This window comes from Phacochoerus africanus, chromosome 3 (genome assembly GCF_016906955.1).
Source record: "Phacochoerus africanus isolate WHEZ1 chromosome 3, ROS_Pafr_v1, whole genome shotgun sequence".
Taxonomy (NCBI): Eukaryota; Metazoa; Chordata; class Mammalia; order Artiodactyla; family Suidae; genus Phacochoerus; species Phacochoerus africanus.
Window position 1 is genome coordinate 67,248,070 of NC_062546.1, and position 72,089 is coordinate 67,320,158.

At 41.1% G+C, this 72,089-nt stretch overlaps 1 long non-coding RNA gene across 1 annotated transcript; it reads left to right on the forward strand.

The window, feature by feature from the left end:
- The first annotated feature begins 6,738 nt into the window (after window positions 1-6,738).
- Window positions 6,739-43,420, forward strand: LOC125122955 (uncharacterized). The gene is made up of 6 exons (XR_007133942.1): window positions 6,739-6,800; window positions 9,620-9,703; window positions 18,965-19,077; window positions 21,320-21,545; window positions 42,620-42,845; window positions 42,989-43,420. It is a non-coding gene; the product is annotated as an uncharacterized LOC125122955 (long non-coding RNA).
- Window positions 43,421-72,089: the final 28,669 nt, after the last annotated feature.

Genomic DNA, 72,089 nt, shown 5'->3' on the forward strand with positions numbered 1-72,089 from the left:
TGGGAACCTTCTGTGAGGCGTGCCTGACTCTGCAGGGGACACTCCCAGGCAGATGCTGGGAGAGAGGCAAGGGAGAGGCAGCCGGGTTGGTTAGTGTTGGTTGGTATTGTTCTCCCAGCCTCCTTGGGGCTTGGGAGTAGCATGGGGACAGGGATGGGAGGAGCCAGCCTGGAAGGTAATCTCTCTCCTGTTGCCTGGTGTCCTTATGCTGCACGACAGACTCATCCATTCCTCTCCAACAGAAAGAGAGCAGCCGGGGCAGGGAGGACATTCTTATAGTTAGACTTTTCTATTTTATGTATGAGACTGTATTGTGAAATGAAATATCAAACTTAACATGCTAGTCACTTATTAGATTGAAAAATTAAGATCTCTAAAATTACAGTTAAGAATTAAGCATAATACTAAATTGAGCAATTTTTTTTTCAGAAATGGGGAGGCAATACATCCTAGAATTTTTTTGGTAACAAAACAGCACCAGATATAACAAGTGAAACATTTAGCACATGATTGGGATACAGAAGATGCTCAGTACATGGCAGAATTTGTGATGATGCTCTCTCCAGTGCATTTGTTGGTGAAGCAGAGAACGCCAGGCTGAGCACTGCCATCAAGTGCCTTGGTCCAGAGGAACCTCTCTCAGCCATTCCCCTGACCTGGTTAAAAGCTGCAGGAAAACATACCATGGAAGCTCACATTCTAAAACCAAGCCACGTAGATACTGTGGAAGTTACAATTTTTTTTCTTAAAGTGGTTGCTTCTAAAAGGCACAATTCAAAATAGTCACTACAAGCATAGACACGCTGAAATCCTAATGGAGCGATTCTATTTTGTTGAGTCAAAAAAATAGGGCTGGATAATGGCGAGTCGTAGCTATGCAAATGAAAAGAAAGATCATCGTGTCTTGTGCTTCAGGGTGTGAATTGGTGGCAGAAATCTGTCCATATTACTTAGTAGGGGAGATGAGGTCAGATGAAAGCACTCAGTGAGTGATGTATGTTCTTCTTCCTTCTTTAAGCATCAGTTATGGCTGAGATGCTGAGATAGCTGGTCCACTGGTAGCCTTTTCTGAATGTTCGCAGTGGGCAAGGCTCTCAAAGAGGTAGCTGCAAGGATTGCAAATGAGCCCCTCCTTCCTTCCTTCTCTATTAAATGCAGCGTTTGCTTTCCTGGAGCCTCCGTCTTAATGGGAATGGCAAGATGCAGACTTTAGAAACCTAAAAACAGGGGCACAATTACATAGCACATACTGTGTATGGTAGGTTTCTAATATATCTGGAGGAAAAATCAATAGAATGAAAATATTGGTCCTAAATCTTGATCAAATTAGACAATGAATTCTTTGACTTCCTTTTTTTTTTTTTTTTTTTTTTTGCTTTTAGGACAAGGGGTATTATTTCCAGGTGTGTCAGGGTTAGGATAACACTGCCACACAAGAAGTAGTCTCTGTCCATTAAAATAAGCAGAGGATTCAAACAGTTGGTGACTCAGCTACCATATACTTATGTACCCTACAATTACATTCTCAAAGCCTTCTACTGAATAGGAAGAACTGATTTTAAACAGGAATTATCACTTAGTTGACTGATGCCCCACTGAAGATGAAATGGCTGGATGATGATTTGATTTGCTCATACTTGCTCACTGAGATTTTGTATAAAAGCATTATGTATATTTGCATTTGTATTTTGAAGTTCTTGTACTTTGTATTTTAAAAAGTAAATTGGAATCATTTTCTAACTACCTGTAACTCATGCTAAATTTTCAAAATAGGGCAATAAGGATTTTTAATATATTATTTAATAACTGATTCAGACAGAATATTAATTTGGACCCCATCAAATTTACTATATCCTAAATATAAACTCCAAAGAGTTGAATAGTGCAAATCAAATGATAGAGACACTAGCAGAAAATATAATATTAAGTTGACCTGCATAGGAATGACAATTTTCATGGTTTTAAAGGAAGAGGAACAATGAGTGGAGAAAAAATTATAGATCTAAATATATTAAAATTTAAAACTTTTATAATGAAGGGACAAGATACTGGAAAAAGTGTGCATTAAATTCTGATACATAAATGATTAACATGTGTTACAACTTTAATATATAGTTCGTTCAAATGTATAAGGAAGAACTGGGTCCTTAACTTTTTTAATGTAAGGTAGAGTCAATTGGCGGAGTTGGTACAAAGCTAAGAGATTTAGTTTTAGTCGGTGAATTAATAGCCTAGGCACCTGGACAAAAAAATCAATGCTGTTGTCTCAAGTCCTCCAAAGCTTTCTGCACGGCACCAGCTAGAAACTCCAATGCAAGGCGGATATTGGCTATTTGATGGCTCAGATGGAATGCACGTGTTTCCAGAGTGAATCAAGAGAATGGCTGGCTTCAGTCAACATACAGGTGTAATTCTAAGTACAGACTTGAGCAAAGTGAGTAGAGAATTGGACGTGGGGTCTGGGTTGCTGTGCATTTGCTACATGCAGTAGTCTAAGAGGCTCTCAGCTTGAGGGGTTAGCCGTTCCACTCTCCCACGCATGTGTTTACTCTCCCTGACTGCTTATAGTAGGGAAAAAGATGACCATCCAGCCATTTATTGAATATTTTTCTAGGCCCACATAGATGTACAAAAAATTAGATTATGCTGATTATTTTGTATACAGAATGTTTTGTAACCAGCTTTTCTCACATGCCCAGACTGGGTTACTAACTAGTCTTCTAAATCATGGTTTCAAGGGGGTGCAAATATTTCATTGGTAAGGAAGTACACTAAGACACTTAACTTCACAATGTTTTCAGTACTCAATGTGAAATTATAGAAATCTAATTTGAGGTGCTTTTTTTTTCTATCTCTTCTGCTTAGGAAGCCATGTCTGCTGTTGGAATTATGGTTATGGAAAAGTACATCCTATTTTACTTTTAAAGAAGCACATTCAATATTGTTTTATTAATCACTTTATAGTTAGCATTTGCCCCTGAAACTTGGTTTAGCAAAAGATGAAATATCATTTGAGAGCCCATTCTTTTCACAACATCTCATCAGTTATCTTTAAAGACCTTAGTAAAAGAAACACGTTAATTACCATCCCTATGAACATTTGTAGGTGGTCATGACTGTAGGTGGTATATTAGGGCACTTTGTCAAGCATGTCATTCCCTTATCTTGCTTTTATAGCAAAGGAAATAAAGGCACTAGAGAAATGTCTTTGAGGTCACACAACAAGTTAACGGCAGATAAACATTAGAACAGGCAGCTCCAGAATTCCCACTGAGTGTAATTAGTTTTACTGCAGGCAGGAAGTGACAGCATGGGGATGGGAGTGAATGGCAGATGTGGTTTTGGGGACCTGGGGACTGGGGGAAATCTCTGTGCTCTTCTGAATGGTTAAGTTAGTTTCTTTCTGAGGTTCTCACTGTGGAGAACTTGGGGCCTCTCAGCCAGGTACCTTTTTCCTTAGGGTGAAGAGAAAACCCTCTTGGGATAGAACATGATGGAAGATCATATGAAAAAAAGAATGTCTATATATGTAGGACTGGGTCACTGTGCTGTACAGCAGAAATTGGCACAACGCTGTAAATCAACTATACTTTAATACAAACAAAAAACGAAAGGAAACACTAGTCTCCCTCTAGCGCCTTGATGGGCTGGCCAGGTGGAGGAGATTGGGTGAGGGCCTCTGTCATTTCTTGGGCCTTTCAGTCTTCCTGAGGCTTTTGGAGTTTCTGAGTGTGGTTTTGGTGCTTAGCTCCTTTTGGTCCCCGAGGTGGCTGGGGAGTGTGAGGTCTGGAGAGAAGGGGCAGGAGCTGTTTGGACTGTTTACAAGTTCACCTTCTTCCCAGCAACCCCAGGATGCTCACAGTCAGCTCAGAGTAAGCACTTGCTCAGCTTGTGGAGTGGAGTACGTGCTTGCCTTTTTTGCTTTTCTTTTTTTGGCCTCCCTGTGAGTGATAGATGTAGAATTCGTGAACTGCCTCCCTGTTCTTGGGCATCTGACAGAATCATTGTAGGAAACAAGGCGGTGTTTGAAAGCCACCACCAAGAGGTTTGAGATGGAGGATTCTAGGGAGTACGGAGGCGGTCCGCCAAGTCGGAGTCAAAGGCTGGCTCCATCCAATGCTCTAAACAAGCTCATTCGATTCTGGAGTCATGATTATTTTCATTTCATTGGCCTCCTTTTCAGGACATGACTAAGTGTTTCATCACCAAGGGCAGACTGGAGAGAGAGGAATCTGTGCCCCTGCTTGGAAAGAAGGTGGGGTTCTGAGTTCAGTTTCACTTCTGTTCACTCTAGAATGAGGCTGGCAGGCTTCCTGAGGCTCTGCTCACTTCTTGTTGCTTCCATCCACTTCAAAGTGAGGTCTATTGATTGGCAGAATTCGTATCACCTGAGAGCTCATTAGACCTGCTCAGGTCCCATCGCTGTGGCCTAACACCCCCTCCAAGTGGCTCCTGTGCATCCTCAAGGCTGAGAAGCACTGGTGTGTGACGTGTAACTTATTTAGCTGTGAAAGGGAGCTTGATCAGTGGTGGGAGCTTTCTTCCTGATTACATTTTGTATTTATACAGTTATGACCCTTAATAAATACTTTAGTCCTTTGACGTTTTAATAATTTGAACATCTTTTTCAAAGTTGTTTTTCATTGTAAATGACTGCATTCTCATTCTAAAAGCTTCAGAAAATACAGAAAACTGAGAAGAGGAACTTACCTGTCAGGTATATTTACTCATAACATTTTAAAGGTAATTTTATTTCTATCTTTTTGGCATAATTTTGAAATTTTCATGTTTTTCCTGATTGTGGGCATTATATATGATCCTGGTAAAAAACCAAGAAACTAGGAGAAAGCATAAAACAGAATGGAAACCATCCTATACATTTAGATTTTGGTGTTTAACATTGTGTTATAAAATGGTACTTTATAGTCTTTGCTTCTTCCCTTGGTATTAGAAGATCCTCTCAGATAATTTCTGTTTTGTTCTTACGCTAGTTAAAGGTTTTATTTCTTAAGTTTTTTATAATTTTTTAGAAGTCTGGAATAATCATCGATGTCTCAAGTACTTATTTTATGCCAGAATGGAGAATTTATTATATTTTTTTGTTACAATTGAGTAATTTAATTGATTTCTCACCATGGGGCATATTCTGTATTACGTATGAATCCTCTTTGACCAGGGGCTTCCCAGGGGGTGGAAAAGCCTTCATTGTCAAAGGCTGCATGACCATGCTCCTCAACTTGCCTGATAGGTTGTCTTAGAGGGGAGAGGACTGACCAGTTAGATTGCTGGTCCCTAGAGAAAGTTCTTGTTTCTTAGCTCTTCTTCTTAGAAACTTCTAAATGACTGCAGAACACCATTGCAAGAAGCAGGTTTTTTTGACCTGGTCTCTTGGCTGAGACTGCCACAAATGCACAAAAGAATGAATCTTTGTCCAAATCGCTGCTTTTTCAGGTAGTTTGGGAGGACTTTGGCATGTGAATTTGAACATCTGTAGAATAACTGTCTTTGGTGCTAAGACAGGTAGGAGACATCTGGTTGTTATCTTCCCTGTAACATCTTTCCTGTGCTTTGTTTTGGAAAACATCATTGCCTCAATACTGCAGAATGTGCTGTGTCAGGGGAAGAACTCACTGCATTTTTTATGTCTGTGGACTAGACTCTTCACTCAAGTCTGTTTCAAGAGTAGTTGATGCAATTTACCATCCAGAGAAACACAGGTCAGAAACTAATGTAATAAGTATTTCCAAATTTCAAACTTTACTTGCCTCTTTCAGAGAATATTAGAAAGAGATTCAGTGTATATTTCAAAAAAAAAAACTCCAAGTAACATCTCTAAATGTTCTCTCCTGCCTTACATTTCCTGCTTGTGTCTCCTCAAAACTCATTTTCACTCCTCTGATCCACAGTTTTCTGAAGTTCTAGCCATTTCTTCCTCTGAAATGACTTTCACTGTATAGATTCCTTTAGTCCCACTGACTTAGTTTTCTTTTGATGACGTCCATCCAAGGAGAGGCATGAAATAACTTAGACAACAAGAATGTGTCCATTTTGTGGGTGGGGCAGTGGGGGTGGCCTCAGCAGAACCTGATGGGGAAGGATTATGACTACAAGTTATTAGTAATTATAGCTGTTTTTTGTCATAGTGCCTGTGGTCCATGCTCCTTGCCTTGATGACACCGTGTGTTCTCAAGAACAGTACAGTCACTACAATGGGTTGTGTAGAATTAGTTAGGAGAAAACTGCATATGGGATGCTTGAAACTGGACTGATCGGGACTGAATGGAATTGGAAGATAGCAGATCTTATGGTACCACCCCCAAACCTACTGTTGCAGATCTTGGCTGATAGCATCTTCTTGTTGAGAAGCTGGCTGGGCAGGTAGGGCGTGTAGTCTGGATATTGCGTTAGCCAGCTTGGCGTTTAAATTTGCCAAAGAGTTTCGGGTATTGCAACATTTTTAAAAAGTCCCTGTGGTAAATTTCAATGCTTCGGTCTCCTGTAATTCTGCATGTTATTCTTTTTAGCCAGCTTGACATCTCTTTATAGCATCATTGCATGTCCAGTTGCCTGTGGTGCTGGGCTGTTCTCTATTGTGACGCCTGGCCCCAAAACCTATAGAAGCTTAGACTCAAAACCACAAACCAATTCCATTTTTATTAATAGAAACTTAGGATTTTTTTCCCAGGCAAATATGTTGGCTTGCTCTATAACATTTTTTTTTTCTTTTTGTAAGGGGCAGGTTGTTCTCTTGAAATATGAAGAGATAAATTCTTGGAAAAATAACCACTGGAGAGTTTTGAGTAAGTGAAAATTGGGTAGAGGGGTAGGCTTTCTGTGACTGATTAAAAGGCATATGTTGGTGATTGTGCTGTGGTGCAATGGGTTAAGAATCCTACTGCAGACGCTTAGGTTGCTGTAGAGGTACAAGTTTGATCCCCAGCCCAGCTCTGTAGGTTTAAGGATCCCATATTTCCACAGCTGCAAAATACATCACATCTGCAGCTCAGATTTAATCCCTGGTCAAGGAACTTCGATATGCTGCAAGTGCAGCCATTAAAAAAAAGAAAGGGCATATATTTTGGAAGTATGGTCCTGTCCCTGCTCTTCTCAGATCTTACATATTGCACCTCTCCCTGTGTATGCCACCCCTCCTTCCCAGGCCAGCTGTGTTTTGCCACAGACTCTGGCGTTGGCATCTCCTCTGCTGGAAATGCTATTCCCCTTTGATCTGCAAGCTGGATCCCTCACTCCCTTCAGACTCAAACATGGGCTTCTCATCCAGGACGCCCTGGGCTCCTCATCTGTAATTTCACTCCCTCCCTTTGGCCCTTTGACAGTTCATATCCTGCCTCCCTATTTTGTTTTCTGGGGCTTTTTCTCTTCTCCTTAGCGCCTCTGCATCCCTAACACAATGTATGTGTTGCTTATTTCCCTTGTTGAGCTCTCTCTCTGTCACTAGAATAACCTTCCTGCAGGCTCAGTAGGGTTTATTCCCTCTGAAATTCCCAGAGCCCAGATTAGTGCCTGGACCATCATATGAATATGACATCATCCTACAAATGCTCAGGAAACAATGGCTGATAGAGGGCAGGAAGGTCAAAGGTTGTGAATAACTCTTGCTGCCCCTTCCTGTCCTAATTGTCAACCCCCGTAGTTTTTTTTTGGGGGGGGGGTTCTTTTTAGGCCGCACCCTCGACTTATGGAGGTTCCCAGGCTAGGGGTCAAATCAGAGCTGTAGCTGCTCGCCTACAGCACAGCCACAGCAACACCAGACCCAAGCTGTGTCTGCAACCTACACGACAGCTCATGGCTACGCTGATCCTTAACAACTGAGTGATTTCAGGGATCGAACCCGCATCTTCATGGATCCTAGTCGGGTTCATTAACCACTGAGCCATGATGGGAACTCCACGCCCACACTTTAGACAACCCAGTGTAAGTAGCCTGCTTCCTGCACAGAACAGTCTGTGATTTGAGGTGCATTTGGAGGCTCTGGGCTTGTGTCAGGCTTTATTATGCTCTGTAACCCTAGGAGGTAAAGTCTCATAAGTATTTGGTGTATAGAGGCATGTTTCCCGACAGTGTACTCGCCTCTCTCTATGTGGCTCTACTATTTCATACATTTCTGAGAAGTCAACAGGTAGTAAGTGATGCATCCTGACTGACTTCTGGGAGGGTAGAGACAGCGCATTTGCTGTGGGCATGTGAAGGGAATCTTTGGCATTGAGATTCCTTTATCTTTTGTCCATGGATAAAAAGCATATGACTTATCATTTAATCCACACACTGCATGAGCAGTGGTGATAGGTGAGGGAGTTCGAGGGGAGGGACTTGTAAATAGTGATAAGATGGTAGAATGTGAAAGTCAGCCTGGCAGGGTCTGCCTGGGATTTTGCTGGGTCCATAGCAATACTTAATTAACTGTGCAAACATTCTGTTCAAGATAAGACTGTAATAGCTGCCTTGGGGGAAATTCCTTTGAGTTAATATTTGTTTGATCTTTTATATAGTATTTTGGCTCTGCTATTCATGCTCTAGCAAGGTTCCTATAATAAATATCATTTTTAGGAATCTGCTGTATTTACACAAGGTCAGGCCTAGAAGAGGTAAATGATTGAAATCACCGTCTAAACAGAGGTCCTGAGGGGTTTCAAATGAATCTTTAAACATGGAAATGCTTTGTTTCAATCAGTTGACACATAACTATTAACAACTTGTGTTAAGTACTCTGGGGAAAAATTCAAAAATACAGGGTAAGATCTTTTTCCTCAATTTGCTTGTGATCTAGTTGTGGAAATAAAACTTTAATCAGTATATGTGATACAATATACTAAATATGGTAGTAATGGCTATGATTTATTGGATAATTAAGAGCACCACAGTGTCCTATTTCTTTTCTAAGCATGAATTCACTGGCCTAGTCCCCCCAGGAGCCCAGTGAGGCAGGTGCTATTGTTAGTATGGAGTTTGCATGGAACAGACGATGCTATGGGAGTTTGGAGAAAGGGTGCAGAGGGAAGCAGAGCAACATGAAGGAAAACTTCAAGGAAGAGGTTCTTCAATCTAGAGCTTAAAGATTGGGAAGCAGTTGGCTGTGTCATGGGAAGGAGAAAAAGGACATGATGGACATTTGTTGTTTTTCCTGTGATACTCTTCTTTCTCTCTGGAAGGTTGTTTCCCCTTTCCTTGCCTCTCAGCACATATGCTTCTGGTGAAGGGGACAATAAACAACTATAGAAAGAAAACATAAAGGGAAAGCTAATTGAGTGAAGATTGAAGGAGGAGAGAGAAAAAGATCTGTGAAGGTGCCTATGGGAAGAGGGAACAGCAGGTGCAAAGGCCATGGGGTAGCAACTTACCTACTTTGTTCTAGGATCATCAAAGGGCTGGATTGTCAGGAGGTGGTGAGAGGTACGAGCGTGGTGAGAGGGAGGAGCATGGTAGCAGGTGATGTCTTTAGAGGAAATTATGCCCAATTGCTGCTGATTTTGATGATGATGTGGTGGTGAGGTAGGTGGAGCTTCAGAGGGTTTTGAGTGAGGGGAAACTGCAGTTGGGCAGATGTACCTGCTTCCTCTAGCCCTGTGCAACTCTAGCTTCTCCTGCCTCTCACTTGCAGGGCCAGCTCAGTAGCGTTCAGTTGCTGATCTGCTGCTGACATGGGCAGAGGCACCTCGGTGACTTCACATCCAGCACCTGGCAGGTAGGAAACCAGAAATGTAGCTCAAGCCCTGGGCGAGAGCACCCACGCGAGCTGAACGATAGCCTTGTCTCAGTCTTCATGATATTTTCTGGGCCTACGATTCCGAAGTTTTTCTTTGCTTTCCTGCTTGGCACCCATGCTCCTGCTGGAAATACAGCCCCCTGGGCTGGTCCTTGGCTCTGCCTGGTCCTTGCTCGGCTCCCCATCAAGTCCTCCCTCCATGTGTCTGGGAGTCATGCTGATTCTGGGTTGTGTCTGTCACCCTCTGGGGATCTGCGCTTCCAGGAGGGTTAGGAAGATCCTCTGTGCTGCTGGGGCCTCCTTCCCCCGACCCTGATGCTTCTAGTTCTCTCTCCCACCACTGCTTCGTCTCCTGGATAACCTGGAAACTGGCATCAGGCATGGTGGCCCATGAGTCTTTAGACACATGTGTTGGACTCTTGCCAGAGATCCTTGGGGCAGGACTGTGAGTGTCCTCCAGCCTGGGTTTGCTGTCTCTGACCCGTTCCCTTTAACTCCTGCCACTCCCACTCTCAGTTATAAGCACAGGTTGTGCCAGAGATGAGGGAGGATGGAGACCCAAGCCAGGCATCACGAATTGAGGAGGAGGCAGACGTGCCAGAGATGTGAGGCAGCCTCAACAGAACACAGTGTCTGGCCTCTGTTCTAAGGCCACTCAGTAAAAAGCAGAACCAAAACAAGCATTTAAGTGTTTAGGGATGAATATTAATTCACCCATTGCAAATGGGGAAGGCACTTTCAAAGAGGCTTATAGCTGAGTCATGACCAAGTTATGCAAAGGGAATGTCTGCCTTAGAGACCCTGGGAGGGTGTAGATGGGGCTGGGTCAATAGGGGTTAAGTTCAGGTCAGATGGTCGAGCTAATGTTTACTCTCGGGGTCAGCCATAGGGTCGCTTATGTGAGGACACACCCGTGCACACACGTGCATACACACACATTCTCACCCATTCTGTCCTTTAGTTTCTGTTTTCAGTTGCTATTACTTCTCTGTAGCTCTGAACACCAACTTGAATGCCCATAATAGGAATGCATTTAGTGCAAAGAGGCCCAATTTTCAAACTTACAGACAAGAGATTAGAAAGTGCTCTGCAGTGAGCACCTGACTTACTAGGGGTGCACAAAAAAGCTTTTTTGAGTCTATCGTGAATTGAGGCATGATGCTGGGCCCTTCTGTTACTAGAGAAGAGTAATGAGGTTGAAAAATGTTATAATAAAAATATAATGTTGGCGTGATCCTAGAAGGTGTTTAAACTAAAATGTGTTCCCTCTTTGAGGAAAAGTGCTAACTTAAGGCACGTGATCTCCCTGGGCCTATCTCTTACTTTCCTGAGAAATGGATTCATTTAACATTTAGCCAACTTCCAGAAAATATCCTACGAAATGCTTTAAAGATTTAAAATACAATTTATTTTTCTGAATAAGTAATTTGCCCATGTGATTTAACATTTAAGAGCTACAAATAATGTTCAGTGAAAACCCTCCCTTCCCTCCCTCCTCCTCCAGTTGACTGGTTCCTTCCTCCAGGCACGCACGTTACCAGGTTCTGATATATTCTGTTAATATGCAATAGTATGCATTCAACCTGTGTTCATATTAAGGAAAAGCAAGGTGACTTTTTCACTTCTGTTTAATAAAACAAAGTGAGCCAGTCAATCCTTTATAGCTGCATTTTGAAAACTCTTATTGTAAGCCTAGTAATTACAAAGTTCTAAGATGGTGAAGTCTCTGTACTTGCTACTCAGTTTTTGTTCCCCAGACTAGCAGCAGTGGAGCTTGTTATAAAGTGGAATCTTGGGTCCTAGCCCAGACCCCCTCAATCGGAATTAGTATTTCTTAGATGCACAGGTCATTCTGAGGAATATGAAAGTTTGAGAAGCGGTGTCTCATTTTCACACATTGGCCTCAGGTTGCAGAGTAACTGGAGGTCCATACAGAATGGAGAAAAGGAGAAAGGGTCCTGAAGTAGAGCTCTCTGCTGCTCACGTTATTCTGAGGGCTCTGTTTTGTTGCTAAAGTTAAGTGAAGGTGATCTTTTCTTAATTCGCAACCACAGATATCCTATGTAAATTTTTATGATTTTCATTTTTAAATTCAGAAATCTTCTTTCTTTTCTCCTTCCCTCCCTTGTGAATTGTTCTTAAACCTTTGGCACTTAGTGTTTGATGCTTCATTATGGGACTTTGCTGAGCTCAGTGGAATAAGCAAAAGTTAATAGGAAAATGTAGAAACAGCCAAGTTTATATTGACAAATTCTGGTTTGATGGATACATATGTTTATGGTTACGGTTTTATATTATGTTTTGCAATGTGTTTGTACATTTTATTAAATTTCACATTTCTGAGCAATTTAAATGAATGTATATGTTTGTGCTAATCCCAACATGATGGAATTAAATAGTTAATGGGATTCTAATAAAAAGATTTTAGGTCTTTAAAAGTCATCAATCTCTTCTTGGAGAAAAGAAAGCAGAAAACCTTTTTGGTTTATGCCAATGGAGGAGTACAGGGCAGAAATTATTGAAAGCCCTATGATTAGTGAACCTGGAAACTAGTACAAATAATTTGAATTTAACTAGGTATGTGTGGAAAATTTTACAAGAAAGAAATTAGAATATAGGTCATATGACTATATTAAGTTTTTCTTGTTGCTGTTAAATGCTTAATATTTCTAGTCACTAAAGGTTTAACATTCTATGAAACAGGTAAGATAAATATGTAATCCACATTATTTTTTAAAAATACGAATGGGGTACTTTTTTGAGTGTGTTGTGGCAGGCTTGGAGGATGAGTGGAATAGAAACAAAATCAAATGCATAACAAAGCTCTACCTTCTTAAAAGTGATACAAGGAAGCCTAAGAAATTGGGGTTGTTTCTACTGATGGAGGCAGGAGGCCCAAGGGATGAAGGAGGCCAATCTAGGAGAAAAGATCCAGACAAGAATGGTTTAGAGGGAAAAGGGGTTTTGAGTATGGAAAAGTGGAATGTCAGGATTTAACACTGAAATGAGAACTTTTTTAGCAGTGTGTTAGTGAACATTTTAAAATCATGCCACCAGGCTCTATGACAGGATTTTTGATGGTGGTTGTGTGAAATGGGATTAAAAAAAAATTCTGGATCTAATAAATAGGCTGTATAGTGAGCATATGTTATGTGAAAAAGTAAAGGAAAAATCTTCACTCTAATTAAAAAAAAAAAAAGACTAAAGTTTGAAATGGACAGATATTTGGTTGCCTTTATTTCGTGGTGGGTATTATCATAAATGTTTTAAATCTGAGGTGCTCAAGGCATTTTTGTAAATTCCCTAGCAATGTAGTGTCAGGGTTAAGATGTGCTGGGGTTGGGGTTAGTTATACTATAGGGCAGAGGAAGGAAATTCTAGGAGGGAGAAGTAAAACCTTCCTTAGAATTCAGAGTTTGCAGGTTTCCCCACCACATACTTGAGGCATTTGTAATTTGTGGAGATGAGAATTGGTACCTCTGGCAACAACTGGCCAAGCTGCTGTCTGTCTTAGCGATCAGTGGTCTCTAAAATGCCATAATAGGACGCCCTGGCAGCTCACTTTTAACTCCAAGGATGTCCCTTGCAACTTTGAAAAGATGAGGCAAACATCCTCCTGGGGGTGCACCTAGAGCATAGGCAGTCCCCAGTGATGTCAGCAAGGAGCTCTGAAGAGAGTGAGGCTCCCCAGCTTTCCAGCAGCTCAGGGAGGTGAGGGCTGCGGTGTCTGGCAGTTTCTGTGGTCACCTGGACATAATATATTAACTCTGAAAGATATGTTCCCCTGTATTTGGAAACTTTTTTGATTTTTCTTAAAAGACAATGTAACATTTAGTAAGAAATGGTAACTGTAATTAAAAAAAATAATAATTCCCTCGGACTGCCCTGTAGCAGCTCCTCAAAGTAGGTTTTTAAAGTGATTTGAAGGAGGTGGCTTTTAAGATTTCTTCCTTTTCATTTATCTCTAAAGTCAGTGAGTTGAGCACGTCCACGTGAACACAGGCATTATACTTGCTCCGATTTGGCGCTCACTTGTGCTGCAGTGGGAGACCAGCACCATTAATCCAGTGTGAGCCTGTGTCCTCAAAGTACTGGGTGTCTTTGATGGATAGAATGCAAATGTTATGTAAAAACTGCAGTTAATCACACTGGCCTCTAGCTTTCAACTTGTCATTTGGCTGAAGGTGACTTGATTTCACTGAGAAAGAAGGAAAGTTGGAATGGCATCAAGTCCTGACAGGGTAGCTTTGGGTGAAAGCTGAGTGGTTGCTCCTGGAAGCAAGTGCTGCTGCTTCATGAAGAGCAGACTTTGCTAAAGAGGCTGCTTCTGAACCTCTTGGTGCTGGATAGGAAAGGGAAATCGTGGAATTCACATGAGGACTGTAACCGTTGGTGCTGTTATTTTGCCTGGTATGCTTATAGTGTCATGTCATGGGGCCAGGGTGTCAGGCCAGAAGAGGGCCCTTGAAGGACGGAGGTGTCCCATGTACAGGGTGCAGGGACTGTGCCTCACACCCTTGCCTCCCCCCAGGAAAGTGCCATGATGGCTGGACAGAGGCCTGTTTCCTGCCATGACTACATCTTCTGTATTGGCTTTGCTTCCCTCTCAGTTCGTGAAATATTTTGGATTCCCCTCTGAGTCTGCTGGAGGGCATATTCCTTTCTGTAAACCAATGATTGATTTGAAGTGTGGAGTTGTCAGCCAAGGTAGTTTCTTTCTTTTTTTAAATTTTTTTTTTTTATTGAAGTATAGTTGATTTACAATGTGTTGATTTTTGCTCTACAGCAAAGAGACTCAGTATATACATTGTTTTTTATATTTTGTTATGGTTTATTCACTATAATTCCTTGGATATTCAATATAAGTGGATATTCAATATAATTCCCTGTGCTATACAGTAGGACCTTGTTTAATAAGTGCAGTTTCTTGAAGTTAACTGGTCCTTTGAAGATTAAATTGGTGACTTTGGATTTTCAAGCTGCCCATTTTGAACTTTTTTGAAGTTGGCATGCATAGGAAGGGGACGCGTCTCCCATACACTGTACCTGAGAGGAGCCCAGAGGGCAGCCTCTGGTACTAATTTCAATGATGGTCTCAGAGGTCTGGCTAATTTTAAAACTCAGAAGAACAGACAGAAATTTCTAAGATAGTTGTCACTAAAAGTTCCCCTTTATTTATATCGAAAAACCAAACAACCCAATAGAAAATGGGCAGAGTATCTAAATAGACATTTCTCCAAAGACAGACAGATGGCAAAAAAAGCATATGAAAGATGCTCAACATCACTAATTTATTAGAGAAATGCAAATCAGAACTACAGTGAGGTATGATCTCATGGCAGTAAGAATGGCCGTCATGAAAAAGTGTACAAACTTTTGTGGCTCATCAGTAATGAATCCAACTAGTATCATGAGGATGTGGGTTTGATCCCAGGCCTTTCTCAGTGGGTTAAGGATCTGACATTGCTATAGATCACAGGCTTGGCCTGAATCCCATGTTGCTGTGGCTGTGGCATAGGCCGGCAGCTACAGCTTGGATTTGAGCCTAGACTGGGAACTTCCATATTCTACAACTGTGGTCCTGAAAAAAAAAAAAAAGTCTACAAACAATAGATGCTGGAGAGGGTGTTAAAAAAAGGGGACCCTCCTGCACTGTTGGTGGGAATGTAAATTACTGCAGGCTCCAGGGAGAACAGTATGGAGATTCCTTGAAAACTCTCATATGATCCAGCAATCCCACTTTCTGGGTGTATATCCAGAGAAAACTCGAAATTGAAAATATACATGCATCTCAATGTTCATTGCAGCACTATTTACAATAGCCAAGACATGGAAGCAACCTGTCCTTGTCTGTCAACATAGGAATGGATAAAGAAATATGGTACATATATAAACAATGGAATATTACTCAGCCATAAAAAAGAGTGAAATAATACCATTTGTATCAACACAGATGGACCTAGAGATTATCATACTAAGTCAGAGAAAGAAAAATATCATATGAGGTCACTAATATATGGAACTAATAAAGAATTATACAGTGGAATCTGTTCACAAAACAGAATCGGTCTCAAAGATTCAAAACCAAACTTATTACCAAAGGGAAAATGTTGGGGAGAAGGATAAAATGGGGAGTTGGGATTGGCATATATACACTGCCATATATGGAATGGCTAAGTAACAAGGACCCACTGTATATATAGTACACGAAAATCTACAATATTCTGTAGTGACCTATGGGAGAAGAATCTGAAAAAGAATGGATATGTGTTTATGTATATGAGATTCACATTGCCATACAGTGAAAACTAAAAACTTAATACAACATTCTAAGTCAACTGTACTCCAGTAAAATTAAAACAGATTTTTTTTAATAAAGAACCAGTTTTATGTGATTGTCTCTGTTGGAGGAAAAACACTCCTCTAAAGAATAAGATTATGTATCGGTTTTGTCTCCAGTTTCCTGTATTTTGTAGCCTATTCAAGTTTCATTTTATTCACACTGTCCTTCTCTGAAAAGTGTCTTTGAAGACAATATTATTAAATCACCCTCCCATTAAATTTTTTAAAGAATGTTCTCCTTTAGAGACCAGTGAATATTACCCCATGAGTTACTTCTGGAATCTACTTTGTGAGCTCCACTCTAAAATCTGTGAGGGCAAGGCTAGTGTGTGTTTTGTTCACCCCCAGATCTGACGTTCTAGTGTGGACTCATATCCAATAGGTAGCAGGTGCTTGATTAATATCGCTTTATTTAAACATTATTTTTCATTTTTTTATTTTAGCCACACCTGCAGCATGTGGAAGTTCCCAGGCCAGGGATCAAACCTGTACCACAATAGTGACCTGAACCACTGCAGCGACATTGCCAGATCCTTAACCTGCCACGTCACAAGGGAATTCCTCAGTATTTCTCCATGTGTGGTTTTCCATTTCATAAACTATAAGTGGAGCCAATTTATTACAGCTAATATTAAATGAGATCTATGTATTACTGACACCAGAGTTTGGACTTCAACAATAGCTGGTACACACTGGAGATCAATTTATAAAACCCACCCTAACATTGATGGCTTTTGGAGGTTCATTATTATTTTCTGTGGCTGCATTTGAAATGGACACAATTGTGCAAGCTTTTTGCTGGACTGACATTTTTGGAAGATGATGTAGATTCATTCTTACATTAAAAGTTCAGAAGTGATTCTGAATCACTGGCCTCCCTTGAAGTCTTATTACTTATTAAAATGCCATTTCTATTCACATTCTCTTTTTCTGTCTTGCCTCATTTTCAGTAACTACATTCTCTTTAGCAGATTCAGGCCTTTGAAAAGTAATTCATTCCTGCAGTGGGAGTTACAAGTTTTGGGGGCAGGTATGCTGCTGTTGGCTTAGATTTGTAGGGGGAGGAGGCACCTTCGGGGACATATATTAGTGCACCTTTCCCTATATATAGATAGAGCCACCTTAGGCCATCCCACATAGAGTTAGCAGGCCTCTAGGGAAGGAGGATTTGCCATTTTTTTCATGCTTCTACTTCTTCTCAACTTTTTGCAGCTCATTTTTTTCTTGATTCCTGAATTCTAATCTTGGTCAGTGTGGGCTACGTGACTTACAGAGACAATTGCTTTAGTTCTCTGTGCTTGTTTCTTCATTTACAAGATGAGCACAGAAGTGCCTTGTTAACCAGCATTGCCATACCTGGACTATGCAGGTGTGTTAGTTTTCAGGGACTGCCATAATTGACCCAAACTGAAGGCAGGAATGTATTCTCACAGCTCTGGAGGAGGGAAGTCTGGGAGGAAGATGTCAGCAGGACTCTCTCTTGCAAGGCATCAGGGAAGGGTCTGTTCCAGGTCTCTCTCCTATTAGAACTCATTTGTCCATTATATACACTATATACACAGAAAAGCAAAATGCACCTAACATACAAAAAATGGTTTTGTCTGAAAATGTCCAAACACACTAGCATACTACCTTTTGCAATTCTTTCCTTCTCACCTACTCCAAACTACTGGTCACAGAGGTGGTTTAACAATTCCAATTTCAAAAGACAGTATTTCCTATGAATTTTAGCAAAAAGATGTTTACAAAGTGAAATTTTACTACCTCTACATTTAGCATACGTCGGGCACTTCTAAACATCTTAGGTGGACTAGATGTTTCAAATAAGGACTTAATTTGTCCACTATATACAGAGCAGTCTCGAATAAACTGTGACATGTAACAGTTATAATCTCTAGCATAAGACCACCCCCCTTCTCTTCTCTCCCCCCTCCACCAACCCAGAGGGCTATAATGCTCACATTTTCAGGACACAAAATGTATAGGATGTATTAGTTTACTATCACTATTTCTATCATGCACTGGCAACCTCTTTAACATCTAGAAGGACCAGATGTTGTAAATTAGGACTCATTTGTCCGTTATGTACACCATATGCACACAAAGTGAAACAAAATGCATGTAAAAAGAACAATGGTTAACCTTGCCTTGCTATAAACACTAGCATAGAGCTCTTTGCACTTCTTTCTCCTCCCCCGACCTTGAACCAGTGCACAAACACAATGCACTATTCAAAGAGGTGGTTTGGCCAACCCACCTCCCCCCAAATAAACAATATTTCATGTGAGTTTTAACAAAAAGATATTTACAAAATGTCTTTTTACTACCTCTACTTTTAACATATGTCAGGCACTTCAGAAAATCTAGAAAGCCTAGATATTTCAAAAAAGTACTTATTGTCATCTATATATAGAAGTGAGGAATAAAATGCACACACAAAACAATGGTTATAATATGGAAAGTATGACCAGTCTGGCACAAAACCTTCTTCCTCCTTGAAATCTTCCACTCCATGTCCTCTAACCCACGGAACAAAGGTGGATCTCTGTCGCTCTTGATGTCACTTCAGAGGTGGTCAAACAATTCCATCTCAAAGTCATTTCCAGAAGACATTCCTTTTCTTTGATTTTTTAAAAAAAAAAACCAAAATGGGCATTTACAAGACATGTGATTTTCTAACTCTATCATATGTCGGCAACCTCTTTACATCTAGAAGGCCTAGGAGGCCTAGATGTAGCAAAAAGTTTTCTTCTGAAAGGTTGGGGGGAAAGTTGAGAGCAGCTTTTTCATATTATATACACAGACCTTCTCTAAACGGCCAATAAATCTTCCCAAAAGGAGGTGGGCACTTCCTATTGGCCACATGTGGTACATTATTCTACCATTTCTATCTTCAAGGTCTTGGTAGAACAGCAGCCAACGATGGCCCACTAACGTTCCACCCGTCGTTGATGGGACTCCGCTCACCTTCCGGGCCCGTGAAGGCCTTTGTCCATCGTTTACCGGATGAGGTGAGATCTCGTCCAACTGGGACAGAGCGGCCACCACAGGTCCCAAATCCGCACGGCTCTAAGGCCCAAGGGTGGCAGCCTTCTCGGGCCCTCAGGGCTCTAACGGCTCTCCGTGGCGTTCACTTGGCCGCCATTCTTCTCGCCCTGCCATGCTGGACTCCCAAAGGCGATTTGGCAGAGGCTTCGCCTAAGCCCAGCAACACCAGGCCAAGAGACCTGGCGATCGGCTGGGCCCGGGCTTGCAGGGTCCGCCGCCATTTGGTCGCGGAGGTGGGGGCGGGGGAGAGGTTTGCCGCTATTCCAAGGCCTGGGCCATGGACAGCCGTGAGGACTCTGGGGCCCTCAGGCCTGTCCCAGGGGCCCCCCTAGTTCACCGCCGCCTGAGGCCAGAGGTCCCAGAGGGCCCCGGGACAGAGGGTCGCGATCCACTTCTCACCACGCTCTCTGCCGGAACTCACCATAAGTGTGTTTTCTATGCCTGTGAGTCTCTTTCTCTTTTACAAATAAGTTCATTTGAATCATTTTTTTTTTTTTAGATTCCACATGTAAGCAATATCATATTATATTTGGCTTCATTAAATATAATCTATAGGTCCACCCACGTTGCTGCAAATGGCTTAATTTCATTATTTTTATGGCTGAGTAATATTCCATATATCTTATTTTATCCATCCATCTGTTGTTGGACATTTAGATTGCTTCCTTGTCTTGGCTATTGCAAATAGTACTGCAATGAACATTAGGATGCATGTATATTTTCAAATTAGAGTTTTCTCTGGATGTAGGCCCAGGAGTGGATAACTGGATCATATGGTAGTTCTATATTTAGTTTTTAAGGAACTTTGATAAAGTTCTCCATAGTGGATGCACCAATTTACATTCCCACCAAGAGTATAGGAGAGTCCCCATTCCTCTCAAACATTTATTGTTTGTAGACTTTTATTTTCAAAGTATGGTTGTATAGCCATCATCACAACTTAATTTTATTTTACTTATTTATTTTCATTAAGACTTCTTTAATTTTTTAATATTTCCTTTGTGATTTTTGATTATTAAATCTTTTATTATACTTGATTTACAATGTTCTGTCAATTTCTGCTGTATGGCAAAGTGACCCAGTTATACATATATACACTTTTTCTCCATTATCCTCCATAATGGTCCATCACAAATAATTAGATATAGTTCACTATGCTATACAGCAGGATCTCATTGCTAATCCAATCCGAATGCAGTAGTTTGCATCTATTAAACCATAACACCAGACTGTCCCACTCCCTCCCCCTTGACAACCACAAGTCTGGTCTCCATGTCCATGAGTTTGTTTCTTTACTGTAGATAGGTTCGTTTCTGCCATATATTAGATTCCATATATAAGTGATATCATATGGTGTTTGTCTTTATCTTTCTGAATTACTTCTCTTAGTAGGAGAGTCTCTAGTCCCATCCATGTTGCTGCAAATGGCATTATTTTGATCTTTTTTAAATGGCTGAGTGGTATTCCATTGTGTATATACACCACATCTTCTTAATCCATTCATCTGTTGATGGACATTTTGAGGGCTAAATAATTTTCCACTATACATGCATATATACACATGTATGTGTGTGTATAATCATATATTTACTTTATCCACTCATCAATCAGTGAACACATAGGTTATTTTCATGTCTTGGCTTGTGTTAATAATGCTGCATTTAAAATGGGGGTGTAAGTATATCTTTGAGATAAAGATATAATTTCCTTTGGACATGAATATATACCCAGAGGGGAACTGCTGAATCATATAATGGTTCTATTTTTAGCTTTTTGAGGAATCGCCATCCTGTTTTCCATGTGGCTGTACCAATTTCTGGTCTAACCAACTGTGCATGAATGTTCTCTTTTTGTTCCCAATCTTCACCAACAGTAGTTATCTATCTCCTTTTTATTTTTATAACAGCCACTCTAACAGATGTGAGGTGATATCTCATTGTGGTTTGTGTTTTCACATTTTTGTTAAATTTCTGAAGTGTAGCATACTATGGAAAGTATGCACAGAAGAGTATGATTCCATGAGTTTTCACATGTGGAACATAGCTCTATAACCACCACCTACATGAAGAAATAGAACCTTACCAGCCCCCAGAGACATCCGCTGCCCGGTGGGCCCCTTTGTAGTTATGACTCTCTCTAAAAGTAACCTTATTCTGGGGGAGTCAACCGTCTTGTGAACAGTTAACAGCCAGCTGCTTTCTCCAGGGTCTGAAGGTGTGCCTGTGAGCTGAGTGGACGTTGGGTAGCGGAGCCCAGTATGGGAAGCTCAAAGAAGTTGGTGTGGAAGCTACAAGACTCCATGAAGACTGGATAATCAAGCATTGTTTTGGGGTCCCACAGGCTTCTTGGGAGTACTACACACTGATGCCTGTTGGAGATGAGAACCAAGAGGCTCCTAGACAAACTGCAGAAACCGTGGCCGTGGAAGGAGGTAAGTGGCACTTGGAGATGCAGAAAAACAAGGTTTATTCGGCACCAGTGCAGGCTCAGAGGAGTCACCTCCAGAGTCTGAGCACCGGGTCTTTGTTCTCAGCACCTTTTATATAATATAGGGTCTTGTTTCTCCCATGCAAGCAATCCTGAACCTCCTCATTCCTGGAGCAGACAATGTTCCTGCGGAAGAAACTGAGCAAGCAAGGTTATAGAAGCGAAACTGGTAAGCAATGCTTGGAGCACCATTAGCAGGGCTGCTGGCTTGAACTTAGGGCACGTAGTTGCTACATAATTCCAAGAAGGATGGACTGAGGCTGAGCAGAACTGAAAAGGCATGGAAATGCTTTTTCAGGCAAGGCGGGGGTTAAGTCTCTTAGCTAAATCTCCCAGTTCACTTCCTTGTGGGGTTCTCCCATAAGCTTTCCTTACACACTCTTTAAAAATGCCTTTAGCCTGCTGTGAAGCAGCCTTGGTGTCTCTGCCACTTAGAGATTTTTTTCCACTTGTTTGTATGTAGTTAGCTTAAAGTACGGAAAGAAATTTATTTTTCTCTCCCTCCCCCTTCTTCCTAGCATTTCCCCCTTTTCCTTTTTTTTCCTTTCTCCCATTTTAGTGTCTTCTCCTTTCTCTTGAGTTATACATGATATTTAAAAAGCTAGCCTATCTAGCAAGATCCTTTTTCCCTGATTAAAACAGCAACAACTGTGTGCTTGCTTGTGTGTGTGCAAGCACACACACTTGTGTCTTTTCCACACGTTTGTCTCATTTACTCCCAAGGTGTAAACTTGGAGACAAGGAAAAGCCAGGAAGCCCTCTGTTAGTTAGTATATTGGTCTATATGAACAAACTCTTCACTAAATGTCAAAAAATAAAGGTGTCAGGCTGCTCTCTAGGGAAGGGTTTTCCACAGCGTGCTGGGTTGTAACTGAGCTGATGGCCTTTCATCAGTAAGTTGTGCCCAAGGCTCTACTTCTTTCCAGTCCTTTACAAGCAGTTCATGGAAACCAATTTAGGAGAGAACACGATGAAACTAACTGGCCAACAAAATTTGTTCTTGAACGACCTAGGGCTCAATCAGGGGACACGTGGCCAAGCTGGCTGGGTGAGTCTCTCCACTTTGGGGAGCCCACAGGGGGTGTGGGGGTGGGGCCTTCATAGAGCAGGCACATGGGAGTCGTGGCTGCACCAGTGGGGCAACTAGGCATGCTCAGAAGCCCTGCAGGTGGGGTCTCTCCAGGTAGCCTGGGTTTTATAGCAGTGCGGAAGCCCAGAGGAGGAGTGGCCCCCATTAGCCATGACCACCACCACCAGGCAGAGGAAGAGTTCCTGAGGAGGGTAGCACTCTCCATCCTTTGGGGCAACAGCGTGTCTGCTTTGGAGAAAGGGTATACAAGGGGCAGCGACAGTAATTCTGGAAAGATGGGCCAACATTTGGCCAACACAATCTGTTCTTGAAAGACCTGGGGTGCAATCAGGGGACACGCTTGGCCAGGCTGGCCGGAAACCCAACAGGGCTCCCTGGAGGCATCGCGGGCATTACAGCTGCCAGGGAAGAGGAGCGGCCAGTGGCAGCCAGGACCACCACCACCAGGCAGAGGAAGAGTTCTTGAGGAGGGAAGGGCTCTCCACCCCTTGGAAGGAAAAGGAAAGGAGGAGGAGGAAAAGTGAAGGGGGATGGCACCAGTTCTTCTGGAAAAACTGGCAATGAATAGAAGAACAGATACTCACTTCCTGAACGCCAGGGGGAGGCGACCCACGGAAAGTGGACTTGGAGACCCCCCACCCCCCCACCCCACGCACTGGGGAGGTGTGGATATCAGGCTTGAGAGAGCACCTGGGGCGTAGTGGCCAGGGCCACAACCTTGGCCTAGGAAAGTTCTCAGAGGAGGTGTTAAATCAGAACTGTATCCACCAGCCTACACCGCAGACACAGCAACTTGGGATCCCAACCATGTCTGGGACCTATACCCCCGCTTGTGGCAACACTGGATCCTTCACCCACTGAGCCTAGGCCTGGGATCAAACCTGCATCCTCTCAGACACGATGTCAGGTTCTTAACCCACTGAGTCACCACAGGAACTTCTCATTTACCTTATCATGATGGCTGCCTCTGTCAGTTATTTGTGTGATTCCCTCCAATGATAAAAGTGTTGTGCGCTGCCTCCCTTCCACTGTGAAAAAAACCAGCCTGTGCTTAACGCCTAATGAGAGGACGCCATCTATAATAAAGGTACTGACTGTGGGGCTCAGACTTCAGTAAGGAAAGGAAACAAAGTGCATGGAATTTATCAAGTTTAATTTTTCAAATGTAACCATTGTCATATTAGAATGTAAATCTTAAATGATAAAGTTTATTTCTAAGCATACTATTTATTTCAAAAGAGGTTTTTTTTTTTTTTTAAATGATACAAACATGGGCAAAATGTTGCTTTCACCAATTTACAACTACTGGGAATTTAATTCCAGGAAAATAATATTACTATTTCCAACTAAAAGTCTGTATTGATAAACTGCACATACTTTCAAATTTATAATGTAATATTTATACAGAAAATAATATATACTTGTCAGATTGTTGCATAATAGTTACACAACTGTTTTGAGAAATGTGGCTTAAGGAAGCTTCAAACTGAGTTTGAAGATTAGTCTCTTCAGTGCAATATTTCTTTCGCCACAGATGTGAAAGAACCCAGGCATTCTGTGAATATAGAAAAGGTCCCACATTTCTTGGTGTGTTCTTGGACCTGAAATACATTTAGATGGTAGAAGATAACTGGGAAGGAACTCACTTCAGTGCTCAGCAGGTAAAGTTTGAAGAGCCTCCCTGCAACCACTGGCCTCGGCGTAGTTCAGTTGAGGACCCATCAGAGGGGATGGATGCGACCTGGCAGCTTGGGAGGCCTGAGTGGCAGGGATGGAGAGGTACGGCTCTAATACCCAGGCCCACTGCTGGGGAAGGGGCCGTCAGGGCTTGGTGCTTGGCGCTCCTGGTTTGGAAAGGCCCCTTGGAATGTGGTGGTACTCATGACCTCTTCCAGGGCCTTGAGCTCCTTGAACATCTCCACCATCTCCTGTTCTTGTTTAGTCTGCTTGACTCTCTCGTTCTCCAGTTCTTGGGCCAGAGAATTGAGTTCCTCCATCAAAATCAGGTTGATCCTCACCATCTCTCTGTAGGTGTTAGTGAGGCCAGGTATATTTAATGACTCTGTCTCTAGCCTGGCATTCTCTAACGATGCCTCCACCTCTGCATCCTCCTTTTGAGCAGCATAAATCTTGTCAATGAGTTGGCATTTCTCCTCAATCTGTGCAGCCAGTGTTTTTGCCAGCTGCTTTTCACGTCTCAGGTAAAGTCGACTTCGAACAGACTGAAGCAGTCGCAATGTAAAGAAGAGACCTACCACGAAGGGGATGATAACAGACCTGTACACCACTGTCTCCCACTGGAGGTTCTGGATGGTGAACCACGAACCAAAGCCGCTGGGCAGCAGCAACACCAGCACCTCCCTCAGCTTCCCAAGGATCAGCCCGAAGCCAAGCTCCACAGAGGACGGCAGCCCCTCCATGGCACTGATCCAGCAAGGGGCTCTGCTCAGTTACCATGGATCCACCAGGCACAACGAACCCCAACATTCCACCTGGAACCCCACCAGCAACTGTCATCCTGGATTGGTCAGTTATCTGCTCAGTGTTGGGGGAGGGTGGCAGGGGAGAGATAGTAAGGAAAATGTGATTCTCCCCCTCCCAAAAAAAAAAAAAAAAGTACCTTATTCTGAATTCTAAAGTGTTATGTTTTTTTTTTTTTTGGCTTGGTTTGAGTTTTATTCCGTTTATGTATTTAAAGTGTATTATAAAACATAGAAACATTTACATTATACAAATAAATCCTATATAGTCATAGCATGTAATTTTTATTACATAAAATTATACATAGTCATAGGATGGAAGTATCTGGCTGCTTTTGTTCAACACTGAGATTTAATGCATGTTGTTGCCTCTAGTGATACCCATTTATTCTGTAGTGGAGGAAGAATTTTCCCTCTACCCTTCTGAGCTCTTAGCTGAGATTCCTGTGATAAAAGGCTACTGAGAGAAAACAATTGTATTAACACGTGTACCTCAGATATAGATGGGTGGTACCAGGGAAAAAATTAGTAACTACCTCAGGTGGCTGAGATTTCAGAATTAAAAGCCCATCTTAATAAGGAAAGGAGAGGAGGATATAGGCCTCTTAGGGGGGAGTAAATTGTTTTTAGGAGGGGGAATGGGCCTTTGAAGAATAGATGGGAGGTATGAGAGTTTGTGCCAAAGTTTGTTTCAACTTCTGGTCTCTCCTGTAATAAGAGCCAATCTTCCCTGGTTGATGAGACTCCCGGTGGGGGGTGGGGGGTTATAACAAGTGAGTTGTCTTTGGAAACTCTGTCTTTAGGCAGGTAGGGGAGTTTGGAGAAAGCCTCTCCCTGCCTTTGCTGTTTTGCCAGTGCCAACATCTCAAGATACTCAACATACGAGATTGGCATGCTTTGGGGGTGGCAGGCCCTAAACTCCTAGGGTCCTAGTTTGGTGTGTCACATTCTGCCACTCTTCAGTTCCAGCTGCTGTAAGATATTCCAGTGTAGCCTTGCTATTTTATTAGTAAAATGCTACTGTCCTCCGTAGAGTTATATCATATGATATTTGTCTCTTTCTTTCTGACTTACTTCCCTTAGTATGAGAGACCCTAGTTCCATCCATGTTGCTGCAAATGGCATTATTTGGATCTTTTTTATGGCTGAACAGTATACCATTGTGTATATGTAGCACATCTTCTTAATCCATACATCTGTCGATGGACTTTTAGGTTGTATTGGCTATTATGAATAGTGCTGCAGTGAACATAGGGGTGTTGCCAAAGCAATCCTTAGGAACAAATACCAAGCAGGAGGCATACTCTCCCAGACCTCAGACAATGTTACACAGCTACAGTAACCAAGACAGTGTGATATTGGTACAAAAACAGACATACGGACCAATGGAACAGAACAGAGAACCCAAAAATAAACCCAGACACCCTTGGTCAATTAATCTTTGACAAAGGAGGCAAGAACATAAAATGGGGAAAAGATAGTCTCTTCAACAAGTGGTGCTGGGAAAACTGGACAGCTGCATGTAAATCAATGAAACTACAACACACCCTCGCGCCATGCACAAAAATAAACTCAAAATGCCTCAGAGACTTAAACAAAAGACAAGACACCATGAAACATAGGCAAAACATAGGCAAAACATCAACCTTACAAATGTTTTCTGAGGTCAGTCTCCCAAAGCAATAGAAGTAAAAACAAAAATGAACCAATGGGACCTACTCAAACTGACAAGCTTTTGCACAGCAAAGGAAACCATGGGAAAACCAAAAAGACAATCTCTGGAATGGGAGAACATAGTTTCAAATGATGCAGTCCACAAGGGCTTAATCTCTAAAGTATACAAGCAACTTATAAAACTCAACAGCAAACAAACAAACCGACAACACAGTTGAAAAATGGGCAAAAGACCTGAATAGACTCTTCTCTGAAGAAGACATACCAGTGGCCTACAGGTACATGAAAAATTGCTCAACGTCACTGATTATTAAAAGCAATGCAAATCGAGTTACACTTCACAGCAGTCGGAATGGCCATCACTAACAAGCCAACAAATAACAAATGCTGGAGATGGTGTGGAGAAAAGGGAACCCTCCTGCTCCTGCACTGTTGGTGGGAATGTAAATGGGTACAACCACTATGGAAAATAGTATGGAGGTACCTCAGAAAACTATAGAACTACGCAGAAATCCCACTTCTGGGCATATATCCAGATAAAACTTTCATTGAAAAAGATACATGCACCCCTATGTTCGTTGTGCCATATTTTAGATTTCACAAGTAAGTGATATCACAGGGGACTTGTTTTTCTCTTTCTGACTTACTTCACTTAGTGTGATAATCTCTAGTTGCATCCATGTTGCTGAGAATGGCATTATTTTCTTCTTTTTTATGGCTGATTCATATTCTCTTCTATATATGTACCATATCTTCTTTATCCATTCATCTATGGATGGACATGTAGGTTGTTTCCATGTCTTGGCTATTGTGAACAGTGCTGCTATGGACATAGGGTGCATCTTTTCCAACTATTGTTTTGTCCAGATAGCTTCTCAGGCATGGGCTTCCTCTACCATATGATAGTTCTGTTTTTAGTTTCTGCGGAACCTCCACAGTTTTCTCTATAGGTGTTGAACCCACTTACATTCCTACCAACAGTGTAGAAGATTTCTCTTTCCTCCACAGCCACTTTAGCATTTATGGTTTGTAGACTTTTTGATGATGTCCCTTCTGGCTGTTGTGAGGTGATGCTTCCTTTTCATTTTGCTTTGCTATGATTGGTGTGATAAAATGTTTTGCTTATGTTCTCTTCTAGGAGATTTATGGTGTAATGCCTTATATTTAAGTCTTTAAGTCATTGTGGGTTTGTGTGTGTGTGTGTGTGTGTGTGTGATGTGTGCAGTGTGCTAACTTCATGGATTTACGTGTGGCTATTCAGCTTTCCCAACATCACTTGCTGAAGAGACTGTCTTTTTGCCATTGTATGTTCTTTTCTGCATTGTTGAAGATGAACTGATCCTGTATGTGTGGATTTATTTCTTGGCTCTTGTTACATTGATGAGTATGTCTGCTTTATGGCATGCTGTTTGGATTACTGTTGCTTTGTATTATTGTCTAAAGTCTGGGAGAGCTATGCCTCTAGCTTTGTTCTTTTTCCTCAGAATTGCTTTGGCAATTCTGTGTCTTTTATAATTCCATATAAATTTGAGGATTATTTGTTCTAGTTTTGTGAAAATGGTCATGGGTAATTTGATAAGGATTGCCTTAAATCTGTAGATTGCTTTAGGTGGTATGGGCATTTTAATAAGATTAATTCTTCAGTCCAAAAAGCATGGGATATCTTTCCATTTCTTTGAATCATTTTCAATTTCCTTTATCAATGTTTTCTAATTCTCAGCATGAGTCTTTCACCTCCTTGGTCAAATTTTTTCCTAAGAATTTCATTTTTTGATGTGATTTGAAAAGAGGTCATTTTTATAGTTGCTGTTTTTGCTAGTTCACTGTTAGTGTGAAGAAATGCAACCGATTTCTATAAGGTTTGTATCCTCCTACCTTGCTGAATTTATCATAGTTGTTTTTGAGTGGAGACCTTAGGATTTCCCATATGGAGTATCATGTCATCTGCATACAGTGATAATTGTACCTCTTCTCTTCCAATTTGGATACTATTTATTTATTTATTTACTTACTTATTTGTCTGATAGCATTGGAAGCCCTAGCCAAAGCAATGCTGAATAAAAGTGGTGAGAGGTGGGCTTCCTTGCCTGTTCCAGATTTTAGCAGGAAAGTTTTTAGCCTTTCTCCTTTGAATATTTTATTGACTGTGGGTTTGTCATAAATGGCTTTTACTATGTTGAGATGTGTTCCCTCTATATCCACTTGGGTAAGAGATTTTTTTTTTTTTAATCATGAATGGATATTGAACTTTGTCAAAATTTTTTCTGCATCGGAGTTCCCGTCATGGCTCAGAAATTAATGAATCTGACTAGGAACCATAAGGTTGCAGGTTCGACCCCTGGCCTTGCTCAGTGGGTTAAGGATCCAGTGTTGCTGTGAGCTGTGGTATAGGTCACAGATGTGGCTCGGATCCCAAGTTGCTGTGGCTCTGGCATAGGCCGGCAGCTACAGCTCTGATTAGACCCCTGGCCCGGGAACCTCCATATGCTGTGGAAGCGGCCCTAGAAAAGGCAAAAAGATAAAAAAAAAAAATATTTTTTCTACATCTATTGAGATGATGATGTGGTTTTTGACTTTTCTTTTGTTAATGTGGTATATTACATTGACTTTGTGTATGTTGACTCATCCTTGTGAACTTGGGATGAATCCCATTTCGTCGTGGTGTATGATCATTTTTTGTGTTGTTGGATTCAGTTGGCCAAAATTTTGTTGAGAATTTTTGCATTTATATTCGTCAAGTATATTGACCTATCATTTTCTTTTTGGGTAGAATCTTTGTCTGGTTGTGGTGTTAGAGTAATGGTGGCTTCACAGAAGGTCTTTGTGAGTGTTCCTTCTTCAGTCTTTTGAAAGATTTTAAGAATGATGGGTTACAAGTTCTTCTTTGTATGTTTGGTAGAATTAGCCTGCAAAGCCATCTGGTCCTGGACTTTTGGTTGTCTGGAGTGTTTTCATTACATATTCAATTTCATTTCTAGTGCTCAGTCTATTCAGAGCATCTGTTGTCTTCTTGATTTATTTTAGGTGGGCTATAGATTTCTAGAAAGTTGTCTGTTTCTTCTGGGTTTTCAAATTTGTTGGCATATAATTGCTCATAGTGTTCTCTGAAAAATTTTTTTTTTTTTGGTATTTCTGTGGTATAAGTTGAGATTTCTCCTTCCTCATTTCTTATTTTGTTTGCTTGGGTTCTCGTCTTGGTGAGTGTGGCCAGAGGTTTGTCAATTTTGTTTACCCTTTCAAAGGATGCGCTCTTGGTTTTATTGATATTTTTTTCTATTTTTTAATCTCTCTTTGATTTTCTCTGTTTATTATTTCCTTCCTTTTGCTGACTTTAGCTTTTGTTCTTCTTCTTCTAATTCTTTTAGGTTATAGATTAGGTTGTTGATTTGAGATTTTTTTGTTTGTTTGTTTTTTGAGGAAGGCCTGTATCACTCTGAAATTTCCTCTAAGATGGTTTTTGTGGTATCCCATAGATTTTGTGTGGTTATGTTTTCATTGGCATTTGTCTCAAAGTTCTTGTTTGTTTTTTAGGGCATGTGGAAGTTCCCAGGCTAGGGGTTAAATTGAATCTGAGCTGCAGCTGCCGGCCTACACCACAGCCACAGGAATGCGGAATCCATGGCAGCACTGGATCCCCAACCCACTGAATGAGGACAAGGATCAAACCTGCATCCTCATGAATAACAGTTGGATTTGTTTCTGCTTCACCACAACTAGGAACTCCCTGTCTCAAGATATTCTTTTTTTTTTTTTTTTTTGGTCTTTTCGAGGGCCACACCCATGGCATATGGAGGTTTCCCAGGCTAGGGTTCTAATCGGAGCTGTAGCCACCAGCCCACGCCAGAGCCACAGCAATGCTGGATCCGAACTGTGCCTGCAACCTACACCACAGCTCATGGCAACGCCGGATCCTTAACCCACTGAGTGAGGCCAGGGATTGAACCCACAGCCTCATGGTTCCTAGTCGGATTCGTTAACCACTGAGCCATGATGGGAACTCCTCAAGATATTCTTTAATTTCCTTTTTGATTTCCTTGTTGACCCATTGGTTTTTTCAGAAGCAAGTTGCTTAGTCCCCAAGTAGCTAGTTTTTTCTTATATTTCTTCCTGTAGTAGATTTATAGTTTCATGCCACTGTGGTCAAAAAAGATGCTTGAAATAAATTCTACCCTCTTAAGTTTGTTGAGGTTAATTTTTTGCCCCGGTATGTGGTCAATCCTAGATAATGTTTGATGTGCACGTGAAAAGAATGTATATTCTGCTTTTGGGGGGAGGTAATGTCCTAAGAATATATTAATTGAGTTTAACCCTTCTATTGTGTCATTTAGGATCACTAATGCCTTATTGATTTTATCTCTAGGGATTTGTCCATTAATGTCAGTGGGGTGTTACGTTCTCCTACTATTACCGCATTTCCATCCATTTCTCCTTTTACATCTGTTAGTATTTGTCGTACATATTTGGGTGCTCCTCTATTAGGGGTATATATATTGATGAGTGTCAATATCCTCTTCCTGAATTGATCCTTTTATCATTAGTGTCCCTCTTTGTCTTTCTTTATGGCCTTTGTTTTAAAGTCTATTCTATCTGACATGAGTATTGCGACTCCCACATTCCTGTCTTTTCCATTCACATGAAATATCTTTTACCATACCCACACTTTCAATTTACATGCGTCCTTTGCCCTAATGTGAGTCTTTTGTAAGCAGCATGTTGTAGGCACTTTTTTTTTTTAGTTTTATCTTTTCCCTAATAGTTTTCTTTTTTTTTTAGTTTTTTTTTTTTAATTTAATTTGTATTGTTATTGCCCTCAACACCTTTTTCTCCCACTGTACATCATAGGGACCCAGTTATACACACATGTATACACAATTTTTTCTCCCATTGTCGTGCTGCTTTGCAAGTATCTAGACATAGTTCTCAGTGCTACACAGCAGGATCTTATTGTAAATCCATTCCGTGAGCAATAGTTTGCATCTGTTGACCCCAAGCTCCCAATCCCTCCCCGTCCCTCCCCCTCCCCCCAGGCAACGGCAAGTCTATTCTCCAAGGCCATGATTTTCTTTTCTGTGGGAAGGTTCATTTGTGCTGTATATTAGATACCAGGTATGAGTGATATCATATGGTATTTGTTTTTCTGACTTAGTTCACTCAGTATGAGAGTCTCTAGGTCCATCCATGTTGCTGCAAATGTCATTATTTCATTCTTTTTTATGGCTGAGTAGTATTCCATGGTGTATCTATACCACATCTTCCTGATCCAGTCATCTGTTGATGGACATTTGGGTTGTTTCCAGCTCTTGGCTATTGTGTAGGCTCTTGTTTTTTATCCAGGCTGCCACTCCGTGTCTTTGGATTTGAGCATTCTGTCCATTGACATCTAAGGTAATTCTTGATAAATATGTATTTATTACCATTTTAAACCTGTTTTCCAGTTGCCTCTTTGTTTCTTCTTTATTTTATTTTATTTTATTTTATTTTTTTTTGTGGTTGGATGACTCATTTTATGCTTGTGTCCTCTTCTTTTTGCTTTTCGTGAATCTATTGTTTGTTTGTTTGTTTGTTTTTTGTCTTTTTGCTATTTCTTGGGCCACTCCCACAGCATATGGAGGTTCCCAGGCTAGGGGTCCCATCGGAGCTGTAGCCACCAGCCTACGCCAGAGCCACAGCAACGCAGGATCCGAGCCGCATCTGCAACCTACACCACAGCTCAAGGCAACGCCGGATCCTTAACCCACTGAGCAAGGGCAGGGACGGAACCCACAACCTCATGGTTCCTAGTCGGATTTGTTAACCACTGCGCCACTGCGGGAACTCCCTATTGTTTGTTTTTGATCTGTAGTTGCCCTCTTGCTTAAGTATGTTATCCTCTTCCCGTATATGTTTGCTTTAATCAAATAGTCATATAGCCTTAATACATTTTTTTGAAAAGTCTACATTTTCCTACTCTCCTTCCTCACATTTTATGATTTTGATGACCTTTTTTGCATCCTCATATTTATCCTGTTACTGTTCCTCCTTCTATCTTCTTCTTTCCTCTTTAGAGGAGATCTTTCAATATTTCTTTTAGGGTAGTTTTAGTATTGCTGTACTCTTTTTAGTTTTGTTTGTCTGACAAATTCTTTATTTCTCCTATTTTAAAGGATAATCTTGCTGAGTTAGAGGAATCTAAATTTCAGACTTTTCTCTTTTAGAACTTTTAATAATATATCTTGCTGCTCCCTTCTGGCTTGTAGCTCTCCATGCAGAAATCAACTGATAGCCTTATGGGGGGTTCTTGTAATTAACTCTTTGTTTTTCTCTGCTGTCTTTAGAATCCTCTCTTTAACTTATGCCATTTGTATTATAATATTTCTTTATGTAGGTCTTTGGGGGTTCATCTTGTTTGGGATCCTCTGTGCTTTCCGTACATAGATACCTGTTTCTACCTGTAGACTTGGAAAGTTTTCAACCATAATTTTTTCAAATATTTTTTCCATCTTATTTTCTCTTTTTTCTTCTGGAATCCCTAATGTGCATAGATATGACATGTTCCATAGAGCTCTTATATTTCATTTTTTTCCATTTTGCTTTCTATCTGCTGTCCTGAGTGGGTTATTTCCATTATTCCATCTTCCAAGTCATTTATTCATTCCTCTGCATTATTCATTGTGGTCTTCAATGCCTTTATCTCAGCTTTTGTTTTGGCAAATAAATTTTCTAATTTTTCTTGGCTCTTCCTCCTATTTTCTAGTTCCTTTTTACAGTAATCTGCATTTCTTTGAGAGCCTTTTTTCATTCCTTCAGTATTTTCATTACCTCCTTTTGAACTCCATGTCCGTCAGTCTGCAGAGGTCTGTTTCATTGTTTGCTCCTTCAGGGGAATGCTCCTGTTTGTTTGTTTGTTTGTTTGTTTGTTTGAAACTGAGAACAGTTCCTCTGCTTCTTCATTTTGCTTATATTTTTCTTACTCTGTTTAGGGGAAACAGTTGTCTACTCTAGTCTTTGAGACTGCAATATGTCTGTAGTGAGACATACTGATATGTAGGAGCATCCCTGGTAGCTTGTGTGTTTACCATGTTTTCCGCGTAAGGGCTGCTTTTGGTTTGGATGCTTGCTGTCCCTTTCCTCAGTTTATGCAGACCACTATCCCCTTGATAGGGGACATGCAGGTGCACAGCCTCTGCTCACTCCAAGAAAGGTGAGATGGGCAAGTGGCACCCAGTGGTGGGGCCCCCAGCAGAAGCAGCAGCAATGCGGCATGTGTGCTCCCAGGAAGATGGGGGTGATGAGTGGCAGCTGGTCACAGGGCTCTTGTCAGTAGCAATGGTGGTGGCATTGGGCTGTGCACATTCCCAGGGAGGCGGTGTGTGGTAACTGGTTGTGAGACTCTTGGCAGTGCTGAGCCAAGCCCGCTTCTGGACCCTGAGATGGCTTCTGTGGCTTGTGCCAACCCCTGTACCCCATGCAGGTGCTGCCTGGTAGCCTGCATGCAAAGGGAAGTTTCTAGGCAGTCCTGCTCCCCTCCTCTTGTGCTTGCCAATAATCATAGCTTGCGTCTCTGGCAGGCCCAGGCCTCCTCTTGTATTCTCTTGACTGTGGTGCACCAAACCCTAGCACTCTCAGGCTGGTTACATGCAGCCAACACTAGTGTTCTCCCCAGGTCTGGCCTCCAAAGCCCAAGCCTCAGTATCCGGGACCTGCCCGTCCCAGTGCTTGAGCATCTCAGGCTGGGATGTGCTAGGTGGTGGCACTGACCTTCTGTGTGGACCTCTCTCTGCTTTGCTCTTCTCAGACAAGCTGCTGCACTTTTCTGCAGGGTTCTGAAGCTCCCCTTCTCTGCTAGCTGATGTCCCCACCAGTCAGGGCACCTCCCAGTATGCAGAAATCTTTCCTCTTTCACAGTTCCCTCCAGGGGATGCTGGTCCTGCCCTGATTCCTTTTTCTCTCTTCTTTTTTGTTTTTCCTTTTGTCCTACCCACCTATGTGGTGATTTTCTTGACCTTTTGGAAGCCTGAGGTCTTCTGTCAGCATTCGGTAGATGTTCTGTGAGAATCATTCCGCAGGTAGAGTTTCTTTTTTTATGTATTTGTGGGAGAGGGTGAACTCCATGTCCTATTTACCTGCCGTCTTGATATGATCCTTCAGTTCTGTTTTTGTCTTTCTAGATTGCTTTGACTAACAAGGGCTTTTGTATTTCCATACAAATGTTAAAAAATTTTGTTCTAGTTTTGCAAAAAATATCATCAGTAATTTGATAAGAGTTGCACTGAATCTGTAATTGCCTTGAGTAGTATAGTCATTTTGACAATACTGATGTTTCCAATGCAAAAACATGGTATATCTTTCCATCTGTTTGTGTCATTTTTGTCTTCCTTCATCAGTGTCTTAGGAGTTTCAGAGCCCAGATCTTTTGCCTCTTTAGGTAGGTTTATTCCTAGGTATTTTCCTCTTTTTTTTTGGTATGATGGTAAGTGGGATTGTTTCCTTAACTTCTCTTTCTGATCTTTCATGGTCAGTGTGTAGAAATGCAACAGATTTCTGTGTATTGATTTTGTATCCTTCAACTTTGCTGAATGCATGGAGCTCCAAAAGTTTTCTTGTAGCATCTTGAGAATTTTCTATGTATAGTACCATGTCATTTGCAGTGACAGTTTTACTTCTTTTTCCAGTTTGGATTCCTTTTATTTTTCTTCTCTGACTGCCATGGCTAAGACTTCCAAAATCATGCTGAATAAGAGTGGTGAGACTAGACATCCTTGTCTTGTTCCTGAACTTGGAGGAAATGATATTAGCTGTGGATTAGTCACCTATGGCCTTTACTATGTTGAAATCGGTTTCCTCTATGCCCACTTCCTGGAGAGTTTTTATCAAAAATGGGTGTTCAGTTTTCTCAAAAGCCTTTTCTGTATCTGTTGAGATGATCATGTAGTTTTTATTCTTCAATTCGTTGATGTCGCATTTCTCACTGATTGACTTGTGGATATCAAAGAATGCTTGTATCTGTGGGATAAATCCCACTTAGTCGTGATGTATGATCCTTTTAATCGTTAGATTCAGTTTACTAATATCTTGAGGATTTTTGTGTCTATATTCGCCTGTGATTTTCTTTTGTTGAGGTATCTTAGTGTGGTTTTTGTGTCAGGGTGACGGTAGCCTCATGGAATGAGCTTGTGTGTATTCCTTCCTCTGCCATTTTTTGGAGTTGTTTTGGAAGGATAGCTGTTAACTCTTCTCTAAATATTTGGTAAAATTTAGCTGTTGAGAATTCCTGTTGTGGCTCAGTGGGTTACGAAACCAACTAGTATTCATGAGGATGTGGGTTCACTCCCTGGCACCCTTCTCAATGGTTTAAGGATCTGGCATTTCCATGAGCTGTGTAGTGTAGGTCACAGGCATGGCTCAGATCTGGTGTTCCTGTGGTGTAGGCCAACAACTAACTGTAGCTCTGATTTGATCCCTACCCTGGGAACTTCCATATGCTATGGGAGAGAGCCTAAAAAGACGAAGAATTAAAAGACAGAAGAATATACTTGTTAAGCCATCTGATCCCAATTTTTTGTTTGTTGGAAGTTCTTCTTTTTAAAAAATGCATTTATTTTTTTTGTCTTTTTGGAGCCACACCTCCAAACAGACAAATGGAAGTTCCCAGGCTACACTGCAGCTCAAAGCAATGCCAGATCTTTAATCCACTGAGCAAGGTCAGGGACAGAACCACCATCCTCATAGGTACTAGTCAGGTTCTTAACCTGCTGAGCCTCAGTGGGAATTCCTGTTTGTCAAATCAGTTTCAAGTTCAGTACTTGCGATTGGTCTGTGCATATTTTGTATTTCTTCCTGGTTCAGATTTGGGAGATTGTACCTTTCTAAGAGTTTGTACGTTTCTTCTAGGCTGTCCACTTTATTGGCATATAGTTTCTTGCCATAGTTTCTTATGATCCTTTGCATTTCTATGGTATCTGTTGTAACTTCTTTTTCGTCTCTAATTTTATTGATTTGAGCCCTCTTCTCCCCCCCCCCCCGTCTTTTTTCTTGATGAGACTAGCTAAAAAATTTCAATTTTGTTGATCTTTTCAAAGAACCAACTCTTGTCTTTTTCAGGTTGTTTTAGTTATAAGGTTAGGTTGTTTGAAATTTTTGTTTGTTTATTTCCTAAGATTGTATTGCAATAAACTTCCCTCTTAGAACTGCTTTTGCTGTAACCCGTAGGTTTTGGAGCATCATGTTTTCATTGTCGTTTGTCTCTAGGTTTTTTTGTTTTTTTTCCTTTTTACAGCAGCATATAGAAGTTCCCAGGCTAGGGTCAAATTGAAGCTGCAGCTGTGGGATATGTCACAGCCGAGGCAACACTGGATCTGAGCCACATCTTCAACCCACACTGCAGTTTTCAGCAACGTCAGATCCTTAACCCACTGAGCAAGGCCAGAGATTGAACCTGCATCCTCACAGAGACAATGTTGTGTCCTTAAACTACTGAGCTACAATAGGAACTCCCCATCTCTAGGTGTTTTTTCAATTTACTTTTTGACTTTTTCAGTGATCCATGGGTTGTGTAGTTGCATATTGTTTAGCCCCCAGGCTGTTTGCAGTTGTTTGTTTTTTTTTTGGGGGGGGGGGTTTGCTGTTTTCTTTTTCTTGACCTTGATTTCTAATCTTGTAGCATCATGGTTGGAAAAGATGCTGGATAGTTCAATTTCCTTAAACTTATTGAGGCTTGATTTGTGTCCCAAGGTATGATCTATCCTGGAGAATATTCCATGTGCACTAGAGAAGACTATATATTCTGCTGCTTTGGGATGGAATGTCCCATAAATATCGATTAAGTCTGTCTGGTCTAGGGTGTGGTTTAAGACCTGTGTTTGCTTGTTGATTTTCTGTGTAGATGATCTGTCCATCGGTGTAAATGGGGTGTTAAAGTCTCCAATTATTACTGTATTACTGTCAATTTCTCCTTTTATGGCTGTTAGCATTTGCCTTATACATTGAGATGTTCTCCTGCTGGATGCATGTATTTTTACAATTGTTAAATCTTCTTGGATTGGTCCCAGATTGATTCACGTGATCATTATGTAGCGACCTGCTTTGTCTCGTAACAGTTTTTAATTTAAACTCTACTTTGAAATTGTAAATATTGCTACTCCAGCCTTCTTTTGATTTCCACTTACATAAATGCCTTTTTCCATCCCCAAATTTTAGTTCTATGTGTCTCTAGACCTGAAGTGAGTCTCTTTTAGGCAGCATATATGTGAGTCTTGTTTTAATATCCATTCGGTCAGCCTGTATCTTTGGCTGTGTCTTTTGGTTGGAACATTTAGTCCTTTTACATTTAAGGCAATTATAGATATATGTGTTCTTATTGCCATTTTGTTAATTTTTTTTGTAGTCCCCCCCCCCCCGCTTTTGTTCTCTTATGATTTTGTGACTTGTCTTTAGTGTTATGTGTATATTCCTTTTTCTTTTTCATGTGTACATCGTTTATAGATTTTTCATTTGTGGTTCCCATGAAGTTTTCAAATAGCAGTCTGCATATATACAAGATTTTTTTAAAGTGCTGACTTCTTAATTCTAAATGAATTTCAAATATCCTGCATTTGTACCCTCTTCCTCTTGTGATTACCGGTTTTGATCCTACATTTGTGTTTGATACTACATTTGTGTGTGGAATATTTCCTATCTTTACTGTATGTTTGCCTTTAGCGGTGACTTTCTAATTTCTACTTGTGGCTTTTTCCTTGTGCCTAGAGAAGTTCCTTCAGCATTTTTTGTAGAGCCGGTTTTGTTGTGCTGAACTCTCTTAGCTTTTGCTTTTCTGTAAAATTTTGATTTCTGCATCAAATCTGAATGAGAGCCTTGCTGGGTAGAGTATTCTTGGTTCTAAGTTTTTCCCTTTTATCCGTTTAAATATATCATGCCACTCCCTTCTGGCCTGCAGTGTTTCTGTTGAAAAATAAGTTGACAGTCTTATGAGGGGTTCCCTTGCATGCTGCTTGTTGCTTTTCCTTTGTTGATTTTAATACCTAAGTCTTTAATTTCTGTCAGTTTTATTACTGTGTGTCTTGGTGTGTTCCTCCTTGGGTTTATCCTGTTTGGGAGACTCTGTTCTTCCTAGACTTGAGTTTCCTTACTCTTAAGAGAACTTCTAAGACTTACTCTCTTAGCAACTTTCAAATACACTATATAATAGTATTAACTGCAGTAAGTATGCTGTACATTACCTACTCATGGCTTAATTATTTGATAACTGGAAGTTTTTGCCTTTTGATCTCTTTTACTTATTTCATCCACCCACCCCCACCTCTGGTAACCACCGATATGTTTTCTTATGAGCTTGCTGGTTTGTGTTTGTTTTTTAGTTTCCACATATAAGTGAGATCATATAGTGTTTCTTTCTCTGACTTATTTCACTCAGCATAATGCCCTCAAGGCATATACATGTTGCAAATGACAAGATTTAATTCTTATTGATGGCCGAATAATATTCCATTACACATACATACACACACAAGTATAGGTGTGTATAATCATATATTTTCTTTTTTGTAATACTTCAACATCAGCTTTATTCCAGTAAAATTAGAAGGGTTCCAAAAGTCACAATGAATTTTAAAGGGTGTCATCATCATTGCATACCATTTTTTCTCTGAATTTATTATTCAAATGAAATATATACTGGGCACTGTGTTAAAAATATGTCATTTATTGTATGTGAGAGAGATATTGTTCCCGTATTCAGGTGACATCAACCTCAGATAAACCATGTACTTTGACCAAAGCTGCATGATTGATAACTAGAAGATTTGAAGTTAAAGCCTCCTATTTAAAGGAGTGATATATAGGCTTTGTCCTTTTATATGGCAAACATGTAATAATGGTTGTATGGCAATGTGTTGCTTAAATGATTATCTCAACCCTACTGTTTCCTGAGCTGAGTTCCCACAACTCTAAGGATCCGCACAACTTCACCGAGAATAAAATCTAGGAGTTTCCATTTGTGGCTCAGCGGCAATGAACCTGACTAGCATCCAAGAGGATGCAGGTTCAATCATGTCCTCTCTTGGTGGGTCAAGGATCTCACGTTGCCATGCACTGTTCTGTAGACTAGCAGCTATAGCTCTGATTCAACCCCTAGCCTGGGAATTTCCATATGCTGCAGGCATGGCCCTAAAAAGCAAAAATATATATCTAATGTAAGAAAGTATCTTTCATCTCATAATATTTTACCTGTGCCTTCTTCCTCTAGGACTTCCATGTGTAAAAGCACTGAGGGAATTTCACTTACAGTTAAAGCTGGATCTCAACTGTGCGAATGAATATGTTTCAAAAAATGTTTTATTTGTTCCTTTCATCTAAATTAATACATGGGGCTCATTCATATAGCTTATTTTAACATATACACACTTTTGCACATTTTAATTTGGCGTTCTCTGTGTTGTTTTTGAAATTTTATACATGAGCTAGACAAAACCACTTTTTTAGATTTTTTTTTTCTTAGAAGTTTTATTTCTTTAGTTCTTGGCCCAAGATCCTGCAGTGATGCAAAGCAGAGTTATGCTACCACTCTTCTCCCACCTGAGAGCTCCACAAATATTGGCTGCAAGTGATGGAGTGAGTAAGAGAGGTCCTAAACTTAATAAAACCATAATCCAAGGAAGAGACTAACCCTCTAAAGATTAAGGAGAACTAAGGGGATCAGGAGAACTAAGAACTACTTTCTGTTACCATTTCAAGGCTTGCTCTAATTTTCTTGGACAGTGGTGTATCAATGAATTTTGGACTCTATCTTGGATGTTATAAAATCATGCAGTGAAGAAGTCTGACTATTGTTCTATTCTCCTTAAGAGGGTTGATTTTGTCTTTTAGCAGAAAATTAACATAGTTTGACTCAAACTACAATCTCTTTCCCATGGGTGGTAATACAGATATTATTTCATAGTTCTAGCTTTGTCTGGCATACTGGAATCTGTTCCACACTTAAATGGTTCAGTGTTAGTGAATTCAGTAGAGTTTGTAAATGGAATCTGAATCTAACTTTCTTTGGCTTTCTCCTTCCCCAAATTCATTCCTCATTTTGCCTTGACTGTGTTTGTACTAACTCTGTTTTCCTGTTCTTTACCTCAGAAAGACTATGCGTTATATACAGGTTTCCTAGTCAGTGCAGACTGAGGTTTTCCTCCAAATGGAATTTTTAAAATGAGAAAAATCACCTTTTCCCTTAGTGTCTAGTGCCTTTCAGAAGCTACCTAATATACGGGCTCCAGTACTTTCAGGATTTTCATTTTTTTTTCCTAAGATACTAGTTTTTGTTTTTTTGTTTTATTTTGTCTTTTTGTCTTTTTGTTGTTGTTGTTGTTGTTGTTGTTGCTATTTCTTGGGCTGCTCCCGCGGCATATGGAGGTTCCCAGGCTAGGGGTTGAATCGGAGCTGTAGCCACCGGCCTACGCCAGAGCCACAGCAACGCGGGATCCGAGCCGCGTCTGCAACCTACACCACAGCTCACGGCAACGCCGGATCGTTAACCCACTGAGCAAGGGCAGGGATCGAACCCGCAACCTCATGGTTCCTAGTCGGATTCGTTAACCACTGCGCCACGACGGGAACTCCAGTTTTTTTTTTTTTTTAATTTTTATTTCTTTATATGTATTTTTTTCTACCGGACAGCATGGTGACCCAGTTATACATACATGTATACATTCTTTTTTCTCACATTACGTGTTCCATCATAAGTGACTAGACAGAGTTCCCAGTGCTACCCAGCAGGATCCCATTGCTAATCCATCCCGAAGGCAACAGTCTGCACCTATTAACCCCAAGCTCCCAGTCCCTCCCACTCCCTCCCCTTCCCCCTTGGCAAGCACAAGTCTATTCTTCAAGTCCCTGATTTTCTTTTCTGTGGAAAGGTTCCTTTGTGCCTTGTATTAGATTCAAGACATAAGTGATTTCATATGGTATTTGTCTTTCTCTTTCTGACTTACTTCACTCAGGATGAGAGTCTCTAGTTCCACCCATGTTGCTGCAAATGGCATTGTTTTGTTCTTTTTTTATGACCAAGTAGTATTCCATTGTGTATATACACCACATCTTCTTAATCCATTCATCTGTTGATGGACATTTTGAGGGCTAAATAATTTTCCACTATACATGCATACTACACATGTATGTGTGTGTATAATCATATATTTACTTTATCCACTCATCAATCAGTGAACACATAGGTTATTTTCATGTCTTGGCTTGTGTTAATAATGCTGCATTTAAAATGGGGGTGTAAGTATATCTTTGAGATAAAGATATAATTTCCTTTGGACATGAATATATACCCAGAGGGGAACTGCTGAATCATATAATGGTTCTATTTTTAGCTTTTTGAGGAATCGCCATCCTGTTTTCCATGTGGCTGTACCAATTTCTGGTCTAACCAACTGTGCATGAATGTTCTCTTTTTGTTCCCAATCTTCACCAACAGTAGTTATCTATCTCCTTTTTATTTTTATAACAGCCACTCTAACAGATGTGAGGTGATATCTCATTGTGGTTTGTGTTTTCACATTTTTGTTAAATTTCTGAAGTGTAGCATACTATGGAAAGTATGCACAGAAGAGTATGATTCCATGAGTTTTCACATGTGGAACATAGCTCTATAACCACCACCTACATGAAGAAATAGAACCTTACCAGCCCCCAGAGACATCCGCTGCCCGGTGGGCCCCTTTGTAGTTATGACTCTCTCTAAAAGTAACCTTATTCTGGGGGAGTCAACCGTCTTGTGAACAGTTAACAGCCAGCTGCTTTCTCCAGGGTCTGAAGGTGTGCCTGTGAGCTGAGTGGACGTTGGGTAGCGGAGCCCAGTATGGGAAGCTCAAAGAAGTTGGTGTGGAAGCTACGAGACTCCATGAAGACTGGATAATCAAGCATTGTTTTGGGGTCCCACAGGCTTCTTGGGAGTACTACACACTGATGCCTGTTGGAGATGAGAACCAAGAGGCTCCTAGACAAACTGCAGAAACCGTGGCCGTGGAAGGAGGTAAGTGGCACTTGGAGATGCAGAAAAACAAGGTTTATTCGGCACCAGTGCAGGCTCAGAGGAGTCACCTCCAGAGTCTGAGCACCGGGTCTTTGTTCTCAGCACCTTTTATATAATATAGGGTCTTGTTTCTCCCATGCAAGCAATCCTGAACCTCCTCATTCCTGGAGCAGACAATGTTCCTGCGGAAGAAACTGAGCAAGCAAGGTTATAGAAGCGAAACTGGTAAGCAATGCTTGGAGCACCATTAGCAGGGCTGCTGGCTTGAACTTAGGGCACGTAGTTGCTACATAATTCCAAGAAGGATGGACTGAGGCTGAGCAGAACTGAAAAGGCATGGAAATGCTTTTTCTGGCAAGGCGGGGGTTAAGTCTCTTAGCTAAATCTCCCAGTTCACTTCCTTGTGGGGTTCTCCCATAAGCTTTCCTTACACACTCTTTAAAAATGCCTTTAGCCTGCTGTGAAGCAGCCTTGGTGTCTCTGCCACTTAGAGATTTTTTCCACTTGTTTGTATGTAGTTAGCTTAAAGTACGGAAAGAAATTTATTTTTCTCTCCCTCCCCCTTCTTCCTAGCATTTCCCCCTTTTCCTTTTTTTTCCTTTCTCCCATTTTAAGGCATTTTGTCTTCTCCTTTCTCTTGAGTTATACATGATATTTAAAAAGCTAGCCTATCTAGCAAGATCCTTTTTCCCTGATTAAAACAGCAACAACTGTGTGCTTGCTTGTGTGTGTGCAAGCACACACACTTGTGTCTTTTCCACACGTTTGTCTCATTTACTCCCAAGGTGTAAACTTGGAGACAAGGAAAAGCCAGGAAGCCCTCTGTTAGTTAGTATATTGGTCTATATGAACAAACTCTTCACTAAATGTCAAAAAATAAAGGTGTCAGGCTGCTCTCTAGGGAAGGGTTTTCCACAGCGTGCTGGGTTGTAACTGAGCTGATGGCCTTTCATCAGTAAGTTGTGCCCAAGGCTCTACTTCTTTCCAGTCCTTTACAAGCAGTTCATGGAAACCAATTTAGGAGAGAACACGATGAAACTAACTGGCCAACAAAATTTGTTCTTGAACGACCTAGGGCTCAATCAGGGGACACGTGGCCAAGCTGGCTGGGTGAGTCTCTCCACTTTGGGGAGCCCACAGGGGGTGTGGGGGTGGGGCCTTCATAGAGCAGGCACATGGGAGTCGTGGCTGCACCAGTGGGGCAACTAGGCATGCTCAGAAGCCCTGCAGGTGGGGTCTCTCCAGGTAGCCTGGGTTTTATAGCAGTGCGGAAGCCCAGAGGAGGAGTGGCCCCCATTAGCCATGACCACCACCACCAGGCAGAGGAAGAGTTCCTGAGGAGGGTAGCACTCTCCATCCTTTGGGGCAACAGCGTGTCTGCTTTGGAGAAAGGGTATACAAGGGGCAGCGACAGTAATTCTGGAAAGATGGGCCAACATTTGGCCAACACAATCTGTTCTTGAAAGACCTGGGGTGCAATCAGGGGACACGCTTGGCCAGGCTGGCCGGAAACCCAACAGGTGGCTCCCTGGAGGCATCGCAGGCATTACAGCTGCCAGGGAAGAGGAGCGGCCAGTGGCAGCCAGGACCACCACCACCAGGCAGAGGAAGAGTTCTTGAGGAGGGAAGGGCTCTCCACCCCTTGGAAGGAAAAGGAAAGGAGGAGGAGGAAAAGTGAAGGGGGATGGCACCAGTTCTTCTGGAAAAACTGGCAATGAATAGAAGAACAGATACTCACTTCCTGAACGCCAGGGGGAGGCGACCCACGGAAAGTGGACTTGGAGACCCCCCACCCCCCCACCCCACGCACTGGGGAGGTGTGGATATCAGGCTTGAGAGAGCACCTGGGGCGTAGTGGCCAGGGCCACAACCTTGGCCTAGGAAAGTTCTCAGAGGAGGTGTTAAATCAGAACTGTATCCACCAGCCTACACCGCAGACACAGCAACTTGGGATCCCAACCATGTCTGGGACCTATACCCCCGCTTGTGGCAACACTGGATCCTTCACCCACTGAGCCTAGGCCTGGGATCAAACCTGCATCCTCTCAGACACGATGTCAGGTTCTTAACCCACTGAGTCACCACAGGAACTTCTCATTTACCTTATCATGATGGCTGCCTCTGTCAGTTATTTGTGTGATTCCCTCCAATGATAAAAGTGTTGTGCGCTGCCTCCCTTCCACTGTGAAAAAAACCAGCCTGTGCTTAACGCCTAATGAGAGGACGCCATCTATAAGTAAAGGTACTGACTGTGGGGCTCAGACTTCAGTAAGGAAAGGAAACAAAGTGCATGGAATTTATCAAGTTTAATTTTTCAAATGTAACCATTGTCATATTAGAATGTAAATCTTAAATGATAAAGTTTATTTCTAAGCATACTATTTATTTCAAAAGAGGTTTTTTTTTTTTTTTAAATGATACAAACATGGGCAAAATGTTGCTTTCACCAATTTACAACTACTGGGAATTTAATTCCAGGAAAATAATATTACTATTTCCAACTAAAAGTCTGTATTGATAAACTGCACATACTTTCAAATTTATAATGTAATATTTATACAGAAAATAATATATACTTGTCAGATTGTTGCATAATAGTTACACAACTGTTTTGAGAAATGTGGCTTAAGGAAGCTTCAAACTGAGTTTGAAGATTAGTCTCTTCAGTGCAATATTTCTTTCGCCACAGATGTGAAAGAACCCAGGCATTCTGTGAATATAGAAAAGGTCCCACATTTCTTGGTGTGTTCTTGGACCTGAAATACATTTAGATGGTAGAAGATAACTGGGAAGGAACTCACTTCAGTGCTCAGCAGGTAAAGTTTGAAGAGCCTCCCTGCAACCACTGGCCTCGGCGTAGTTCAGTTGAGGACCCATCAGAGGGGATGGATGCGACCTGGCAGCTTGGGAGGCCTGAGTGGCAGGGATGGAGAGGTACGGCTCTAATACCCAGGCCCACTGCTGGGGAAGGGGCCGTCAGGGCTTGGTGCTTGGCGCTCCTGGTTTGGAAAGGCCCCTTGGAATGTGGTGGTACTCATGACCTCTTCCAGGGCCTTGAGCTCCTTGAACATCTCCACCATCTCCTGTTCTTGTTTAGTCTGCTTGACTCTCTCGTTCTCCAGTTCTTGGGCCAGAGAATTGAGTTCCTCCATCAAAATCAGGTTGATCCTCACCATCTCTCTGTAGGTGTTAGTGAGGCCAGGTATATTTAATGACTCTGTCTCTAGCCTGGCATTCTCTAACGATGCCTCCACCTCTGCATCCTCCTTTTGAGCAGCATAAATCTTGTCAATGAGTTGGCATTTCTCCTCAATCTGTGCAGCCAGTGTTTTTGCCAGCTGCTTTTCACGTCTCAGGTAAAGTCGACTTCGAACAGACTGAAGCAGTCGCAATGTAAAGAAGAGACCTACCACGAAGGGGATGATAACAGACCTGTACACCACTGTCTCCCACTGGAGGTTCTGGATGGTGAACCACGAACCAAAGCCGCTGGGCAGCAGCAACACCAGCACCTCCCTCAGCTTCCCAAGGATCAGCCCGAAGCCAAGCTCCACAGAGGACGGCAGCCCCTCCATGGCACTGATCCAGCAAGGGGCTCTGCTCAGTTACCATGGATCCACCAGGCACAACGAACCCCAACATTCCACCTGGAACCCCACCAGCAACTGTCATCCTGGATTGGTCAGTTATCTGCTCAGTGTTGGGGGAGGGTGGCAGGGGAGAGATAGTAAGGAAAATGTGATTCTCCCCCTCCCAAAAAAAAAAAAAAAAAGTACCTTATTCTGAATTCTAAAGTGTTATGTTTTTTTTTTTTTTTGGCTTGGTTTGAGTTTTATTCCGTTTATGTATTTAAAGTGTATTATAAAACATAGAAACATTTACATTATACAAATAAATCCTATATAGTCATAGCATGTAATTTTTATTACATAAAATTATACATAGTCATAGGATGGAAGTATCTGGCTGCTTTTGTTCAACACTGAGATTTAATGCATGTTGTTGCCTCTAGTGATACCCATTTATTCTGTAGTGGAGGAAGAATTTTCCCTCTACCCTTCTGAGCTCTTAGCTGAGATTCCTGTGATAAAAGGCTACTGAGAGAAAACAATTGTATTAACACGTGTACCTCAGATATAGATGGGTGGTACCAGGGAAAAAATTAGTAACTACCTCAGGTGGCTGAGATTTCAGAATTAAAAGCCCATCTTAATAAGGAAAGGAGAGGAGGATATAGGCCTCTTAGGGGGGAGTAAATTGTTTTTAGGAGGGGGAATGGGCCTTTGAAGAATAGATGGGAGGTATGAGAGTTTGTGCCAAAGTTTGTTTCAACTTCTGGTCTCTCCTGTAATAAGAGCCAATCTTCCCTGGTTGATGAGACTCCCGGTGGGGGGTGGGGGGTTATAACAAGTGAGTTGTCTTTGGAAACTCTGTCTTTAGGCAGGTAGGGGAGTTTGGAGAAAGCCTCTCCCTGCCTTTGCTGTTTTGCCAGTGCCAACATCTCAAGATACTCAACATACGAGATTGGCATGCTTTGGGGGTGGCAGGCCCTAAACTCCTAGGGTCCTAGTTTGGTGTGTCACATTCTGCCACTCTTCAGTTCCAGCTGCTGTAAGATATTCCAGTGTAGCCTTGCTATTTTATTAGTAAAATGCTACTGTCCTCCGTAGAGTTATATCATATGATATTTGTCTCTTTCTTTCTGACTTACTTCCCTTAGTATGAGAGACCCTAGTTCCATCCATGTTGCTGCAAATGGCATTATTTGGATCTTTTTTATGGCTGAACAGTATACCATTGTGTATATGTAGCACATCTTCTTAATCCATACATCTGTCGATGGACTTTTAGGTTGTATTGGCTATTATGAATAGTGCTGCAGTGAACATAGGGGTGTTGCCAAAGCAATCCTTAGGAACAAATACCAAGCAGGAGGCATACTCTCCCAGACCTCAGACAATGTTACACAGCTACAGTAACCAAGACAGTGTGATATTGGTACAAAAACAGACATACGGACCAATGGAACAGAACAGAGAACCCAAAAATAAACCCAGACACCCTTGGTCAATTAATCTTTGACAAAGGAGGCAAGAACATAAAATGGGGAAAAGATAGTCTCTTCAACAAGTGGTGCTGGGAAAACTGGACAGCTGCATGTAAATCAATGAAACTACAACACACCCTCGCGCCATGCACAAAAATAAACTCAAAATGCCTCAGAGACTTAAACAAAAGACAAGACACCATGAAACATAGGCAAAACATAGGCAAAACATCAACCTTACAAATGTTTTCTGAGGTCAGTCTCCCAAAGCAATAGAAGTAAAAACAAAAATGAACCAATGGGACCTACTCAAACTGACAAGCTTTTGCACAGCAAAGGAAACCATGGGAAAACCAAAAGACAATCTCTGGAATGGGAGAACATAGTTTCAAATGATGCAGTCCACAAGGGCTTAATCTCTAAAGTATACAAGCAACTTATAAAACTCAACAGCAAACAAACAAACCGACAACACAGTTGAAAAATGGGCAAAAGACCTGAATAGACTCTTCTCTGAAGAAGACATACCAGTGGCCTACAGGTACATGAAAAATTGCTCAACGTCACTGATTATTAAAAGCAATGCAAATCGAGTTACACTTCACAGCAGTCGGAATGGCCATCACTAACAAGCCAACAAATAACAAATGCTGGAGATGGTGTGGAGAAAAGGGAACCCTCCTGCTCCTGCACTGTTGGTGGGAATGTAAATGGGTACAACCACTATGGAAAATAGTATGGAGGTACCTCAGAAAACTATAGAACTACGCAGAAATCCCACTTCTGGGCATATATCCAGATAAAACTTTCATTGAAAAAGATACATGCACCCCTATGTTCGTTGTGCCATATTTTAGATTTCACAAGTAAGTGATATCACAGGGGACTTGTTTTTCTCTTTCTGACTTACTTCACTTAGTGTGATAATCTCTAGTTGCATCCATGTTGCTGAGAATGGCATTATTTTCTTCTTTTTTATGGCTGATTCATATTCTCTTCTATATATGTACCATATCTTCTTTATCCATTCATCTATGGATGGACATGTAGGTTGTTTCCATGTCTTGGCTATTGTGAACAGTGCTGCTATGGACATAGGGTGCATCTTTTCCAACTATTGTTTTGTCCAGATAGCTTCTCAGGCATGGGCTTCCTCTACCATATGATAGTTCTGTTTTTAGTTTCTGCGGAACCTCCACAGTTTTCTCTATAGGTGTTGAACCCACTTACATTCCTACCAACAGTGTAGAAGATTTCTCTTTCCTCCACAGCCACTTTAGCATTTATGGTTTGTAGACTTTTTGATGATGTCCCTTCTGGCTGTTGTGAGGTGATGCTTCCTTTTCATTTTGCTTTGCTATGATTGGTGTGATAAAATGTTTTGCTTATGTTCTCTTCTAGGAGATTTATGGTGTAATGCCTTATATTTAAGTCTTTAAGTCATTGTGGGTTTGTGTGTGTGTGTGTGTGTGTGTGTGATGTGTGCAGTGTGCTAACTTCATGGATTTACGTGTGGCTATTCAGCTTTCCCAACATCACTTGCTGAAGAGACTGTCTTTTTGCCATTGTATGTTCTTTTCTGCATTGTTGAAGATGAACTGATCCTGTATGTGTGGATTTATTTCTTGGCTCTTGTTACATTGATGAGTATGTCTGCTTTATGGCATGCTGTTTGGATTACTGTTGCTTTGTATTATTGTCTAAAGTCTGGGAGAGCTATGCCTCTAGCTTTGTTCTTTTTCCTCAGAATTGCTTTGGCAATTCTGTGTCTTTTATAATTCCATATAAATTTGAGGATTATTTGTTCTAGTTTTGTGAAAATGGTCATGGGTAATTTGATAAGGATTGCCTTAAATCTGTAGATTGCTTTAGGTGGTATGGGCATTTTAATAAGATTAATTCTTCAGTCCAAAAAGCATGGGATATCTTTCCATTTCTTTGAATCATTTTCAATTTCCTTTATCAATGTTTTCTAATTCTCAGCATGAGTCTTTCACCTCCTTGGTCAAATTTTTTCCTAAGAATTTCATTTTTTGATGTGATTTGAAAAGAGGTCATTTTTATAGTTGCTGTTTTTGCTAGTTCACTGTTAGTGTGAAGAAATGCAACCGATTTCTATAAGGTTTGTATCCTCCTACCTTGCTGAATTTATCATAGTTGTTTTTGAGTGGAGACCTTAGGATTTCCCATATGGAGTATCATGTCATCTGCATACAGTGATAATTGTACCTCTTCTCTTCCAATTTGGATACTATTTATTTATTTATTTACTTACTTATTTGTCTGATAGCATTGGAAGCCCTAGCCAAAGCAATGCTGAATAAAAGTGGTGAGAGGTGGGCTTCCTTGCCTGTTCCAGATTTTAGCAGGAAAGTTTTTAGCCTTTCTCCTTTGAATATTTTATTGACTGTGGGTTTGTCATAAATGGCTTTTACTATGTTGAGATGTGTTCCCTCTATATCCACTTGGGTAAGAGATTTTTTTTTTTTTAATCATGAATGGATATTGAACTTTGTCAAAATTTTTTCTGCATCGGAGTTCCCGTCATGGCTCAGAAATTAATGAATCTGACTAGGAACCATAAGGTTGCAGGTTCGACCCCTGGCCTTGCTCAGTGGGTTAAGGATCCAGTGTTGCTGTGAGCTGTGGTATAGGTCACAGATGTGGCTCGGATCCCAAGTTGCTGTGGCTCTGGCATAGGCCGGCAGCTACAGCTCTGATTAGACCCCTGGCCCGGGAACCTCCATATGCTGTGGAAGCGGCCCTAGAAAAGGCAAAAAGATAAAAAAAAAAATATTTTTTCTACATCTATTGAGATGATGATGTGGTTTTTGACTTTTCTTTTGTTAATGTGGTATATTACATTGACTTTGTGTATGTTGACTCATCCTTGTGAACTTGGGATGAATCCCATTTCGTCGTGGTGTATGATCATTTTTTGTGTTGTTGGATTCAGTTGGCCAAAATTTTGTTGAGAATTTTTGCATTTATATTCGTCAAGTATATTGACCTATCATTTTCTTTTTGGGTAGAATCTTTGTCTGGTTGTGGTGTTAGAGTAATGGTGGCTTCACAGAAGGTCTTTGTGAGTGTTCCTTCTTCAGTCTTTTGAAAGATTTTAAGAATGATGGGTTACAAGTTCTTCTTTGTATGTTTGGTAGAATTAGCCTGCAAAGCCATCTGGTCCTGGACTTTTGGTTGTCTGGAGTGTTTTCATTACATATTCAATTTCATTTCTAGTGCTCAGTCTATTCAGAGCATCTGTTGTCTTCTTGATTTATTTTTAGGTGGGCTATAGATTTCTAGAAAGTTGTCTGTTTCTTCTGGGTTTTCAAATTTGTTGGCATATAATTGCTCATAGTGTTCTCTGAAAAATTTTTTTTTTTTTGGTATTTCTGTGGTATAAGTTGAGATTTCTCCTTCCTCATTTCTTATTTTGTTTGCTTGGGTTCTCGTCTTGGTGAGTGTGGCCAGAGGTTTGTCAATTTTGTTTACCCTTTCAAAGGATGCGCTCTTGGTTTTATTGATATTTTTTTCTATTTTTTAATCTCTCTTTGATTTTCTCTGTTTATTATTTCCTTCCTTTGCTGACTTTAGCTTTTGTTCTTCTTCTTCTAATTCTTTTAGGTTATAGATTAGGTTGTTGATTTGAGATTTTTTTGTTTGTTTGTTTTTTGAGGAAGGCCTGTATCACTCTGAAATTTCCTCTAAGAATGGTTTTTGTGGTATCCCATAGATTTTGTGTGGTTATGTTTTCATTGGCATTTGTCTCAAAGTTCTTGTTTGTTTTTTAGGGCATGTGGAAGTTCCCAGGCTAGGGGTTAAATTGAATCTGAGCTGCAGCTGCCGGCCTACACCACAGCCACAGGAATGCGGAAATCCATGGCAGCACTGGATCCCCAACCCACTGAATGAGGACAAGGATCAAACCTGCATCCTCATGAATAACAGTTGGATTTGTTTCTTCTGCTTCACCACAACTAGGAACTCCCTGTCTCAAGATATTCTTTTTTTTTTTTTTTTTTTGGTCTTTTCGAGGGCCACACCCATGGCATATGGAGGTTTCCCAGGCTAGGGTTCTAATCGGAGCTGTAGCCACCAGCCCACGCCAGAGCCACAGCAATGCTGGATCCGAACTGTGCCTGCAACCTACACCACAGCTCATGGCAACGCCGGATCCTTAACCCACTGAGTGAGGCCAGGGATTGAACCCACAGCCTAGTCGGATTCGTTAACCACTGAGCCATGATGGGAACTCCTCAAGATATTCTTTAATTTCCTTTTTGATTTCCTTGTTGACCCATTGGTTTTTTCAGAAGCAAGTTGCTTAGTCCCCAAGTAGCTAGTTTTTTCTTATATTTCTTCCTGTAGTAGATTTATAGTTTCATGCCACTGTGGTCAAAAAAGATGCTTGAAATAAATTCTACCCTCTTAAGTTTGTTGAGGTTAATTTTTGCCCCGGTATGTGGTCAATCCTAGATAATGTTTGATGTGCACGTGAAAAGAATGTATATTCTGCTTTTGGGGGAGGTAATGTCCTAAGAATATATTAATTGAGTTTAACCCTTCTATTGTGTCATTTAGGATCACTAATGCCTTATTGATTTTATCTCTAGGGATTTGTCCATTAATGTCAGTGGGGTGTTACGTTCTCCTACTATTACCACCGCATTTCCATCCATTTCTCCTTTTACATCTGTTAGTATTTGTCGTACATATTTGGGTGCTCCTCTATTAGGGGTATATATATTGATGAGTGTCAATATCCTCTTCCTGAATTGATCCTTTTATCATTAGTGTCCCTCTTTGTCTTTCTTTATGGCCTTTGTTTTAAAGTCTATTCTATCTGACATGAGTATTGCGACTCCCACATTCCTGTCTTTTCCATTCACATGAAATATCTTTTACCATACCCACACTTTCAATTTACATGCGTCCTTTGCCCTAATGTGAGTCTTTTGTAAGCAGCATGTTGTAGGCACTTTTTTTTTTTTAGTTTTATCTTTTCCCTAATAGTTTTCTTTTTTTTTTTAGTTTTTTTTTTTTAATTTAATTTGTATTGTTATTGCCCTCAACACCTTTTTCTCCCACTGTACATCATAGGGACCCAGTTATACACACATGTATACACAATTTTTTCTCCATTGTCGTGCTGCTTTGCAAGTATCTAGACATAGTTCTCAGTGCTACACAGCAGGATCTTATTGTAAATCCATTCCGTGAGCAATAGTTTGCATCTGTTTGACCCCAAGCTCCCAATCCCTCCCCGTCCCTCCCCCTCCCCCCAGGCAACGGCAAGTCTATTCTCCAAGGCCATGATTTCTTTTCTGTGGGAAGGTTCATTTGTGCTGTATATTAGATACCAGGTATGAGTGATATCATATGGTATTTGTTTTTCTGACTTAGTTCACTCAGTATGAGAGTCTCTAGGTCCATCCATGTTGCTGCAAATGTCATTATTTCATTCTTTTTTATGGCTGAGTAGTATTCCATGGTGTATCTATACCACATCTTCCTGATCCAGTCATCTGTTGATGGACATTTGGGTTGTTTCCAGCTCTTGGCTATTGTGTAGGCTCTTGTTTTTTTATCCAGGCTGCCACTCCGTGTCTTTGGATTTGAGCATTCTGTCCATTGACATCTAAGGTAATTCTTGATAAATATGTATTTATTACCATTTTAAACCTGTTTTCCAGTTGCCTCTTTGTTTCTTCTTTATTTTATTTTATTTTATTTTATTTTTTTTGTGGTTGGATGACTCATTTTATGCTTGTGTCCTCTTCTTTTTGCTTTTCGTGAATCTATTGTTTGTTTGTTTGTTTGTTTTTTGTCTTTTTGCTATTTCTTGGGCCACTCCCACAGCATATGGAGGTTCCCAGGCTAGGGGTCCCATCGGAGCTGTAGCCACCAGCCTACGCCAGAGCCACAGCAACGCAGGATCCGAGCCGCATCTGCAACCTACACCACAGCTCAAGGCAACGCCGGATCCTTAACCCACTGAGCAAGGGCAGGGACGGAACCCACAACCTCATGGTTCCTAGTCGGATTTGTTAACCACTGCGCCACTGCGGGAACTCCCTATTGTTTGTTTTTGATCTGTAGTTGCCCTCTTGCTTAAGTATGTTATCCTCTTCCCGTATATGTTTGCTTTAATCAAATAGTCATATAGCCTTAATACATTTTTTTGAAAAGTCTACATTTTCCTACTCTCCTTCCTCACATTTTATGATTTTGATGACCTTTTTGCATCCTCATATTTATCCTGTTACTGTTCCTCCTTCTATCTTCTTCTTTCCTCTTTAGAGGAGATCTTTCAATATTTCTTTTAGGGTAGTTTTAGTATTGCTGTACTCTTTTTAGTTTTGTTTGTCTGACAAATTCTTTATTTCTCCTATTTTAAAGGATAATCTTGCTGAGTTAGAGGAATCTAAATTTCAGACTTTCTCTTTTAGAACTTTTAATAATATATCTTGCTGCTCCCTTCTGGCTTGTAGCTCTCCATGCAGAAATCAACTGATAGCCTTATGGGGGGTTCTTGTAATTAACTCTTTGTTTTTCTCTGCTGTCTTTAGAATCCTCTCTTTAACTTATGCCATTTGTATTATAATATTTCTTTATGTAGGTCTTTGGGGGTTCATCTTGTTTGGGATCCTCTGTGCTTTCCGTACATAGATACCTGTTTCTACCTGTAGACTTGGAAAGTTTTCAACCATAATTTTTTCAAATATTTTTTCCATCTTATTTTCTCTTTTTTCTTCTGGAATCCCTAATGTGCATAGATATGACATGTTCCATAGAGCTCTTATATTTCATTTTTTTCCATTTTGCTTTCTATCTGCTGTCCTGAGTGGGTTATTTCCATTATTCCATCTTCCAAGTCATTTATTCATTCCTCTGCATTATTCATTGTGGTCTTCAATGCCTTTATCTCAGCTTTTGTTTTGGCAAATAAATTTTCTAATTTTTCTTGGCTCTTCCTCCTATTTTCTAGTTCCTTTTTACAGTAATCTGCATTTCTTTGAGAGCCTTTTTCATTCCTTCAGTATTTTCATTACCTCCTTTTGAACTCCATGTCCGTCAGTCTGCAGAGGTCTGTTTCATTGTTTGCTCCTTCAGGGGAATGCTCCTGTTTGTTTGTTTGTTTGTTTGTTTGTTTGAAACTGAGAACAGTTCCTCTGCTTCTTCATTTTGCTTATATTTTCTTACTCTGTTTAGGGGAAACAGTTGTCTACTCTAGTCTTTGAGACTGCAATATGTCTGTAGTGAGACATACTGATATGTAGGAGCATCCCTGGGTAGCTTGTGTGGTTTACCATGTTTTCCGCGTAAGGGCTGCTTTTGGTTTGGATGCTTGCTGTCCCTTTCCTCAGTTTATGCAGACCACTATCCCCTTGATAGGGGACATGCAGGTGCACAGCCTCTGCTCACTCCAAGAAAGGTGAGATGGGCAAGTGGCACCCAGTGGTGGGGCCCCCAGCAGAAGCAGCAGCAATGCGGCATGTGTGCTCCCAGGAAGATGGGGGTGATGAGTGGCAGCTGGTCACAGGGCTCTTGTCAGTAGCAATGGTGGTGGCATTGGGCTGTGCACATTCCCAGGGAGGCGGTGTGTGGTAACTGGTTGTGAGACTCTTGGCAGTGCTGAGCCAAGCCCGCTTCTGGACCCTGAGATGGCTTCTGTGGCTTGTGCCAACCCCTGTACCCCCATGCAGGTGCTGCCTGGTAGCCTGCATGCAAAGGGAAGTTTCTAGGCAGTCCTGCTCCCCTCCTCTTGTGCTTGCCAATAATCATAGCTTGCGTCTCTGGCAGGCCCAGGCCTCCTCTCTGTATTCTCTTGACTGTGGTGCACCAAACCCTAGCACTCTCAGGCTGGTTACATGCAGCCAACACTAGTGTTCTCCCCAGGTCTGGCCTCCAAAGCCCAAGCCTCAGTATCCGGGACCTGCCCGTCCCAGTGCTTGAGCATCTCAGGCTGGATGTGCTAGGTGGTGGCACTGACCTTCTGTGTGGACCTCTCTCTGCTTTGCTCTTCTCAGACAAGCTGCTGCACTTTTTCTGCAGGGTTCTGAAGCTCCCCTTCTCTGCTAGCTGATGTCCCCACCAGTCAGGGCACCTCCCAGTATGCAGAAATCTTTCCTCTTTCACAGTTCCCTCCAGGGGATGCTGGTCCTGCCCTGATTCCTTTTTCTCTCTTCTTTTTTTTTTTTCCTTTTGTCCTACCCACCCTATGTGGTGATTTTCTTGACCTTTTGGAAGCCTGAGGTCTTCTGTCAGCATTCGGTAGATGTTCTGTGAGAATCATTCCGCAGGTAGAGTTTCTTTTTTTATGTATTTGTGGGAGAGGGTGAACTCCATGTCCTATTTACCTGCCGTCTTGATATGATCCTTCAGTTCTGTTTTTGTCTTTCTAGATTGCTTTGACTAACAAGGGCTTTTGTATTTCCATACAAATGTTAAAAAATTTTGTTCTAGTTTTGCAAAAAATATCATCAGTAATTTGATAAGAGTTGCACTGAATCTGTAATTGCCTTGAGTAGTATAGTCATTTTGACAATACTGATGTTTCCAATGCAAAACATGGTATATCTTTCCATCTGTTGTGTCATTTTTGTCTTCCTTCATCAGTGTCTTAGGAGTTTCAGAGCCCAGATCTTTTGCCTCTTTAGGTAGGTTTATTCCTAGGTATTTTCCTCTTTTTTTTTGGTATGATGGTAAATGGGATTGTTTCCTTAACTTCTCTTTCTGATCTTCATGGTCAGTGTGTAGAAATGCAACAGATTTCTGTGTATTGATTTTGTATCCTTCAACTTTGCTGAATGCATGGAGCTCCAAAAGTTTTCTTGTAGCATCTTGAGAATTTTCTATGTATAGTACCATGTCATTTGTAGTGACAGTTTTACTTCTTTTTCCAGTTTGGATTCCTTTTATTTTTCTTCTCTGACTGCCATGGCTAAGACTTCCAAAATCATGCTGAATAAGAGTGGTGAGACTAGACATCCTTGTCTTGTTCCTGAACTTGGAGGAAATGATATTAGCTGTGGATTAGTCACCTATGGCCTTTACTATGTTGAAATCGGTTTCCTCTATGCCCACTTCCTGGAGAGTTTTTATCAAAATGGGTGTTCAGTTTTCTCAAAAGCCTTTTCTGTATCTGTTGAGATGATCATGTAGTTTTTATTCTTCAATTCGTTGATGTCGCATTTCTCACTGATTGACTTGTGGATATCAAAGAATGCTTGTATCTGTGGGATAATCCCACTTAGTCGTGATGTATGATCCTTTTAATCGTTAGATTCAGTTACTAATATCTTGAGGATTTTTGTGTCTATATTCGCCTGTGATTTTCTTTGTTGAGGTATCTTAGTGTGGTTTTTGTGTCAGGGTGACGGTAGCCTCATGGAATGAGCTTGTGTGTATTCCTTCCTCTGCCATTTTTTGGAGTTGTTTTGGAAGGATAGCTGTTAACTCTTCTCTAAATATTTGGTAAAATTTAGCTGTTGAGAATTCATGTTGTGGCTCAGTGGGTTACGAAACCAACTAGTATTCATGAGGATGTGGGTTCACTCCCTGGCACCCTTCTCAATGGTTTAAGGATCTGGCATTTCCATGAGTGGTAGGTGTAGGTCACAGGCATGGCTCAGATCTGGTGTTCCTGTGGTGTAGGCCAACACTAACTGTAGCTCTGATTTGATCCCTACCCTGGGAACTTTCCATATGCTATGGGAGAGAGCCTAAAAGACGAAGAATTAAAAGACAGAAGAATATACTTGTTAAGCCATCTGATCCCAATTTTTGTTTGTTGGAAGTTCTTCTTTTTAAAAAAATGCATTTATTTTTTTGTCTTTTGGAGCCACACCTCCAAACAGACAAATGGAAGTTCCCAGGCTACACTGCAGCTCAAAGCAATGCCAGATCTTTAATCCACTGAGCAAGGTCAGGACAGAACCACCATCCTCATAGGTACTAGTAATGGTTCTAACCTGCTGAGCCTCAGTGGGAATTCCTGTTTGTCAAATCAGTTTCAAGTTTCAGTACTTTGCGATTGGTCTGTGCATATTTTGTATTTCTTCCTGGTTCAGATTTGGGGAGATTGTACCTTTCTAAGAGTTTGTACGTTTCTTCTAGCTGTCCACTTTATTGGCATATAGTTTCTTGCCATAGTTTCTTATGATCCTTTGCATTTCTATGGTATCTGTTGTAACTCCTTTTTCGTCTCTAATTTTATGATTGAGCCCTCTTCTCCCCCCCCCCCCCCCGTCTTTTTTCTTGATGAGACTAGCTAAAAAATTTCAATTTTGTTGATCTTTTCAAAGAACCAACTCTTGTCTTTTTCAGGTTGTTTTAGTTATAAGGTTAGGTTGTTTGAAATTTTTGTTTGTTTATTTCCTAAGATTGTATTGCAATAAACTTCCCTCTTAGAACTGCTTTTGCTGTAACCCGTAGGTTTTGGAGCATCATGTTTTCATTGTCGTTTGTCTCTAGGTTTTTTTTGTTTTTTTTCCTTTTTACAGCAGCATATAGAAGTTCCCAGGCTAGGGTCAAATTGAAGCTGCAGCTGTGGGATATGTCACAGCCGAGGCAACACTGGATCTGAGCCACATCTTCAACCCACACTGCAGTTTTCAGCAACGTCAGATCCTTAACCCACTGAGCAAGGCCAGAGATTGAACCTGCATCCTCACAGAGACAATGTTGTGTCCTTAAACTACTGAGCTACAATAGGAACTCCCCATCTCTAGGTGTTTTTTCAATTTACTTTTTGACTTTTTCAGTGATCCATGGGTTGTGTAGTTGCATATTGTTTAGCCCCCAGGCTGTTTGCAGTTGTTTGTTTTTTTTTTGGGGGGGGGTTTGCTGTTTTCTTTTTCTTGACCTTGATTTCTAATCTTGTAGCATCATGGTTGGAAAAGATGCTGGATAGTTCAATTTCCTTAAACTTATTGAGGCTTGATTTGTGTCCCAAGGTATGATCTATCCTGGAGAATATTCCATGTGCACTAGAGAAGACTATATATTCTGCTTTGGGATGGAATGTCCCATAAATATCGATTAAGTCTGTCTGGTCTAGGGTGTGGTTTAAGACCTGTGTTTGCTTGTTGATTTTCTGTGTAGATGATCTGTCCATCGGTGTAAATGGGGTGTTAAAGTCTCCAATTATTACTGTATTACTGTCAATTTCTCCTTTTATGGCTGTTAGCATTTGCCTTATACATTGAGATGTTCTCCTGCTGGATGCATGTATTTTTACAATTGTTAAATCTTCTTGGATTGGTCCCAGATTGATTCACGTGATCATTATGTAGCGACCTGCTTTGTCTCGTAACAGTTTTTAATTTAAACTCTACTTTGAAATTGTAAATATTGCTACTCCAGCCTTCTTTTGATTTCCACTTACATAAATGCCTTTTTCCATCCCCAAATTTTAGTTCTATGTGTCTCTAGACCTGAAGTGAGTCTCTTTTAGGCAGCATATATGTGAGTCTTGTTTTAATATCCATTCGGTCAGCCTGTATCTTTGGCTGTGTCTTTTGGTTGGAACATTTAGTCCTTTTACATTTAAGGCAATTATAGATATATGTGTTCTTATTGCCATTTTGTTAATTTTTTTTGTAGTCCCCCCCCCCGCTTTTGTTCTCTTATGATTTTGTGACTTGTCTTTAGTGTTATGTGTATATTCCTTTTTCTTTTTCATGTGTACATCGTTTATAGATTTTTCATTTGTGGTTCCCATGAAGTTTTCAAATAGCAGTCTGCATATATACAAGATTTTTTTAAAGTGCTGACTTCTTAATTCTAAATGAATTTCAAATATCCTGCATTTGTACCCTCTTCCTCTTGTGATTACCGGTTTTGATCCTACATTTGTGTTTGATACTACATTTGTGTGTGGAATATTTCCTATCTTTACTGTATGTTTGCCTTTAGCGGTGACTTTCTAATTTCTACTTGTGGCTTTTTCCTTGTGCCTAGAGAAGTTCCTTCAGCATTTTTTGTAGAGCCGGTTTTGTTGTGCTGAACTCTCTTAGCTTTTGCTTTTCTGTAAAATTTTGATTTCTGCATCAAATCTGAATGAGAGCCTTGCTGGGTAGAGTATTCTTGGTTCTAAGTTTTTCCCTTTTATTTTAAATAAATCATCATGCCACTCCCTTCTGGCCTGCAGTGTTTCTGTTGAAAATAAGTTGACAGTCTTATGAGGGGTTCCCTTGCATGCTGCTTGTTGCTTTTCCTTTGTTGATTTTAATACCTAAGTCTTTAATTTCTGTCAGTTTTATTACTGTGTGTCTTGGTGTGTTCCTCCTTGGGTTTATCCTGTTTGGGAGACTCTGTTCTTCCTAGACTTGAGTTTCCTTACTCTTAAGAGAACTTCTAAGACTTACTCTCTTAGCAACTTTCAAATACACTATATAATAGTATTAACTGCAGTAAGTATGCTGTACATTACCTACTCATGGCTTAATTATTTGATAACTGGAAGTTTTTGCCTTTTGATCTCTTTTACTTATTTCATCCACCCACCCCCACCTCTGGTAACCACCGATATGTTTTCTTATGAGCTTGCTGGTTTGTGTTTGTTTTTTAGTTTCCACATATAAGTGAGATCATATAGTGTTTCTTTCTCTGACTTATTTCACTCAGCATAATGCCCTCAAGGCATATACATGTTGCAAATGACAAGATTTAATTCTTATTGATGGCCGAATAATATTCCATTACACATACATACACACAAGTATAGGTGTGTATAATCATATTTTTCTTTTTTGTAATACTTCAACATCAGCTTTTCCAGTAAAATTAGAAGGGTTCCAAAAGTCACAATGAATTTTAAAGGGTGTCATCATCATTGCATACCATTTTTTCTCTGAATTTATTATTCAAATGAAATATATACTGGGCACTGTGTTAAAAATATGTCATTTATTGTATGTGAGAGATATTGTTCCCGTATTCAGGTGACATCAACCTCAGATAAACCATGTACTTTGACCAAAGCTGCATGATTGATAACTAGAAGATTTGAAGTTAAAGCCTCCTATTTAAAGGAGTGATATATAGGCTTTGTCCTTTTATATGGCAAACATGTAATAATGGTTGTATGGCAATGTGTTGCTTAAATGATTATCTCAACCCTACTGTTTCCTGAGCTGAGTTCCCACAACTCTAAGGATCCGCACAACTTCACCGAGAATAAAATCTAGGAGTTTCCATTTGTGGCTCAGCGGCAATGAACCTGACTAGCATCCAAGAGGATGCAGGTTCAATCATGTCCTCTCTTGGTGGGTCAAGGATCTCACGTTGCCATGCACTGTTCTGTAGACTAGCAGCTATAGCTCTGATTCAACCCCTAGCCTGGGAATTTCCATATGCTGCAGGCATGGCCCTAAAAAGCAAAAATATATATCTAATGTAAGAAAGTATCTTTCATCTCATAATATTTTACCTGTGCCTTCTTCCTCTAGGACTTCCATGTGTAAAAGCACTGAGGGAATTTCACTTACAGTTAAAGCTGGATCTCAACTGTGCGAATGAATATGTTTCAAAAAATGTTTTATTTGTTCCTTTCATCTAAATTAATACATGGGGCTCATTCATATAGCTTATTTTAACATATACACACTTTTGCACATTTTAATTTGGCCGTTCTCTGTGTTGTTTTTGAAATTTTATACATGAGCTAGACAAAACCACTTTTTTTTTTTTTTTTCTTAGAAGTTTTATTTCTTTAGTTCTTGGCCCAAGATCCTGCAGTGATGCAAAGCAGAGTTATGCTACCACTCTTCTCCCACCTGAGAGCTCCACAAATATTGGCTGCAAGTGATGGAGTGAGTAAGAGAGGTCCTAAACTTAATAAAACCATAATCCAAGGAAGAGACTAACCCTCTAAAGATTAAGGAGAACTAAGGGGATCAGGAGAACTAAGAACTACTTTCTGTTACCATTTCAAGGCTTGCTCTAATTTTCTTGGACAGTGGTGTATCAATGAATTTTGGACTCTATCTTGGATGTTATAAAATCATGCAGTGAAGAAGTCTGACTATTGTTCTATTCTCCTTAAGAGGGTTGATTTTGTCTTTTAGCAGAAAATTAACATAGTTTGACTCAAACTACAATCTCTTTCCCATGGGTGGTAATACAGATATTATTTCATAGTTCTAGCTTTGTCTGGCATACTGGAATCTGTTCCACACTTAAATGGTTCAGTGTTAGTGAATTCAGTAGAGTTTGTAAATGGAATCTGAATCTAACTTTCTTTGGCTTTCTCCTTCCCCAAATTCATTCCTCATTTTGCCTTGACTGTGTTTGTACTAACTCTGTTTTCCTGTTCTTTACCTCAGAAAGACTATGCGTTATATACAGGTTTCCTAGTCAGTGCAGACTGAGGTTTTCCTCCAAATGGAATTTTTAAAATGAGAAAAATCACCTTTTCCCTTAGTGTCTAGTGCCTTTCAGAAGCTACCTAATATACGGGCTCCAGTACTTTCAGGATTTTCATTTTTTTTTTCCTAAGATACTAGTTTTTGTTTTTTTGTTTTATTTTGTCTTTTTGTCTTTTGTTGTTGTTGTTGTTGTTGTTGTTGCTATTTCTTGGGCTGCTCCCGCGGCATATGGAGGTTCCCAGGCTAGGGGTTGAATCGGAGCTGTAGCCACCGGCCTACGCCAGAGCCACAGCAACGCGGGATCCGAGCCGCGTCTGCAACCTACACCACAGCTCACGGCAACGCCGGATCGTTAACCCACTGAGCAAGGGCAGGGATCGAACCCGCAACCTCATGGTTCCTAGTCGGATTCGTTAACCACTGCGCCACGACGGGAACTCCAGTTTTTTTTTTTTTTTAATTTTTATTTCTTTATATGTATTTTTTTCTACCGGACAGCATGGTGACCCAGTTATACATACATGTATACATTCTTTTTTCTCACATTACGTGTTCCATCATAAGTGACTAGACAGAGTTCCCAGTGCTACCCAGCAGGATCCCATTGCTAATCCATCCCGAAGGCAACAGTCTGCACCTATTAACCCCAAGCTCCCAGTCCCTCCCACTCCCTCCCCTTCCCCCTTGGCAAGCACAAGTCTATTCTTCAAGTCCCTGATTTTCTTTTCTGTGGAAAGGTTCCTTTGTGCCTTGTATTAGATTCAAGACATAAGTGATTTCATATGGTATTTGTCTTTCTCTTTCTGACTTACTTCACTCAGGATGAGAGTCTCTAGTTCCACCCATGTTGCTGCAAATGGCATTGTTTTGTTCTTTTTTTATGACCAAGTAGTATTCCATTGTGTATATACACCACATCTTCTTAATCCATTCATCTGTTGATGGACATTTTGAGGGCTAAATAATTTTCCACTATACATGCATATATACACATGTATGTGTGTGTATAATCATATATTTACTTTATCCACTCATCAATCAGTGAACACATAGGTTATTTTCATGTCTTGGCTTGTGTTAATAATGCTGCATTTAAAATGGGGGTGTAAGTATATCTTTGAGATAAAGATATAATTTCCTTTGGACATGAATATATACCCAGAGGGGAACTGCTGAATCATATAATGGTTCTATTTTTAGCTTTTTGAGGAATCGCCATCCTGTTTTCCATGTGGCTGTACCAATTTCTGGTCTAACCAACTGTGCATGAATGTTCTCTTTTTGTTCCCAATCTTCACCAACAGTAGTTATCTATCTCCTTTTTATTTTTATAACAGCCACTCTAACAGATGTGAGGTGATATCTCATTGTGGTTTGTGTTTTCACATTTTTGTTAAATTTCTGAAGTGTAGCATACTATGGAAAGTATGCACAGAAGAGTATGATTCCATGAGTTTTCACATGTGGAACATAGCTCTATAACCACCACCTACATGAAGAAATAGAACCTTACCAGCCCCCAGAGACATCCGCTGCCCGGTGGGCCCCTTTGTAGTTATGACTCTCTCTAAAAGTAACCTTATTCTGGGGGAGTCAACCGTCTTGTGAACAGTTAACAGCCAGCTGCTTTCTCCAGGGTCTGAAGGTGTGCCTGTGAGCTGAGTGGACGTTGGGTAGCGGAGCCCAGTATGGGAAGCTCAAAGAAGTTGGTGTGGAAGCTACGACTCCATGAAGACTGGATAATCAAGCATTGTTTTGGGGTCCCACAGGCTTCTTGGGAGTACTACACACTGATGCCTGTTGGAGATGAGAACCAAGAGGCTCCTAGACAAACTGCAGAAACCGTGGCCGTGGAAGGAGGTAAGTGGCACTTGGAGATGCAGAAAAACAAGGTTTATTCGGCACCAGTGCAGGCTCAGAGGAGTCACCTCCAGAGTCTGAGCACCGGGTCTTTGTTCTCAGCACCTTTTATATATAGGGTCTTGTTTCTCCCATGCAAGCAATCCTGAACCTCCTCATTCCTGGAGCAGACAATGTTCCTGCGGAAGAAACTGAGCAAGCAAGGTTATAGAAGCGAAACTGGTAAGCAATGCTTGGAGCACCATTAGCAGGGCTGCTGGCTTGAACTTAGGGCACGTAGTTGCTACATAATTCCAAGAAGGATGGACTGAGGCTGAGCAGAACTGAAAAGGCATGGAAATGCTTTTTCTGGCAAGGCGGGGGTTAAGTCTCTTAGCTAAATCTCCCAGTTCACTTCCTTGTGGGGTTCTCCCATAAGCTTTCCTTACACACTCTTTAAAAATGCCTTTAGCCTGCTGTGAAGCAGCCTTGGTGTCTCTGCCACTTAGAGATTTTTTCCACTTGTTTGTATGTAGTTAGCTTAAAGTACGGAAAGAAATTTATTTTTCTCTCCCTCCCCCTTCTTCCTAGCATTTCCCCCTTTTCCTTTTTTTTCCTTTCTCCCATTTTAAGGCATTTTGTCTTCTCCTTTCTCTTGAGTTATACATGATATTTAAAAAGCTAGCCTATCTAGCAAGATCCTTTTTCCCTGATTAAAACAGCAACAACTGTGTGCTTGCTTGTGTGTGTGCAAGCACACACACTTGTGTCTTTTCCACACGTTTGTCTCATTTACTCCCAAGGTGTAAACTTGGAGACAAGGAAAAGCCAGGAAGCCCTCTGTTAGTTAGTATATTGGTCTATATGAACAAACTCTTCACTAAATGTCAAAAAATAAAGGTGTCAGGCTGCTCTCTAGGGAAGGGTTTTCCACAGCGTGCTGGGTTGTAACTGAGCTGATGGCCTTTCATCAGTAAGTTGTGCCCAAGGCTCTACTTCTTTCCAGTCCTTTACAAGCAGTTCATGGAAACCAATTTAGGAGAGAACACGATGAAACTAACTGGCCAACAAAATTTGTTCTTGAACGACCTAGGGCTCAATCAGGGGACACGTGGCCAAGCTGGCTGGGTGAGTCTCTCCACTTTGGGGAGCCCACAGGGGTGTGGGGGTGGGGCCTTCATAGAGCAGGCACATGGGAGTCGTGGCTGCACCAGTGGGGCAACTAGGCATGCTCAGAAGCCCTGCAGGTGGGGTCTCTCCAGGTAGCCTGGGTTTTATAGCAGTGCGGAAGCCCAGAGGAGGAGTGGCCCCCATTAGCCATGACCACCACCACCAGGCAGAGGAAGAGTTCCTGAGGAGGGTAGCACTCTCCATCCTTTGGGGCAACAGCGTGTCTGCTTTGGAGAAAGGGTATACAAGGGGCAGCGACAGTAATTCTGGAAAGATGGGCCAACATTTGGCCAACACAATCTGTTCTTGAAAGACCTGGGGTGCAATCAGGGGACACGCTTGGCCAGGCTGGCCGGAAACCCAACAGGTGGCTCCCTGGAGGCATCGCGGGCATTACAGCTGCCAGGGAAGAGAGCGGCCAGTGGCAGCCAGGACCACCACCACCAGGCAGAGGAAGAGTTCTTGAGGAGGGAAGGGCTCTCCACCCCTTGGAAGGAAAAGGAAAGGAGGAGGAGGAAAAGTGAAGGGGGATGGCACCAGTTCTTCTGGAAAAACTGGCAATGAATAGAAGAACAGATACTCACTTCCTGAACGCCAGGGGGAGGCGACCCACGGAAAGTGGACTTGGAGACCCCCCACCCCCCCACCCCACGCACTGGGGAGGTGTGGATATCAGGCTTGAGAGAGCACCTGGGGCGTAGTGGCCAGGGCCACAACCTTGGCCTAGGAAAGTTCTCAGAGGAGGTGTTAAATCAGAACTGTATCCACCAGCCTACACCGCAGACACAGCAACTTGGGATCCCAACCATGTCTGGGACCTATACCCCCGCTTGTGGCAACACTGGATCCTTCACCCACTGAGCCTAGGCCTGGGATCAAACCTGCATCCTCTCAGACACGATGTCAGGTTCTTAACCCACTGAGTCACCACAGGAACTTCTCATTTACCTTATCATGATGGCTGCCTCTGTCAGTTATTTGTGTGATTCCCTCCAATGATAAAAGTGTTGTGCGCTGCCTCCCTTCCACTGTGAAAAAAACCAGCCTGTGCTTAACGCCTAATGAGAGGACGCCATCTATAAATAAAGGTACTGACTGTGGGGCTCAGACTTCAGTAAGGAAAGGAAACAAAGTGCATGGAATTTATCAAGTTTAATTTTTCAAATGTAACCATTGTCATATTAGAATGTAAATCTTAAATGATAAAGTTTATTTCTAAGCATACTATTTATTTCAAAAGAGGTTTTTTTTTTTTTTAAATGATACAAACATGGGCAAAATGTTGCTTTCCACCAATTTACAACTACTGGGAATTTAATTCCAGGAAAATAATATTACTATTTCCAACTAAAAGTCTGTATTGATAAACTGCACATACTTTCAAATTTATAATGTAATATTTATACAGAAAATAATATATACTTGTCAGATTGTTGCATAATAGTTACACAACTGTTTTGAGAAATGTGGCTTAAGGAAGCTTCAAACTGAGTTTGAAGATTAGTCTCTTCAGTGCAATATTTCTTTCGCCACAGATGTGAAAGAACCCAGGCATTCTGTGAATATAGAAAAGGTCCCACATTTCTTGGTGTGTTCTTGGACCTGAAATACATTTAGATGGTAGAAGATAACTGGGAAGGAACTCACTTCAGTGCTCAGCAGGTAAAGTTTGAAGAGCCTCCCTGCAACCACTGGCCTCGGCGTAGTTCAGTTGAGGACCCATCAGAGGGGATGGATGCGACCTGGCAGCTTGGGAGGCCTGAGTGGCAGGGATGGAGAGGTACGGCTCTAATACCCAGGCCCACTGCTGGGGAAGGGGCCGTCAGGGCTTGGTGCTTGGCGCTCCTGGTTTGGAAAGGCCCCTTGGAATGTGGTGGTACTCATGACCTCTTCCAGGGCCTTGAGCTCCTTGAACATCTCCACCATCTCCTGTTCTTGTTTAGTCTGCTTGACTCTCTCGTTCTCCAGTTCTTGGGCCAGAGAATTGAGTTCCTCCATCAAAATCAGGTTGATCCTCACCATCTCTCTGTAGGTGTTAGTGAGGCCAGGTATATTTAATGACTCTGTCTCTAGCCTGGCATTCTCTAACGATGCCTCCACCTCTGCATCCTCCTTTTGAGCAGCATAAATCTTGTCAATGAGTTGGCATTTCTCCTCAATCTGTGCAGCCAGTGTTTTTGCCAGCTGCTTTTCACGTCTCAGGTAAAGTCGACTTCGAACAGACTGAAGCAGTCGCAATGTAAAGAAGAGACCTACCACGAAGGGGATGATAACAGACCTGTACACCACTGTCTCCCACTGGAGGTTCTGGATGGTGAACCACGAACCAAAGCCGCTGGGCAGCAGCAACACCAGCACCTCCCTCAGCTTCCCAAGGATCAGCCCGAAGCCAAGCTCCACAGAGGACGGCAGCCCCTCCATGGCACTGATCCAGCAAGGGGCTCTGCTCAGTTACCATGGATCCACCAGGCACAACGAACCCCAACATTCCACCTGGAACCCCACCAGCAACTGTCATCCTGGATTGGTCAGTTATCTGCTCAGTGTTGGGGGAGGGTGGCAGGGGAGAGATATTAAGGAAAATGTGAATTCTCTCCCCCTCCCCAAAAAAAAAAAAAAAAAGTACCTTATTCTGAATTCTAAAGTGTTATGTTTTTTTTTTTTTTTTGGCTTGGTTTGAGTTTTATTCCGTTTATGTATTTAAGTGTATTATAAAACATAGAAACATTTACATTATACAAATAAATCCTATATAGTCATAGCATGTAATTTTTATTACATAAAATTATACATAGTCATAGGATGGAAGTATCTGGCTGCTTTTGTTCAACACTGAGATTTAATGCATGTTGTTGCCTCTAGTGATACCCATTTATTCTGTAGTGGAGGAAGAATTTTCCCTCTACCCTTCTGAGCTCTTAGCTGAGATTCCTGTGATAAAAGGCTACTGAGAGAAAACAATTGTATTAACACGTGTACCCTCAGATATAGATGGGTGGTACCAGGGAAAAATTAGTAACTACCTCAGGTGGCTGAGATTCAGAATTAAAAAGCCCATCTTAATAAGGAAAGGAGAGGAGGATATAGGCCTCTTAGGGGGGAGTAAATTGTTTTTAGGAGGGGGAATGGGCCTTTGAGAATAGATGGGAGGTATGAGAGTTTGTGCCAAAGTTTGTTTCAACTTCTGTCTCTCCTGTAATAAGAGCCATCTTCCCTGGTTGATGAGACTCCCGGTGGGGGGTGGGGGGGTTATAACAAGTGAGTTGTCTTTGGAAACTCTGTCTTTAGGCAGGTAGGGGAGTTTGGAGAAAAGCCTCTCCCTGCCTTTGCTGTTTGCCAGTGCCAACATCTCAAGATACTCAACATACGAGATTGGCATGCTTTGGGGGGTGGCAGGCCCTAAACCTCTAGGGTCCTAGTTTGGTGTGTCACATTCTGCCACTCTTCAGTTCCAGCTGCTGTAAGATATTCCAGTGTAGCCTTGCTATTTTATTAGTAAAATGCTACTGTCCTCCGTAGAGTTATATCATATGATATTTGTCTCTTTCTTTCTGACTTACTTCCCTTAGTATGAGAGCCCTAGTTCCATCCATGTTGCTGCAAATGGCATTATTTGGATCTTTTTTATGGCTGAACAGTATACCATGTGTATATGTAGCACATCTTCTTAATCCATACATCTGTCGATGGACTTTTAGGTTGTATTGGCTATTATGAATAGTGCTGCAGTGAACATAGGGGTGTTGCCAAAGCAATCCTTAGGAACAAATACCAAGCAGGAGGCATACTCTCCCAGACCTCAGACAATGTTACACAGCTACAGTAACCAAGACAGTGTGATATTGGTACAAAAACAGACATACGGACCAATGGAACAGAACAGAGAACCCAAAAATAACCCAGACACCCTTGGTCAATTAATCTTTGACAAAGGAGGCAAGAACATAAAATGGGGGAAAAGATAGTCTCTTCAACAAGTGGTGCTGGGAAAACTGGACAGCTGCATGTAAATCAATGAAACTACAACAACACCCTCGCGCCATGCACAAAAATAAACTCAAAATGCCTCAGAGACTTAAACAAAAAGACAAGACACCATGAAACATAGGCAAAACATAGGCAAAACATCAACCTTACAAATGTTTTCTGAGGTCAGTCTCCCAAAGCAATAGAAGTAAAACAAAAATGAACCAATGGGACCTACTCAAACTGACAAGCTTTTGCACAGCAAAGGAAACCATGGGAAAACCAAAAAGACAATCTCTGGAATGGGAGAACATAGTTTCAAATGATGCAGTCCACAAGGGCTTAATCTCTAAAGTATACAAGCAACTTATAAAACTCAACAGCAAACAAACAAACCGACAACACAGTTGAAAAATGGGCAAAAGACCTGAATAGACTCTTCTCTGAAGAAGACATACCAGTGGCCTACAGGTACATGAAAAATTGCTCAACGTCACTGATTATTAAAAGCAATGCAATCGAGTTACACTTCACAGCAGTCGGAATGGCCATCACTAACAAGCCAACAAATAACAAATGCTGGAGATGGTGTGGAGAAAAGGGAACCCTCCTGCTCCTGCACTGTTGGTGGGAGGAATGTAAATGGGTACAACCACTATGGAAAATAGTATGGAGGTACCTCAGAAGAAAACTATAGAACTACGCAGAAATCCCACTTCTGGGCATATATCCAGATAAAACTTTCATTGAAAAAGATACATGCACCCCTATGTTCGTTGTGCCATATTTTAGATTTCACAAGTAAGTGATATCACAGGGGACTTGTTTTTCTCTTTCTGACTTACTTCACTTAGTGTGATAATCTCTAGTTGCATCCATGTTGCTGAGAATGGCATTATTTTCCTTCTTTTTTATGGCTGATTCATATTCTCTTCTATATATGTACCATATCTTCTTTATCCATTCATCTATGGATGGACATGTAGGTTGTTTCCATGTCTTGGCTATTGTGAACAGTGCTGCTATGGACATAGGGTGCATCTTTTCCAACTATTGTTTTGTCCAGATAGCTTCTCAGGCATGGGCTTCCTCTACCATATGATAGTTCTGTTTTTAGTTTCTGCGGAACCTCCACAGTTTTCTCTATAGGTGTTGAACCCACTTACATTCCTACCAACAGTGTAGAAGATTTCTCTTTCCTCCACAGCCACTTTAGCATTTATGGTTTTGTAGACTTTTTGATGATGTCCCTTCTGGCTGTTGTGAGGTGATGCTTCCTTTCATTTTGCTTTGCTATGATTGGTGTGATAAAATGTTTGCTTATGTTCTCTTCTAGGAGATTTATGGTGTAATGCCTTATATTTAAGTCTTTAAGTCATTGTGGGTTTGTGTGTGTGTGTGTGTGTGTTGATGTGTGCAGTGTGCTAACTTCATGGATTTACGTGTGGCTATTCAGCTTTCCCAACATCACTTGCTGAAGAGGACTGTCTTTTTGCCATTGTATGTTCTTTTCTGCATTGTTGAAGATGAACTGATCCTGTATGTGTGGATTTATTTCTTGGCTCTTGTTACATTGATGAGTATGTCTGCTTTATGGCATGCTGTTTGGATTACTGTTGCTTGTATTATTGTCTAAAGTCTGGGAGAGCTATGCCTCTAGCTTTGTTCTTTTTCCTCAGAATTGCTTTGGCAATTCTGTGTCTTTTATAATTCCATATAAATTTGAGGATTATTTGTTCTAGTTTTGTGAAAATGGTCATGGGTAATTTGATAAGGATTGCCTTAAATCTGTAGATTGCTTTAGGTGGTATGGGCATTTTAATAAGATTAATTCTTCAGTCCAAAAAGCATGGGATATCTTTCCATTTCTTTGAATCATTTTCAATTTCCTTTATCAATGTTTTTCTAATTCTCAGCATGAGTCTTTCACCTCCTTGGTCAAATTTTTTCCTAAGAATTTCATTTTTTGATGTGATTTGAAAAGAGGTCATTTTTATAGTTGCTGTTTTTGCTAGTTCACTGTTAGTGTGAAGAAATGCAACCGATTTCTATAAGGTTTGTATCCTCCTACCTTGCTGAATTTATCATAGTTGTTTTTGAGTGGAGACCTTAGGATTTCCCATATGGAGTATCATGTCATCTGCATACAGTGATAATTGTACCTCTTCTCTTCCAATTTGGATACTATTTATTTATTTATTTACTTACTTATTTGTCTGATAGCATTGGAAGCCCTAGCCAAAGCAATGCTGAATAAAAGTGGTGAGAGGTGGGCTTCCTTGCCTGTTCCAGATTTTAGCAGGAAAGTTTTTAGCCTTTCTCCTTTGAATATTTTATTGACTGTGGGTTTGTCATAAATGGCTTTTACTATGTTGAGATGTGTTCCCTCTATATCCACTTGGGTAAGAGATTTTTTTTTTTTTAATCATGAATGGATATTGAACTTTGTCAAAATTTTTTCTGCATCGGAGTTCCCGTCATGGCTCAGAAATTAATGAATCTGACTAGGAACCATAAGGTTGCAGGTTCGACCCCTGGCCTTGCTCAGTGGGTTAAGGATCCAGTGTTGCTGTGAGCTGTGGTATAGGTCACAGATGTGGCTCGGATCCCAAGTTGCTGTGGCTCTGGCATAGGCCGGCAGCTACAGCTCTGATTAGACCCCTGGCCCGGGAACCTCCATATGCTGTGGAAGCGGCCCCTAGAAAAGGCAAAAAGATAAAAAAAAAAAAATATTTTTTCTACATCTATTGAGATGATGATGTGGTTTTTGACTTTTCTTTTGTTAATGTGGTATATTACATTGACTTTGTGTATGTTGACTCATCCTTGTGAACTTGGGATGAATCC